The sequence below is a fragment of the Pezoporus flaviventris genome, unplaced genomic scaffold (genome assembly GCF_033815535.1).
Source record: "Pezoporus flaviventris isolate CSIRO_AGI_PZ_B2104156 unplaced genomic scaffold, CSIRO_AGI_Pfla_v1 ptg000029l, whole genome shotgun sequence".
In the NCBI taxonomy this organism is placed as follows: Eukaryota; Metazoa; Chordata; class Aves; order Psittaciformes; family Psittacidae; genus Pezoporus; species Pezoporus flaviventris.
The window spans coordinates 7,240,725-7,301,987 of NW_026892577.1; the positions used below are offsets into that span (position 1 = coordinate 7,240,725).

General features: G+C 44.1%; 2 protein-coding genes, 1 long non-coding RNA gene and 1 other non-coding gene across 4 annotated transcripts; 1 reads left to right on the forward strand and 3 right to left on the reverse strand.

The window, feature by feature from the left end:
- Positions 1-2,243: 2,243 nt before the first annotated feature.
- SMC3 (structural maintenance of chromosomes 3) lies at positions 2,244-30,815 on the reverse strand. Its single transcript, XM_061458783.1, has 29 exons — positions 30,604-30,815; positions 24,756-24,831; positions 23,211-23,249; positions 22,359-22,426; positions 21,909-21,980; positions 21,462-21,541; positions 20,804-20,882; positions 19,350-19,467; positions 18,663-18,838; positions 18,401-18,481; positions 18,033-18,197; positions 17,392-17,513; positions 16,794-17,007; positions 15,383-15,486; positions 15,061-15,160; positions 14,438-14,598; positions 12,952-13,093; positions 11,609-11,759; positions 9,782-9,934; positions 7,847-7,998; positions 7,481-7,639; positions 6,686-6,793; positions 6,178-6,286; positions 5,305-5,552; positions 4,978-5,190; positions 4,067-4,258; positions 3,712-3,889; positions 3,025-3,131; positions 2,244-2,719 (listed from the first exon to the last, which is right to left on the reverse strand). Exons 1-29 carry the CDS (start codon positions 30,616-30,618, stop codon positions 2,648-2,650), a joined length of 3,654 nt encoding a protein of 1,217 aa, XP_061314767.1. The 5' UTR covers positions 30,619-30,815; the 3' UTR covers positions 2,244-2,647.
- Positions 10,518-10,675, reverse strand: LOC133272465 (U1 spliceosomal RNA). Its single transcript, XR_009744430.1, has one exon. It is a non-coding gene; the product is annotated as a U1 spliceosomal RNA (small nuclear RNA).
- Positions 30,816-44,043: 13,228 nt separating the features above from the next.
- DUSP5 (dual specificity phosphatase 5) lies at positions 44,044-54,185 on the reverse strand. The gene is made up of 4 exons (XM_061458784.1): positions 53,715-54,185; positions 49,312-49,454; positions 47,709-47,928; positions 44,044-45,663 (listed from the first exon to the last, which is right to left on the reverse strand). The coding sequence occupies exons 1-4, from the start codon at positions 54,106-54,108 to the stop codon at positions 45,263-45,265; spliced, it is 1,158 nt and encodes a 385-aa protein (XP_061314768.1). The 5' UTR covers positions 54,109-54,185; the 3' UTR covers positions 44,044-45,262.
- Positions 53,942-55,305, forward strand: LOC133272096 (uncharacterized). Its single transcript, XR_009744348.1, has 2 exons — positions 53,942-54,018; positions 55,184-55,305. It is a non-coding gene; the product is annotated as an uncharacterized LOC133272096 (long non-coding RNA).
- The last annotated feature ends 5,958 nt before the right edge of the window (positions 55,306-61,263 follow it).

Below are 61,263 nucleotides of genomic sequence, written 5' to 3' on the forward strand. Positions count from 1 at the left end.
AACCTAAACTCAACACAGGGCATCTGCAACACCACACAAAGGCTGGGCTTTGACATCTGCAGGAGGTGGCGTGTTTTATTTCAGCCCTTCCCATTCTAGTCCCATTCACACCAACATTACTGGTAATAACACTCACTGAATCAGGTGAAGGAATTGATGCCTTTAAGTTTTCACTCTTGAAGTAAGTGGCTGTACAGCACAGAGGCATCACAGCATTGAGCACAAGCATGTGGGAAGGAACCTGCTCACAGAACAGGGTGGCTGTCAGCTTAGAAAGTAGCCTCCCCTAGAAATGCCACTTCTGAAGGGCAGAATTTAGTTTAGCAGTCATTTAGGTTTAATCTAAAATATAAGCATCATCCACCAAACTTACCTTGAAAAGGAATTGTGAAAGTCTTCCATTAATCTCCTAAATTTTATGAAAGTACTTCTAAAGCTTGGTCTTTTGCAGACAAGAAATTTGAAGTAATAGCTGAAAGCTTGTCTATTCTTACTACATATAGTAAAAACAGACAACTGGAAACACAACTGAACACTGGGCTGTGTTTCCAGCAGCTTGCTAGTTACCCATTTTCCTACTGTGCTTGACAACAAACTTAATGCTAGACTCAAACCAGAGGAAAATTCCTATCACAGCTCAACCTACTCAAGCTATTCTGCTGCACTTAGGTACCGTTATGCTGAGCACTGTACAAAAAAAGAAAAAACCCAAACCAAAACCACAACCACCTCTACTGTACTAGTCTACTTCCACTTTAATGAGATTATTTGATAAGTGTCATGATCAGACTTAGATGGATTTAGTATGACACTTCTTAACAAGCACAGCTTCACAACCTCTGAACTGCTTATCTCCTCCCAAAATTCAAACTAACAACTGTCAAGCTGATGCCCTAGCTCTGGCAAGCCTATGGAGCACAGCCTATTACCACAGGCAAGTTATGTATCTGACAGTCATAGATTACAGACATTTCAAATGTGTCCTTACATGCACTGGATCAAATGGCATGTGATCAGTCGACCTTAGGTATGAATCTGTGGCAAGATTCCTTAGGTTCTTCTCTGGACTTTGAACTCATTTCACCTATAACTCAGCAATGCTTTGCATATTCAGAGCTCCCTATGCAGAGGATACATCTCTTCAGAGTTCTTGATTATAAAGTGTATTCACAGACAAAACATTCTGGGGATCTGGGGTTACTCTGGCTTCAGGTTTGTTCCATGTTTTGTACTCTTGCTTCTCTTCACTAAGTGAAGCCTACTATGTAGCTAGTGACCCTCCAGAACTACAGAAAGCTTTGTTATGTCAGGTACACATCCTCTTCATTCTGGCTTAAGACTTACTATAGGTAGTAACTTCCTACACTATTATCATTCCCTGGGGAATTTACCAACTTCAGAATTCTTTTCTTACCCTGCCTTGTATAGCAAACATACGTACCCCTCAGCTCAGGAGACCTGTGATAAGTTCATGGTCTCTTCCTGCACTTCCTAAAGTACTCAGTGGGAAGCAAGGGTGCTTGTGGATGAAAACCTATTGGACAGCTTTAGTCTTCTGCTTTTTGAAAGTGCCCTACAGAATAAAAGCAATACACAAGTTCACTGTTTCTCACTGTACTATTTAAAGTTACATAAGGTACTGTTCCAGATTATTTTCTTTTACATATATATCTACTATTGTGACATCAACTGATTCTGGTTTTACAACTGCTTTGCTATCTAAGAAATATATTCCTCATGGTAAAACCCAAAGTTTTCCAGAACACCACAACCAGTTATTCACTACCCCTTTGCTAAAAGCCTAGGCAGAAGGAAGAGATTCATATTTTGACTGGCGACTAGCACTTGCCTCAAGTTATCCTGGTCTTTCAGGCTGAAGGGATATATGATAGAGGAATTGTTACACTGGCTGTGGCACCAGGAAAAAAAGAGGGGGCTGTGATTTGTTTTGGTAAGATTTCTAGGGTCATTTCAGACTTCTCAGTATCTTTTGAATCTTTCTAGGTTTTTTCAGTTTAGGAACCAGAACCCTATGAATTTTGACAAGCTCAGATTTGGGGCAGTTTTCTGCTGGCCTTGGCATTGTGTAAAAGCAGGGCAGGGGGAGAAGAACGGCTTGAAAGAATTACTTTGTCTCATACCGCTGAAATATGCAGGCTCAGTATGACTGAACAGCATTTACTCCATCTCAGTGGAATTCTCTGAAGACAGGCAATATAAAACAAAAACTTACAGCATACAAGTTACAGCAATAAAACCATTCATTTTAATTGAAGCCATTAAAAAAAAAAATCATGTGAGGCAACAGAAACAATAAAATTATACTTAAGAAGGAAGAGCCAACACTTTCTGAGGAGCTTTAAAACAGCAACAGACACTTTACAAAAGGTTTGAGGGAAGAGAATAGAATTTCCAAACTACAGGTACTGTATAAAGGTAACATTAACATCTTATAAAATACAGCAACAGAGACAAAATGGATACTCAAGCTTCTTCGAAACTAAGCCTTCTGGGGTCTTGGTTAAAATGTATGTTCAAAAACTATTTTAAACAAGGACTAAATACTTCTTATTTCAAATTTACAGGTCCTTGGCATAAACATAGCACTATACACATCTTCCAAACAAGCAGTTAAGTACAGTTTTGCTTAACCATGCGTGGTGTCATCTTCTACAAAGTCTTTGGCCATTTCTGCTGTGATCACATCAATGTGACTAACCTGGTGGAACAAAAAGAAGTAAACAGTTATTGCAATATCTGCTGCAGAGTAAGACAGATTTTTCTTGAAAGCTCCAAGACTCAGCAGCAGGCCTATAACAGATTTCTAATTTCCTTTGAAGAACATAACGAGACACCTGTACATACATGAATTCTTTTTCAGGAAAGAGAGAACTTTTACATAAGACTGTGATATAACTAGAAATCCATCACTGGATAACACTGATCCCACTTTGAACTCTTGTTAAATCAAGTCTCAAATGCACAACCTGATAAGGTTCCCAGTAAATGCTGTAACATACTTACCTTGTTTCTGAATTTTACCCCATAGAACTTGTCAGCTGACTCAAGCAGTTCAGGCCTGAAAGTTGTTGTAATAAACTGAGCATGTTCAGCTAGTTCCATAATCATATCTAAAAAAGAATAAAAAGGGTTTTTAGTAATGTAAGCTTTTCAATTAAGCAGGACAGGTCTTAATATAAGGCAGGCAAAATATTGGCTATTCTTTATTCAAAAAAAAGGTTTTGGTTATTAAAACAGAACACAAATCAAGAAAGGATACATACCAGCTTTTTTAAGTATCATCATTAATTCCAGTATCAACTCTGAGAAACACAGCCACTCAGCAAACTCAGTTGGGTATTAAAACTTCTCTAATTAAAACCAGAGTAAGCACTTTTCCAATGACGCAGTGATCTAAAACTTTATCTTTATTAAACGAAACTACACTTAACACCAGGGCTATTTCCACCACACTGAAGTATAGTAAGGAGTCCCTTTAAACACAGTAGACAATACAGAGCTTCTACCTAAAATGAAGCTGGTGAAAGCTTCAGAAGGCACCAAGTTAAAGTCTTATTCTAAGAAAGTCTGATTTCAGGATATTAAAAAAATGTTCTTTATAATTAAAGGCTTTTACTTTAAACATCAGACATAAGATGACAAGCTACCACCTTCAACCACAATGAAGATGAATAAAAGGCAGACAGGTACCTGAAACAGCTTTTCTGTGCTGAGCATCCAAGGCTTGGTCGATTTCATCAAACAAGTAAAACGGAGCTGGATCACATTTCTGGATAGCAAATATCAGGGCTAGGGCCACCAAGGATTTCTGTCCACCTGAAAGCTGCTGCATTTCTCTCATTTCACCCTGCTTCCCTGTGAATGATACCTAAGAAAACAATGCAATAGCAAGATGCCTTCTAAATATTAAACCGTAACATCTCTTCCTATTATAGTAAATAAACAGGACCTATTAAACATTGCTTTTTAAAAATACAGCTAAACAGCAACCTAAACAAGTATTTGGAGTACTCTTGAGTAATGAAACACAAGTATTTTTCCTTACCCTTATGCCAACTCCAGTGAACTGGTCTACAGATGGGACACTGCTCTGAGATCCAGATCCCCTTTCACTCTCAGTGCTGCCTTCACCTTCATCCTGGGACTGACTCCCCTCCACATCTCCTTTCTTCATCACTAACGTGGCCTTGCCACCAGGGACTAACTTCTGGAATACTTCACTGAAATTTTTTGACACCTAAAAGAGAAACAGTCAATACACCAGCCCATTTTTACATAGTGAAAACCAATGCAGACAACAGCTGGTTTTGTATGTTCACACTACAAATCTGCTTCAAAGCAGAGATCCACATTCATCATAAGTAGAATTAGAAGTAAGAAACATATGCTATGCAGAGCTTGGTTTAAAAGCATCTAAACCAACTGTTCTTGTAGTATGAACATTTTTGTGAATTTTTTCAGGAAAATGGCAAATTAAAACATAGAACAGCAGCAAAACCAAGTATGATTTATTTCACTAAACTTCAGATGAGATCTCAGTTAAGCGAATGACCATTTAAGAGAATACTTAACACACTTTGTATTTAAGACTCTTTGTTAACACTAGGAATTACTTTCACTAAATCTGGGGAATGGATTTGGTGCAGAGTTCTTTACCAGACATTTCCCACTAAGGGCTGTACATAGTACACATATATTTCCTTCCTGGTGAATCCAAGACCTTTAAGGTAAAGCTAGAGTTGTAATACAACCAAGATTATAATCTTGGTAATACAACCTATTTAAAATGCCAGCCTATTTCTTTATCAGTATTTAAACCCCCCACAAACCTCATTACATGAGAGTGGCTTCTGCTACTACAGATGTACTTAATATCTGCTGCTACATACAGCTGCTACATAACAGGACAATTTGATTTCAGCCCCAGCATTTTTACAATTGTTGCCATTTCGTTACCTGTTTGAAAGTCAGCTGAATAGCCTCGTATTTCCTGAGCTCAAGGACATTCATCAGTTCCATTATGGATTTGTAGCCCCTGTCCAGTTCCTCTTGTCTTTTTATCAATTTTTCCTTCTGCTCTGAGAAATTCACAAACTGATCTAACGCTTTTTTATTCACATGACTGTATTTCTTCAGTTCTGTATTGCACTGCTCCAGTTTGCGGAATAACTGTAAATGGAAAACATTGAAGTATCAAAATGATTTGCAGTTCTAGTCACATTTGATATTCAAGATGTTTGTGACAGTAATATTTCAGGTCATGAAACCAAGCACACTTCTTACCTGTTTTAAACTTAATGTCTGATATTTTTCAAAAGCCTCCTGTGGAAGTGAACCCAACTCTCGGATTTTCTTCATGCATTCCTCTTTCTTCTTGAGCAGCATGCCTTGCCTGTTAGTCATTTTTTCAAGTTCTTTCGTATCATGGTTAATGGCATCCATATGCTCCTTTTCCATGTTCTTCCAGCGTTCCATGCTCTTCTGGAGCTCTTTAATTCCTGCTTCTGTTTTGTCAATGGAATTATCCAGATCTGAGATAATGGGTGAGAGCACAAAACCCAAAGTGGTAAGTCTTACATGCCTGCGTGAAATCAGCAATTATCCAGTCAAGTATTTATAAAACAAAAAGATAACCTAGAGAAAAATATTAAGGAGTACAAAGTAAGACAGAAAGCTCAAAATTTCTTTCTTTTTTTCACCAGATGTGTATGTGGCTTTAAAACAAATCCTTGACAAATGTAATAAAGTTATATTGTTAAAGTCTAGAAAGAGAAGCAAAAAAGTTTGAGTCATACAGATGATGCTATTTGCCATTTGACAGAAACCTGGGTTTAGACAGGTCAGACAAAATTCAACAACTATGCAAGATAATGCTTGTATGAAGGTTGCTTCAAAGAAGCCTATTATCACCAACACATACTTATTGATATTACAGTGTGCAACTGTGGACACTTCCTTTTATGTAGGACAGGCACAAAATCTTGTTTCATTGAAGTTCCAAAAATCTGCTACACCCTATGTGACTACTACAGCACGTCTAAAATTAATGATTACATCTCATACTAGGGTCTATTTCTAAACTCAAATATGGTATGTGTGAACTTTCAAAACCCTGGAGAATTTTCTTCCTAAAGAAAAAGAAATGATGCTACCAACCATCTGACCGTGCCAGTGTATCTTTCACTCGCTTGTTGATAGCCTCAAGTTCCGATGTCGTGGCAGTAAGAACTGTGCCACCTTCTGTTTCTCGAAGCTCATTCAGCTCCTATAGGACAAAGTAAATGCCGTCAAGCTTCAGCACAGAGGGTAAACAAAAGCGTAAGCTAGACAAACAAGTTATCTTCTGCTACTCTACAAATAACTCTATTAAGTATTTTAATACAGTTTTAGAGAATAGTTCGATTTTCAAACCAATCTGTCATGACGATAGTGGTCCTGTTTATATACAGGCTGTGTATTTAGAGTGGGAAGTGACAAAAATTCACATGCCCAATATATTGTGCTGAAATTTCAGTAAAACACTCAACTCTGCTTGTACATTGGCAAGCAAAACCCACCACTGTTAATGCAGGTAATGAATGACTATTTATCAAATGATTACCATGTTAAAGGCCTGAAAATAAACAAACAGATTGTAAAAGCAAATTTAAAAGAAAATCCTTACTTGTTCCACTTGGTCTAAGCGTTTTCTCAGGTTCTCATTGAGATATGTTTCAACTCTTGTGATAATGCCTTCTAGTTTAATCCTCTCATTCAAAAGCTGTCTGTTTTCCTGGGAAAATAAAAAAGAAAGTATTAATTGCCTTATCTCACTGCTAAAAACCCATTTTTAACTTGTTAAAAAATAAAGACAAAAACCAAACCCCATCCTTCACACTGTTCTCACACAGAACTGCACAAAATATCACACAGTTCTTTGGACTGTTGCTCTGATTTTTTCAGGTAGAAAAGAACCAAATGGTAAGTATTTGTACAGTTGTTTAGTGTAAAAGTCAACTGTACGAATCAGTAACTTTCTTAAACTGTATTAGCTTCTGAATCCAATTCATAAGCCTGGAAGAGCTTTACAGCCTATATTTAAGTAGTACTTTATCAACAACACAGATGTCAGACAAAACCTTCATTTTTGCCTCCCAGGTGCTTAAAGGCATTATTTTACTTTTCCCAATCTGTTCACCATTCCTTTCGGTCAATACCTAACATTTATTTCTGTAAAGTCCCAAGACCAGGAGCAAGGAAACTAATAATTCTAACATAATTCTCACAAAATTCACCCAGCCTTTGAGAAAAACATGCAAATACACTTTGCAGGTGAGTAAGCTCCAAACGCGCCTGACGACTTCTGATGAAACACCAGTTACACTGTATTCATAAATGACTTTTCATACAAAAGGACAAAAATAAGTTTATTGAAAAGAAAGGTACAACATGTAATGGCAAGACATTTTCACTTCCTTACTTGCTGTAGTTGGCGAATTTCATCATTAAGAGCATCCACACGTTTCTGGTCTTCAAGACTGAGCTGAGACAACAAATCAGTCCCCAGTTCTGCTTTTAACGATTCTCTAGTCGACTCCATAGCGTGTAAACTTGCCTCCAAGCTCTGCAAACTGCGTTGCTACGGAACAGACATGAGACACAATTATTCCTCAGAGCAATCTCCAACTTTATATGAATTTTCTCTTTACATAAACGTATTTTGGTGACATATCTCTAGTCATGTTTTCGTACTATGACGTTAGAAAGGAAGGCAAGTTTAACAGTAATCTGAGTGAAAAGATTATATATAAAACCAGTAACAGCTTTCAGTATCCCCATACTATACCTTAGGCATAAAGGTCTTTTCAGACTGCTGCCTTTTCTCTTTCAGCATTTTCATCTCTGACAAAATACTGTCTCGAGAGGCTTTAAACTTTCTCTGTTGTGTCTCAATTTGCTGCATTTGGTTCATTAGCTGGTCAATCTCATTGTTAATCCATACCACGGGCTAAGGAAAACTCTGTCCTTGCTGTAAAAGGCATGTTATACCTGCTAGTACCTTCAACTGATATTGTTTGGCGTATTCAGCTGCCATCAAAATAAAAAACAATCAAAACACCCATAAAACCAAAATATTGAGTCAGATGGGAGAAATCAATCATCAACAAAAGTAACCTGGACAACTCATCAACACCAAGAACAAACAAGGAAAGCTTCATTTGGTTGTTCATTTTACAATGTGGCACTCAGGAAAACACAGGGATACATTTGAACTTTTAAGGGAAACTCGGGGCTTACTAAACATTTTGACTTGCATTATAGCAAGAAAGATTTCTCAGTTCCAGAACAGCAGTCCCTGTTAAAAGTTCAATTATACTTGAACCAAAGGGACTACGGTCATTTGGTAATTTAACTACAATCAGCAGGAATTCAAGCTCCCAGTTGAATTCCTAGTTACAAAAAACATGCTACCTGTACAATGCACACTAGGGGTAGCGGTAGTGTTAAAAACACTTTCTGCACAAATCTTTTTAAAACCATATGCCTATGTATCTGTAGTTTAGAAAATACCTAAGGGAAGAGAAAATGCCACACACTGAAATACATAATTGTAGGTACACAAACTGGGTGCTGCACATTGCCTACACAGAGTTATGAGAGGTGAAAAGTATCCATTATTGCTGGCTCATGCAAAGCCAGTTGGCAGGTTCAGTCTATTTAAGTCATGTTTAACAGACCATTTTGACATTCTTCCACTGTCTTAACAAAGGTACATATGTACTTTTAAAGTTTTGCTAATCAGGTGCAGATCTCAGAACAGGCTTCAGTGTTCTGCTTATCTGCTGCCCAGAAACGTCTCTAATGCACTGCTGCAGCTCAGAAAACAAAGGAATTTAGTTCAAGGGGCAGAATGACCTGGATAATGGAGGAAAAAACTGAATAAGCCTCCCTTGTCCCTTTGAGATCCAGTATCTAGAATTCATGCACACTGTAGCATTAAAGGGATTAGAGAAAAGGGTGACAGTTACTTGAGTATTTGTACAAAGAAGCTGAAAAGACTGAACTGTCATGCAGCTCAGAGTTTAATTATAATATAATGCTTTCCATTTCCTCTCCACAGTGCAAGTGGACTGTGTAACACACCATTTCAGAACACAAGTACTAAAACTATTGCATGAGTCACATGAAGCAGTGAAAATTAATGCAGATAACAAGGGTATCTGGGTATAGGAGTTACTGCAACAAACCCTAACAGAAACAGAAACCCTCATACTGTAGGGTTTAGCCTCATCTCTAAGCTTTAAGGATCAAGATCAAATTTTAACAGGGACAAATCATTACAGCTCCTTTCTTCTTGAAGCTTACAGTGCCAGACACTCTCTGAAGCAAGCTACTGGAAAAGGTATGCTCCGATTACTATTTTTCAGTCGTTTTTCCAGAATGGAAGTTTCACCAGCAAGTTAACAGGAGTGGTATAGAAACAATTTTTTAACTAGCTGCATTAATCTAAAAAACAACAGATGTGCCTTAAAATCTGTTACCTTCACTGGTTGTACACCACTTTTCAAAAGCAGGGGTTTTGTTTGTTTCTGTTTTATCACTTCTTTGTTAACTAAAATCCCTACAGTGCCGTAGAGAACGAGGCTGTACAAGCAACAGTGAAAATAAATGCCACAACTAGCATATAATACTAACAAAAGTTAGTAACTTTTTTTCCATGTATTACTGCAAAACAGCAGCTCTGTCATCATATAAGCTTTCCCCAAGAACAAAAGGATATTTTCAATGTTTCTGCGTAAGTTTTCATTGAGTTTTGCTTCGAGTTCACCAAGTTCTTCTTCTGCCTTTCTAACATCTTTCTGCAATTCAAGGCGAGACTTCCTGGTGTCGTAGTAACCTCCAGTCAAAGCACCGCGATGGCTGACCTGATCACCTAAGAGCATAACAGACCATTAGCTGCACACTATACACTGGCCATATGTTCAGAGAACTTTCTACAATACAACTCTTCCGATTAACTAAAATATTTCAACTAACCTACAGAAGCACCACATAGGTATCAGGAATCACATATTATATGTTTACAGCAATTACAGATGCTGGAGAGGGACTCTTCATCAGGGACTGTAGTGACAGGACAAGGGGCAAGGGGTTCAAACTTAAGCAGGGGAAGTTCAGGTTAGATATAAGGAAGAAGTTCTTTACTGCGAGGCTGGTGAGGTACTGGCACAGGGTGCCCAAAGAAGTGGTAAATCACTGCCAGTGCTGAAGGCCAGGTTGGACAGAGCCTTGGGTGACACGTTCTGAGGTGTCCCTGCCCATGGCAGGCTGGAACTAGAGGATCTTAAGGTCCTTTCCAACCCAAATCATTCTATGATTCTATATTCAGTTTAAAGTGCATTTCCTTTCTCAAGACCAATGCAGACTTAGAATCATAGTACAGTTAGGGTTGGAAAGGACCTTAAGATTATCTAGTTCCAACCCACCTGCCATGGGCAAGGACACCAAAAATTTAAAAAGAAAAAAAGCAGTCCCCCACTACCGCAAATTATGCAGTCAAGTTTCCCACATTTGGGGAAATCACAGGGGTCAGCACACCTGGAGTGCAAGGGATGAGCCTCGCCCTGGGAAAACCACCTGCTTGATCATGTTGTCTCCCCTGCCACGTAAGTATGATCTCCTTCTATGATCTCCTTTAAGCATTGCCTAAATTTTTTTGCTTGTTCTGAATTAACTTCTGAAACCGTGCAGATCTAAGGAAAAAAAAAATTTCCATGAAGGGGAAAATGCAAATGTCTAGCACTACCAGTTAAAAAAAAAAAACCACACAGTAATCTCAGATCTTCTGTGAGAGGGACAAGGGAGCTGAGTAATTAGCAGCATCTGTTGCTTGTAGAGTATGCTGTTCCTGAAAAATAAATCATTTCCTCCTCAGGCATCTTTAGGAAGTCTTTCATATTGACTTTGAGACAAAAAGACAACAATTAAGACTGCAGGGAATCTCCTCTCCAGGCAACTGACAAGAGGCACAGATTACTTCAGAGAACACAACATGCAAACATGTTTGGTACAGTGAAGAATTCACCTTGCACTTCTCAGTAATTAAGACTGCATACTCGCACCCTAAACACTAGTTTGAGTTTGTGGGAAATAAATGCCTGTTAAATTGGATTAAACAAATTGGATGAATTCAGACCTAATCTGCTTTACAATTCTCAGGATGGAAAGACATAGCTACTGATTTTAGATCATAAGAAAATTCAACAGCTTGTGAAGAAATTCTGTATTTAGAAGTGGTGAATGCTCTATCCCTGGCAGTGTTCAAGGCCAGGCTGGACAGAGCCTTGGGTGGCATGGTCTAGTGTGAGACATCCCTGCTCATGGCAGGGGCTTGGAATTAGATGATCTTAAGGTCTTTTTGAACCCAAACCATTCTAGATTCTATGAAGCATGTACTTCAGCAAGTGCACCCTTGCACATCTCAGTCAAGAATACTATTATTTAAAATAACTCGATTTTGACAATACTAACAGACCATGTTTAACAAGCCTCACATTTCAGCGATTGTGTTTTTACAATAAATGACATTTAAAATTGCAATATTTACCTTCCAGAGTAATACAGTCCATAGTGAAAGCTCTGGCCAGCTGGGTAGACACTTCCATGCTACGACAAATTAAAGTCTTTCCAAAAACATGTTTGAAAGCTTTGTCAAATCTTGGATTGTATCTCAGTTTACTGATCATAGGAATGGCATCCTGAAACGACAGTGATTTTAATGAGAAGAGCATACTGATACAAATGTGGCATATGTATTGCAACTAGTTCATATATCAGTATTCAAGAGATCCCTGGAAAAAATGAACTACTACCAAGAGTAAAAATGGAATACACTCTAGCCTGAAAGTTTAGCATAGCATATTCACTGAATTGGCTTCACAGTCAATAATCTTCTCAAATGAAGACTTCTGGGGCTGTGCGTATCTTTATATACATACAAGATGTCAAACCCTGATCTCAAAAGCACAATAGTGTGAATGATACGTTGGAAAAAAAACAGCTGTCAGTCGGTAGAAGGATGACACACTGACTGAACATTCCCAAGAAACACAAATACTCTATGGAAATCAAGTGCAAGATTTGGCAATTTTAGCATTTAATGGTAGGCTTGAGCCTTAAGTCGACCAAGAGTGTGTCGTGAATCTCATCCAAGGATTGAGCAATCCAATCAATTGCTACTGAGACAATTCAGTAAGGATCACAAATTGGCAGTAAAAATGCTTCCCACTAAAGAAATTATTCCTTTCTGTACAGGGCAGGACACAAACATTAACATAGTTTTCCTAGGAAAGCCCTTCAAAAAATAAGCACACTACAAGTATGCTTGTTTCCTATTTTTTTCTTGTATTTATATGAGGGGAAAAAAAAAATCTATTTTAAAGATCTCATTCTATCATGAATATTGAAGGAAGCAGCCAACATTTACACAACTCACTGCTAAAGCTTCAAGTAAGAGCAGGTATTTTCTTGAAATTATTTCAGAACTACTTTTAAATGGTTGTCACTGAAGGTTTATTTATGTATTTTTAAATCTAAGAAACCCCAACTCATTTTCAGTAGCTTTGAGAAACTGTCCATAATTGTAACACCTAATATGGCTCTTCAGCTTTTGCCTGTGGCAGAAGGCTACAATAAAATTCTACCACTTTTTAGTATAATTTATTTACGTATAAAGGTGAAGTTAAACTTTGAAGAGCAAATACCTGGTAAGAAAGTATTTTCCTATAACAGAGGTGTTTTTTTTTACGTTGAGAAGCATACATTAGAAGTATTTTATTACAGACATTCACCAGCAAAGCAACTGGTGGGCAATACGCAATACACACAATTCCAAACATCAGGCTTTGTAATTCTCAGGTAGAGGAAGGTTTGAAAGGAACTCAAACTCACATTAGTCTCAGGATAAGCAGTATCTCTCACATCTAGCTTGTTCAGAGGGAGGAAAGTAACTTCTCCAGGAAGGTTCATTTTGTTAAATTCCATTAGGATCTTTGTACTGACCTCATCAGAATCCACAATGTGATAAAACAACCTAATTAAGAAGCCCAACAAATTAGCAAAACTTTAATGTGCTGAAAGCACTAATATATTTCTGTGGGAAGAGGAAGCATACAGGTACCAGCAAGTAACAAATATAAAGCTTTATTCCATTTTCTCTCTGAGTCCGTGCCTTAGAATAAGCAAGAGGATGAACTCTATTCACTGTCATTAAAATGCGATCAGCCAAGAATTTCACACTCCACCCTCCAGTCACAAAAGCAGTTCAGTATGCATACAGAATCTGGGTGCACAGCCTTTTTTGGCTCCAATGCAACCCTTGTGTCAATATACAATATTCATCCCTCTCTTCGTGGATTTAGAGAGTTTGCATCTTATGCCTCTCTACACCATTAACAGAGACCACATCTACCTTCCAGTGAATGACTGGGACTAGAAGAGGGATTGAAAGAAGCTACCTTTCTTTTGCAAGCTGAGCTACAATTTATTACTGCTTTTTGTAAACTGTGGGGCACAAGAGGATGTAGAGAATCATGAAGCACTTTGAAGAGACACCTTAATTCATGCAGACACAGATGAGGGACATAGAAGACGGACAGCATTTCAAATTGCAGTAGCATCAGCATTTCTATGTAATAGTTTGCAAGAACATGTCACCTCTGTCCTCTTACCTGCCCTTATGCCACTGTCTACATTTCATTAAAGCAAGAATTTGTATGACTACTCATGAATTAGAACAAGGGACTGATCACTCAAAAAGACAATTTATATTAATCTGAAGTGTCAAACGCTGCAGGAAGTGATGGATTGCCCATCAGGCACTTACTTCTGGAACACATATTACATGCAGACTCATTGACACTCAAAGTCTTTTCAGATAGCTTTTAAATAGCAGGTTGACAGTTAAGAGACCATTCACATCCATGAGATTTTCTACTGTAAGCGAAATAATTCTTACTGACTGTTAACAATTAAAACATTAGGACTGCTTACTGTTGAATTCATCTCACTGGAAGATGCCACCCATTTTATTCAATATGGCTCAGCCTCACCATCAGTCCTTCGGGGAAGTTTCTGGGAAGTGTCAGGAATGTGGGTCTGGGGCCTTTTTTTAAGGGTCTTTGTTTTACTTTGATGTAGGTATTGGGTTTTTCTTTAAACAAGATCAAGAGCAGCTAGACTCATTTTTGAATAGGCAGAATTCTTCCTAGTTCCTTCTCAGAGAAGTAGCAGTACAGTCATGCTATACAGAAGGCACTTTAACCAAAACCGGACAAGAGCTCAAATTCAAAAGACTAAAAATGTCAGTAGCAACTGGCACCAATAACTGTCACACAGCAGCTGCTTTATCTTAAGTTTTACTTATGAGCACAAATACCTGTTCCCTGCAGTAACTTCAACACAGGTGTAGAAAGCTGGTTCACATTCAAAGTTATTCATCACAATGCCATGATAGCCATTTAGAACATGCTGGTTTATGCCTTTTCGACGAAAGTGCTCCAAAACTTTGTTTATGCTGTCTATCCCATTCAGAATGGCCTGTTAAAATACAACTCATTACTGTAATGCAATTAAGAGATGTAGAAGTAATGTCCATTTTACCTTTAACTTTGTCAAAGTTCTAGCCTGCTTTTTGTCAGGTTTCTGCTAACTAACCTATAGCTCTAATGGAAGATACTTCAATATGGAAGATACTTTCAGTATCAGCCTACCATTTTCATGGCCTTTTTTTTTTTTTCCTTTAAGCAAAAAGGAATCAAAAGTACATGTTCCTCATTTTTGGCTCTCTCCTCAATGACCCTGATCTTACAAAACTAATTTCCAAGGAGTTCTAGAGCTACAAATATTTGAAGAATTCCACTCACAAATATAATTTGTCCATCTTAAATATGACATTAAGACCACAGCCAAAAGAAATAACTGTCATTTCAGATATGACTATGACTTGTCCTTTGAGAAGAAAAGTTTCCACAAGGAATTCTCAAATACATGGGATATTACCTTTCCTGTTGCTGCTCTGAGAAGCTGCTGTTTCTTTTCTAAATCCTCTCGCTTTGCAGCAAGAGCTTGTTGCTCTGCATTCTCTTCTCTCCACAGATAGCTACAGAACAAAAAAAAAATAAAACATTTTAAGTGTGAATGAAGTCTGAAGGTTTTTTTACTATTATTATTCTCAAAGACTGCTAATCTAAGGGGAATGAGAAGTGCAGGAGTTCATACATGGCCAGATTTCAAAAACATACCTACACGCCATGTTAACAACTACACAGTTGGGATCCTTCACATTAAGTGAGATTCACACATATTTCAATTAGTTACTAACTTTCTTTCACTCTGTAGTTCATCCTTTTTATTTTTCACTTCATAGTATTTTCTGTCCAGCTCTTCAACACGCGCCTTCACTTCGTTAAGATCCTGGTCCAGTTTCTAATACAAAGAACAGAACAGTATGAAACTACAACTCGCTCTGCTCAAAAAACTCTTTCTTTTATTCAATACTAAATTACTACTGAAAATTCAGAAACAATTCCTACAAATGTCTTAACCAATTTACAAGAAACTTAAAAACCACTAAGAATAAATATATCTTTGTAAGGAAGTAGTAACAAGATGACATTATAAAGCAGACTGCAAGACAGGTACTAAGTTGAACTGTGCCTGTGGCTATATACAGGGAAATGTCTCAGTTATGGTAAGGAACTAACTCCAAACAGTAACTATCACACACATAACTGTAATCATGCTCTAAAGTATGAGTAGCACTCATCTGTTTTCATAGCTGTCTGTATACAAAAGGACTAGCTGTGTTCTCAAAGCATAGCCAAGTTTTTCCAACATAACTTTCCAAGCTCTCATGCAAGACACCTCCCCTTTGAACACCGAAAGTTCTACAACTCTTCGCCTAATTGACCTTCCTTATGCAGAAAAAGAAAATCAAGATATGCTTTTAGCAGGAATCAAAGGCCTCTTCTAATTTAACCTCTTCAATTCTACAGAACTCCTGTTGAGCAGTACAATACAATTACTGTGCCAGTATTAAATGCCATTTCTTTTATTCACCAACTCAGCAAATCATTACTTTGCTAATCCAAACAGTATCTTAATAGAACATCACTGTCTTTGTACAACTACATTCCTAGACCATCAGGCTGATCCTCCATTTTGGCAGATGTATTACACAAAGACCAAGAACACTGTCTCTCAGCACGATATAACAGCACTGGCACTGGAGCTCTCCCACCATAAGTGCAGGAGTTTTCACTCCTGTAGCTCCAAGCAGGAGTGATATTTTTGGATTATATTGCTCTATTTCCAGTGCAAGAGCTGTTTCTGAATAAAAATTCACATCTAAAAGTTACACAGATAATACTTAGACAGATGAATCTTCTAATATGGATAGGGATGCAACTTCTAAAGAGCCACAGTCGTGCAAGGATGCAGTGTCTACAGCACAGTTTAACAGATCTTCTGTTCAGGGAAAATTACAGAGAGGAGTGAAAACAACCAATACAGACGACACTTCAGGGTAAATACCAGAAAAAGTCAATACAGAGTAGTGGGATGCAGTGCTAAAGGGAGTTTAGCATTTATCTGCAGATGACTTCACTTTCTAAAAGATTACACCCAACCAAAAATCTCAAATTCCCTATAAACTGGCACTAAAATCTCACCGTCCAAGATAAGATAGAGCATTTAACCTTTCTTTCAAAAATACTGACAATAAGCTAACTTACGCTGTACTGTTCCAAGTTTTTCTCCTTGTTTGCCTCTGTATCCTCTAAATCTTTGTGTATAGCTGCAATCTGCCGCTTTTTGTCATTGATGGCTTGATCTAAAGACTTTAGTTCTTTCTTTATCCACTTATCCCTTTCTTCTTTGGAAGTAAACTGGCTTCCTCGACCTTGTTTTGCATAAAGGTCTGTTCTTTCCTGCGTAGCCTGTGCAAGTCTATTTTGAGAAGGGAAAGACATGCTGTATTATAGAGAAATCATGAATTTAAGAGCAAGCATTAAGAATTACCATAAGAATTTTCAAGAAGTGTCAAACCAGGCTCTAAAATTTAAGCCCCAAATCATTAACAAAAGGATCACATTATAAACCATAAAATTATCCAGAAGACTTCACAAAACAGGAAGCCCACAAGAGCGGTTAAGCTTAAAAGTTAATGTCAGCAAACACCATTCCTCCGCAACCATAAAGGTAGCTTTTTACAGACCACCTCAGCCAACATCCTCAGGCAACAAGTACAACTCTGAGTTAACTGCACATATGCATAGTATAGACAGTATCTTTAAAACATGCTTTGACTCCCCACTGTAGAATGCTACAGACCTCGCAATTCCCCTCTCTTCTCTTTCTTTTACACTGTTGAATTTTGGCTCGGTTTCTGCTAATTCTTTCTGCTTCTCCTCAATTTTCTCCAGAAGCTTTTGCCTCTCTTTTAACAGTCTTTTCTGAAAGTCAAAAAAAGCAGTATTTAAAGTTAGGCAGTTATCAGGAACTGTACTGTTAAATTCACACTTCTAAAGAATAACTGTGAGATGCCAATGCTTCTCTGATGCTACACTGTTTCAATGTGTAGCAGAAGTGAATTCAGTTCTAATCAGGACAGTAAAGAGGGATGAAACGAAGCATTCTCAAGAAGCTAAACTACACAAGCAAGGAAGGTCTGTATGGGCCAAACAACCAAGTTTAAATTAGTTCTACAAACAAAACCCTCCTTGCATCACTTAAGATCAAAAAAATTAAAGGTGTTTTATTTTGCAACATGCAGGGTGATAAATAAAGGATCAAAACACAGGAGTCTATGTTTACATCCCCCAGGAGCACACTAAGGACATCATAAAAAATAAGATATCTGTGCAGCAAACCTTGGAAGATAATGAAAGGCAGCAGTCTAAAACCAAATCTTAAACGTACAAGTATGCTACCTCATGCCAATAGCATTTTAAGACTTCATTGCTGTTACGTACTCTTTGTTCACTGTTGCCAGCTAATTCATCCTGCAGGTCTTTAGCCTTCAGCTCTAATTTAGTCCTCTGTTTAATCTGTTCCTGTCTTTCAGCACTAAGCTGTTCTTTCTCTTCCTTCATTGCCGAAATCTTTGTCTTCAGTTCTCGAACTTGCCGTTCTATTTCCTAGGCAAAGTATGTAGTGTATTAAACACGCTTCAGGATCAACAAACCCCACAAGATTGTTATTAATTAGATCAAGATCCATTAAAAGTGTGATGAAAACACAAAATAGAACTTAACATGGCTTTAGACCACCTCCACCACCCTCAAGAAAACCCACAAAGCAAAACACACCCCTGAAGAGCCCTTGTTAGAAGTATTCTTACCTCCATTTTATCTCTAGCATCTTGCTGTGCATCTCTCAGCTGCCTGGATTTCTCTCCACTTGTCTCTCGTTTGGCAGACAGCTGTATGGAAATATCACCAATAGCTTAAGTAACAAGATTCTGGCTTAGTAGTAGTTCCAGGAAGAATATGATTTGTTAAATTAGTGAATACTGACAGGATTCTACCACGGAATGCAAAGAAAAGTGTCAAAAAGCAAATCAACAGCTCATGTTGTATTTCATATTAGACAAGCTATATCACCTCATCGAGCTTAGCTCGAGTTTCATTCAGCTCCTGATTATAAATGGTGTATTCCAATGCTCTCCTCATTTTATCCCATTTCTGGTACTGTGCCAGCTCTTCTTTCTCCTCTTCTAGGGTATGCAGTCGCTCTTCAATGTATTTCAACAACTCGTTGATCTTTTCTCGCTTGCCCTCTTTAGAAAAGATTACAAGACTGCAGTTCAGTAACACTGAACACATTCCCATGCCTTTAGAGCTAGTGAATTTCCATCAATGATTATTTGTCAACAGTTATGAAATTTGAAAAGGAGAACCCATGTCCAGAAGTTCTCCAAAAAAGCATCCCAACAGCAGAACTGCTAATACTAGTTATGTAAAGCACATACGCAAGCGTGTACTCTCTTGGCTCAGGCACTTAAAATGATTATAGATTATATTACATAAACTTCAGTGTTTGCCTAGCTGATTTTTGGATCACTGCTAGGTGGTATCACTTGTGTGCTGTGAACAGTACAAGTATCTCTATTACCTCTGCTAAAACGTTTTAGTAATAAGAGCACACACAAAGTCACTTATTAAACCTTTATAGATAACATACCAGAAGTAAAACCTATCTAGCAATTAGCTTTACTGAAAAAGCCATAAACCTTTAGAGTCAACATAATTACTGTGGCATAAAACATTCATTTATTAAACAATTTTTACCTGTTTCTTTCATTAGTGAAATACTCTCTTCTTTGCGCTCATCATACACTCTTGTACCAGCTACTTCTCTTAGTAACTTCAGTCTTTGAGAGTCAGGCGCTGTGGCCATCTGGTTGATCTGAAAATTCAAGATCAATGATTTCAATAGCCTGCTCTAGATGTATGGCTAACCACAAGAGCTGAAAGACTGCACTTTTTTTGCTGTGCCTGCTTGCCTGAGGTTTTGGCAGAAGGTTCAGATATCTAGTATATACTATACTGCTTTTCTTTTGAGGCAATTACTTTAGGATAGCAATTACTCTGCTTATAATGAATTTTGTTGGGCTTCAAATGCTACCAGTTACTGATAAAATTCAAGATACTAGTGTTAATATACATTGTAGAGGTCATTGCCCACTCAAAACTATGCATGAAGAAACTCGAGTTTGGGCTTTTAAGTCCTGGTGCTAAACCAAATAGTTTAAATGCCTCCATAAACCCACAACAAAACATAAGGGTTATAAATCTTGAGACAATTCAGGCCATGAAACACTCATTAATCCAACATTAAATCAGTCATACAATTAAACCCAATGAAAAACTCACTTCCCTTCATCACAATTTCAGTGGTTGCATCCTTTTGTAGGAAGGTAACTGTTTCTAATTTTTATTATATTAAAGCCAGTATGTGTATCGTGGAAGTAAGAGTCATATGCATCAATCCCCACTACATTCATATGACTTCCAGCTGAAGTTCTCTTCCAAATACACAAGTTCAGACGACTAGGAAAATTTATCCTGATAAACATCTGAGAGACTGTACTGCTGGGTCAGCATCTCTGCCATCAAGTACTCCTCAAATCTCCTTCATTCCCCCTTGAAGTATGCCTTTCAGTAATCTTTCAAAGCTGACAGTTATCAGTGGCTCCATGGTGTCCCACCCTGTGTGTCCGTTGTCTCCAGAACTTTGTTCTTTGAAAGCCTTGGTAAGCTACTTGGGTCTTGAAGACAAGGCCATGCTGTGAGCCCATTCCCTACTGTGTTTTCACTTTTGGTACTTCCAAATATATACTTCCATTCATCCTCCACTGACAGCATTTTTAGCCTCTTAGAATTTTCTTCAATTACTTTATTGCCCCATCTTAAGGCCCAGAAATCTATGGATTTACACTGAAATAGTGATAGAAATTAAGGTTTTTATTCAAGTATACAGAAAATCATGAGACTGCAAAGATTACCATTGAAAGAACATTGTTCTAAACATCAACATTACAGACATTAAAACTTTTTTTTTCTTAAAAAGGACAAACTATTAAAACACTAATATTTTCAAAAGCAGCATCTACAAGAACCACTTCAAACTAAAACAGACTTAGGTTTTGGTTTAGCTCTGCAATAACAGAACTAAGTCTGGCATTCAGGAAACAGGATATTCTTGACAGCAATTTCTTCCACTTTGTGAAGAAGAATCTTACCTTTCCTTGTTTGACAATATAGTAGGGATTACTGCGAGAAAATCCAGCACTTTCAAGAAGATTCATTACATCATTTTTCCTGAAATGTTATTGTGAAACTATTAAAAACACTCATGGTAAAAGTGAGAGCTGTAAAAATTCAGTATCACAACTAAAAACTATCACAACTATCCAACACATGCTATAATCACTTTATGTAATGAATGCTCTGTTTGAAGAAGCTTCTTTACTTGATAATAGATAATTCAAAAATTAAATGAGAGAACAAAAATGGAAAACTATCAAAAATACTATAGCATTAGAGAGATTAAGAAAGAAGCATCTTGAAGCAAAGGGGGGCAAATACAGGTAAAGATATCACATGGAAGGATAGGATATGAAGCAACCTGAAGTCTGGTAACTTTTCTATTTAAAAAAAGCCCTGAGAGAAATACTATATAAGCACTTATACATTATGTTGATAACTGGATTAAACTGTAAATTCAAAGTCTGCAGTCTACTGCACAAGGACTGATGTCTTTGCTGTCAAACTACCACTACTCAGTATTATACAACTGAATAAATTTATTTCAGGCTAGAGATGCAAGTGTTTGGTTTGACTAAAGAATTTCACAGAACTACTACTAGCTGCATTCAGCTAAGGAAAAGAAGTACCTACGTCACCATTTTCTTGTCTAAGAAATACTGGTCCTTCTTGGCTCCAATGACTCTGCGAAGTGACACTTCCTCTTTATCAATCTTAAGGAAACAAAACCCAGTAAATTAAACTGCTTGCAGTAAATTCGTATAACTAATCCAGAACATTTATGGCACTTTCTACCAAAATTGACTGAGACACTGGAACAGGTTGCCCAGGGAAGTTGTGAATGCTACATATCCTTGGCAGTGTTCAAGGCCAGGTTCGACAGAGCCTTGGGTGACATGGTCTAGAATGAGGCATCCCTGCCCATGGCAGCGGGGTTAGAGCTAAATAATCTTAAGGTCCTTTCCAACCGAAACCATTCTGATTCTATAAAAGCTGTTACTGTAACAAAGACTTCTGTAATCCTGAGATTACCAGAGTTTGAAATTATGGTCTACTTCCCAAGTATCATTTTCAACTTACCGGCAGCCTGTTGTCCGAATTGTCAAAAATAATTTCCACAAAGGCTGAAATAACACGAGGGCCTGTACCTTCCTATAAGGAAGGAGATATTTTGGTTAGATAATTTCTACCTTAGAAGGATTTTGAGCTCATTCACCTCCCCTTTTTCCTGACAACCTCACTGCCCCCTTTACATCCAAAGATTTGAGAGCCAAGAGCATCTATGTAAGATCCAATATCTATTTTTTATTTCTGAAAGTCCGGGCTACACACTCACCAGCATGCATTATCAGCTTAGTGTATTACTTTGTAATAAATACCCTTTTGCCAAAAGGAAACTAAAACTGTTTTAAGGATGCTTTTAAAATAATTGGCTTCAAACAGCCACAGCCCAACAACTTACCATTTTTGTAGTAACACTCAAATGCATTAGCTTATTCTTTACTCTTGGTGTTATACAGCTTCACTTACATGCAACAAAGCCAGTCTCTGCTCTGGGCGAAGATGACTAAACTCATCACTGAGGACAAACTGAATTGCTGTAATAAAATAGTAAAGAAACAGAAGATTTATTCTTTCCTTCAGGGAGACAAGCAGCAGTTTCTTTAACTCAAAACATACTGTTTTCCTGCTGTATAGTACAGTCATGACACTGCTAATATCTTACAATGTCACTTAATTAACTTTGTCACTCAGCCTGCTGCACACCAGAATTACTCTGTCTCATCGCCACCACTGCAACTGTTTTACTGCATAAGCTTTAACAATGCTGCCCAAGTAGGAATTCATGAGCTTTCCTCTACCAATACACAGCACACAGGCTAAAAATCTTGCTAAAATACTAAACACGTAACAATTTATAAAGACTACTATCACAAAGCTACCAACCTCTGACTGGCACCTTTGCTCCTCCACTGATGCACCACCCCCACAAAATCCCCTTCATAACATTATATTAAAAGGTTGCATAAACTGTGTCATACTGGTATGGAACCAGCTCAGAATTTAGCCACTAAGAATGTCTTGAGCAAATGCAAATATCACAATCAGCTTTCAAAGAGGGGTGACTTTTAGAATCCGTTCCCTCCTGTAAATACTTTTTGTCATTTGTAAGTCCTAGAAGGCCTGTAGTAAGAGAGGCCGAATACCAGGGAAAAAAAATGAAGGTAAGTATCAGACAAGTGCATTGACATCTGCCCGCAATCACTGCCAAATAACTACCAAGTTGAGGTGGAACATTTGGTAAACCAACTTCAGGCAAAACCAGAGAAACGTGGTAGCATCAGCACCCAAATGCGATTATATTAAGAAATCCATGCTCACCATAAAAGAAGTTGCTTTTCCCAGATCCATTTCTTCCCACTGAAAATTAAAACACAAAGTACAACCTCAAGTTGACATAGGTTAACATTGCTGCATTAAATGTTGCATATACATATTCAAGAACAGAACCCAACTATAATACAACCAATAAAAATTTCAAGGGAATGAGGCAAACTTAGTATGTGGATTACTTAGTCAGTGTCTGAGAACATGAGAGCAGCCCTTTCCCCACTCAAATACATTACAATGACTTACAAACTCCAACACTATTCCACAGTCAATCCTACTTACTCTCATCCTTTTCTTTTTAATACTGATCTTCTGGTGAGGTAAGAACAGTAGACCTAAATCAAATTCTTCTGGGCACTGCACCAATTCTTTATATTTAACCAAAGGAAAACACATGCCTTTTGTGAATTTCAGGTAGCTAATTCAGCAATGTTTTGTTTGGAAAAGTAAAAAAAAAGAAAGTAGTATTATTTCTATTTAAAAAACAAAGGCAGAAGAACACTGCACTACACTATATACAGTAATCAAGATATGTTTCAGCAGAGCTCAGTGTCTTATCTTTAAGATCAGCACCTACTGCGTTAATGTTTGAACTGCCTGCCTTCCAACAGTAATGAATATCCCAGACTTTTCATCCCTTCTTGCCTTCATGCCCTCTGGATTCACCTCATCCCCCAAAATACTTGGGATTGCTAGAAGGTCTTTAAAAAGGCAAAAAATAATAAAGCCAAATTTTTTTTTTACCTTTTAAAAACACAAATTCATGGATAAATTTAGCTCCTGCTGAAGTAACGTTATGAAATAGGACACTCCATTCAAGTCATAACCACTTTTTTCCACTCTCAGTGTAAATATTGACTTCTAAGTTTTTTATGTCCAAAACTGACAGTTTCTGTAGTGTCAGCAGTCTCAAAGTTGCTGCACAATCACTAAAGTCAACGCAAATGAAAAGGCATGACAAGGCATCCACGGGGACAAAAAAAGGAAGGGGCTTGAGACTGGTGGACAACAACATACTGACAGATTAGGTGTTATTGACGAAGCTACACTTTCAAACTTATACTTTTTGACAGGCCACATTCCAGAAATTCATCCCTCCAAAGCTGGAAGAAAGAGGATCATCTTCTCTGTGGCCGTTTACAGTAGCCAGTGTGCTGGCTTATTAAAAATGATCATGCTTCCACACACATACACAAAGAATCCTGTACAAATTCCCTGCTGCTGTTCCGGCAAGGACAGCCTTTAAAGGGGGCCTAGCTGATAGGGATCTGCACATACGAAGGAGCCGATAAACCTCACTCAATTTCTGAGGAGTAAGACATATTATTGTCACCGTAAAAGCAAACGGTACCATTACTTTGCTTTGCGAGTGGAATATACCTTGTGACATGTTACAGGTAACTGTAAGGGAGTTTCTGAAATAGAAAATACAGTCAACAAATGTAGGTAGATTATTAAAAACTATAAAGGACTCTGATGTGAACATCATCTGAAAGAACAGTGCAGCTCCAGTTATGTTAAAAGTATCAAACTTACCAATGACATTGTGTTTTGAGCTGAATGGGTCCACAATGGTTTGGTCCCTGTAGCTTCGAAAGCCCTGAATGATCACCTAATGAGAAGAGAGTTATTTTAACAAAGTTCTCTCTGTTCTTGAAGCTTTGGAGTATAAGATTTTACAGAATATTTCCTGTCAATTGTACTCGATCTCTCCCACGCTTCCCACACACACTTCAACCTTCCAGCTCACCAGCAACTTGTATCATAAAACTTGCCCCTCACCTAAGTATCACTTTAGAGACAGATTTTTCTCCCCACATTACAAGAGATGCTGGTACTTTTCTAGGCCAAAGCACAGTGAAAGTTCCGAGAGTCTTTTTGTAACAAACCACACAAGAAAATACATTTGTATCAAATATTACATACAGGAAAGAAAGCTCCAATATAACAAATACTTTCTCTAAAGGGTCAGATTTATAGTTAATTTTTATAATGCAATCCACACACAACGTGAGAATTCTATCTGCAAACTCTCCAAGCCGAGCAATTGCAGACTGCAATAATTATAGCAGACTCTAGTTATTTTATATGCAATACAATCTTATGTTGTTTTACTGAACAGCCTAAAGGGAAAAGTTAAAAAAGCAAAATATCTTGGTTCCACTGAATTCACTTCCTAAATGGACAAATACAAACCTACACAATTAACTTCAGGAGCCACAAAGCAAACTAGAAGCAGCATGTCAAATTCCAACTCTTCCATTACAAAGTGAACAAAGGAACATAGAAAGTACAGAATGACAATATCCTAATACTTGTGTGCTACGTAGCAGCAAAGTAGTCCAACATCCAGCACACACACTCAAGCATTAAGCAACCTTTTCCAAACATTAAAGCTGAAATACTATACAGCACCTCTGCTCCACTTATTAACACATTAGCCACTTGAAACTTTTGATGTTTGCAGATCTCTCAGCAAGAACACTTACAAAAGGACTAGAGCCGAAATTTCATCATTGTCCTTCACCCAGCTCTTCCCCAAAAGAAGCAAGATATTGTTCAAATAATGCCAATGTTTCACCATGACAGCTATCATGAACTTGTTAGGAAGACAGCAAAGCATCTTACAAAATATTTCTTACTGCTGAAACTTAGAATATGAAATTATTTAGCCTTTGGTTTGTTTGTAAAGGTGTATGGTCCCATCTCCATTTTCTGTTTTCTTTCACATCTTCAAATATAGTCCATATTCCAGAAGATGAGCATTATACTTGGTACCTGAGAAGCACATACAAAAGAGCAAAAAGCCTAGAAGTAATACTGTACACATTAAAGCAAGCCTTTCCCCCCCTACTACAAAAGCCTGCATTAACTGCACACCTGAGCAACTTAAGAAACAAGTACCTTCAAATCACTGGCATAGGACTGGTAGCATGCTATAGAAGTGGTGGGGAAAAAATCCTGTGCATAAAGTTCAATAGACAAATGACTGGGAGAAGAAAGTGCCCTGATTTATTCACACCAAGTTCGGTCTTAAGTCCTTCTCCCATTATGTGAGAGCCCGTTATCAAGAATTACCACAGAAAACTCCTCTTACCACCTGTTTGTACTAATGGATTAAAACCATCTCAATACCAAATGAAAATGCCATGTCAGACAGCAAATCAAACACTGGAGTTCATAAAAATCGAAATGAAATAAACCTTAAAGACATTTACTAACTTTTAGTCAGACATCACAGGCCCATTCTCTTCCCAGGCAGCATGGCTTGTCAAAACCTCTTTGCAAGACTATTACTGGAATCTGAAGCTAAGTATATAGGTAGGCAGAAAACTACTAATCCTTGACCATCAAACATCAGACCTAAGCAACAGCAACTTTGGAAGAGTCTTCCAATATAACATCCTCCAATACCTTGCCTATCTAAACCTTTTTGAATTGCAACTGTCTGTGCTCCCCCTCTCCTTGGGCAAGACAGAGTTTTCATTTCAAACATGTACTAATCTAAATTCAAAGCACCCATACTGGGAGAATATCAGAGAGAACTAGCTACATAGGATTTGGAAAAGGCTGAGGTTCTGAATGACTTCTTTGCCTCGATCTTCACTTGCAAAGGCTCTAACCGCACCACCCAAGTCTTGGAAGGCAGATGCAGGGACTGTGAGAATGAAGACATTAGGCCCACCATAGGAGAGGATCTGGTTCGAGACCATCTTAAAAAACCTGAACATATACAAGACCACGGGACCTGATGAAATCCGTTTGTGGGTCCTGAAGGAGCTGGCGAATGAAGTTGCTGAGCCACTGGCCATCATATTTGAGAAATCATGGCAGTCAGGTGAGGTTCCTGACAATTGGAATAAGGGAAATATAACCCCCATTTTCAAGAAGGGGAAAATGGATGACCTGGGGAATTACAGACCAGTCAGTCTCACCTCTGTGCCTGGCAAAATCTTGGAGCAGATTCTCCTGGATGGCATGCTAAGGCACATGAGAAACAACAAGGTGCTTGGTGACAGCCAGCATGGCTTCACTAAGGGCAAATCCTGCCTGACCAATTTGGTAGCCTTCTATGATGGGGCTACAGAACTGATGGACGGGGGTAGAGCAGTTGATGTCATCTACCTGGACTTGTGCAAAGCGTTCGACACTGTCCCACACAACATCCTTGTCTCTAAATTGGAGAGAAATCAATTTGATGGATGGACCACTCGGTGGATAAAGAACTGGCTGGATGGCAGCACGCAAAGAGTTGTGGTCAGTGGCTCAATGTCCAGCTGGAGACCAGTAACGAGTGGTGTCCCTCAGGGATCGGGGTTGGGACCAGTCTTGTTTGACATCTTTGTCGCTGACATGGACAGTGGGATTGAGTGCGCCCTCAGCAAGTTTGCCAATGACACCAAGCTGTGTGGTTCGGTTGATACCCTGGAGGGAAGGAATGCCATCCAGAGGGACCTCAACACACTTGTGAGGTGGGCTGATGCCAACCTCATGAAGTTTAACCAGGCCAAGTGCAAGGTCCTACACCTGGGTCGGAGCAATCCCAGGCACAGCTACAGGTTGGGCAGAGAAGAGATTCAGAGCAGCCCTGTGGAGAAATACTTGGGGATGGTGGTCGATGAGAAAATGAACAGGAGCCAGCTTCAGTGTGCACTCACAGCCCAGAAAGCCAACCATATCCCTGGCTGCATCAAAAGGAGCATGACCGGCAGGTTAAAGGAGGTGATCCTGCCCCTCTACTCTGCTCTTGTGAGACCTCACCTGGAGTACTGTGTGCAGTTCTGGTGTCCTCAACATAAAAAGGACGTGGAACTGTTGGAAAAAGTCCAGAGGAGGGCCATGAGGATGATCAGGGGACTGGAGCACCTCCCATATAAAGATAGGCTGAGAAAGTTGGGGCTGTTCAGCCTGGAGAAGGCTGCGTGGAGACCTCATAGCAGCCTTCCAGTATCTGAAGGGGGCCTGTAAGGATGCTGGGGAGGGGCTCTTCATTAGGGACTGTAGTGATAGGACAACAGGTAATGGGTTCAAACTTAAACAGGGGAAGTTTAGATTGGCTATAAGGAGGAAATTCTTTCCTGTTAGGGTGGTGAGGCACTGGAATGGGTTGCCCAAGGAAGTTGTGAATGCTCCATCCCTGGCAGTGTTCAAGGCCAGGTTGGATGAAGCCTTGGGTGACATGGTTTAGTGTGAGCTGTCCCTGCCCATGGCAGGGGGGTTGGAACTTGATGATCTTACGGTCCTTTCCAACCCTAACTATTCTCTGATTCTATGATGTTGGAAGTCATTAAGGATTTCAGAATTTAATGGACCAAACTACAGAAAGTTTAAGACAATGTATGAACTGAAGACTATTCAGGCACTGTGGCTGTGAACAGAGACCCCATCTTCCTTAAACAGTCTGCCTCATCTCCAGATGATAGCAGCAATAGTAAACTCTGCCTCAGTACCAGGGGCTTTCAAAGGAAAAAGAGGAACAGCAAATCTCACTCAGGCCTTGCCACCAACTGCAGGCCTCTAGGCCACAGCAACTATGTTCACTTACTGTGATTTTTAAAAAATAATTAATAATAGTAATTAAAAAAAAAAGACCCAAACGCAGACCAACCGCTTTGGCAAACAACACTGCTTCCTGATAGACCAGATTTCAAGCGGGAAAATAGTCTCTAGTATTTTTATAGTTTACCTGTATGCTAAGAATATCCAGAATGGAATATTTCACCTCCTTTATTCTCATAAGAACCTGAAAATCTCTACAAAAAGGTAAACCCAACCCAATAAGGTCATTATTTCTTGGATACTTCTATAGAAGCACAAAGTTCTACTACTCACATACTCAGGCACCAAAAGTGTACGATACAGGGAGACTGACCATTTGAGCCTCTCAAAGTTTTTTCATAGATAGTTTCTCATTTCACCCACCCTATGTATTCTGAAGCCTCATAACATCTTTATTGCCTTGTATAGCCTCGGATTAAGACTTAAATAGTTTAAACTTTAACTTCAGAAATTATTTTGGGGAAGCAACAATATAAGGGATACTGGTAGAACTAAATTCACCCTTATCTACTTTGTTCTCATGTTCACACCTTCTTACACTGTCTTCTATAGCTCCCTGAACAGTACTGGTTACTGGCCACCTAAATTTCTTTTTTTCCAGATGAAACTTATGTCCCCTGTTCTGACATTATTTGGACTCTTTACTCTGATTCTATGTATCTTTACTACTACTTACTACTTTTGTGCAATTCAAACCTGAAAAACAAGAATTCTTATTCAAAGACTTTAATACAATGCATGCACCTGCAATGACAGAGTGATTTACTAAAACATGATCAAAAGGCATTTCAAACACTCCCTGGACAGCCAAACACTTGATGAAAACCAGATTTTTATGTAGAACACGCACTTTCAAACATGATACAGTATTCATCTTAATACAGTCACGGGCTGTCAGAAAGACAGGTCAATTTTGAGCCCACTGAGAAACAAGAATCCATGCATAGGCAATGGTACGAAAGTAGCCATAAAAATTCAACTACAGTATACCATGCAAGAATATACTATAGAAGTAACATTGATGATCACCTCAATCTCAAAAGCGGTTTGGAAGAGGTCCAGACAAGGACCTTCTTTCTAACTGAAAGATAGCTGCAGATTGCTCATCACAGACAAAATATAACAGGTTTTATGGTCCGTGCCCCGGGGCCTAAGGCATCACAAAGAGTAACTGTTGTTTCTCCTGGTGAAAGGGGCAGACAGAACCAGTTTTAATTTACACCCAAAACACAGACACGTTTCCTCAGTGAAACCACATACAGATACAAAACAAAGAAAAAAAAATTAAAAAAGAAAAAAAGAAAGAGATGGCACAAGTTTAACAGCTGAAAGACTGAAAAATGCCGCCGAAAGGCTTAGGAGAGCCCTTTGTCTACAAGCCCCACACTGGTAGGCGCCTCCCGACTTTAGGCCGCGGCCAGGACGACAGGGCTGCCCCGTCCAAAGGGCCAGGCAAAGCCCGCCAAGTCTTACAAGGGCCTCCCCCAACACCACTTCACACCTGCATTCACTGAAGCCAGCCGCGGGAACCGGCGGAGGCCGAGCACCCGCTAGCCTACACAGCGGGACTGTCCGGACTGGGCCGGGGATGCTTCCCCTCAGCAAGAACTGCGGTCCCGACCCACAGGACAGCGGCAAACCAAGCACAGGCCTTCGGGCCAGCCACCAACCAGCGGACCTCTTGCCGCGGGCCGGAACCCGGCTCTGCCGCTCCCCCCGAGGCTGAAGACCCCCTTAGCACCGCGCAGAGCAGGCCGGGCCAAACCCACCCAGCCGGGCCCAGGCCGCACCGCACAGGCGGGAGGCGTAGACCCCCCCGGCTTACCTGTTTGATGTACATGTCTGAGACGGATGGAGGAGGGGCCCGCCCTGGCGCCTCCTGCCGCCGTACGACCCACCCTCACCGTCTCTTCCCGGCACGAATACTCGGCGCGACCCCGGGTAGCCACCTCCTGTTACCCCCTCAAACTCCCCAGCACGGTGCCCCGCTCACCCCTCACGCAAACAAAATGGCGGCGGAGCCTCCCCCATCCCGACCTGGCGCGAACCATTCATCACCAGATGGAGGGGGAGATGAGGAGCAGAAAGCGCGCCCCTGCTCCGCCGGAGAAGGAACACCACAAAAGACAGAAGGAGTTCCCTTTCTCTCAGCTCCTAAAGTGCCTCATTGCCCTTTTAGAAAGCGCTGTGAAGCTGAGAAGGCGGATGACTGCGTCCTCTCGCAGTAGGGATCCCCCTAAGGAGCTGTGAAAAGTGGTTTCTGTCCCTGAGGGGCGGGTTGGGCGCCAAAGGCAAGTGTGCGCCGCGCGGGGAAAGTGGCGCGGCCGGAGGGGAGCGGAGACTCAAGCCTGCAGGGGGCGCTGCCGGGCCGGGGCAGGTGGACGCCAGGGCGAGCCGCGCGGTACCCTGCCCACTCCGATCCTGAGGTGGAAGGGCAGGGAACGTAAAACAAAACCTTCCTCTCAAACCCTGTCTTTTATGCGAGGATATAGACATAAATATATCTATTTAAAAAGAGGTGTTGAGGCCTGCGGCTAGGCCCCACCGTGTCCCCTCACCCAGCCAGCCCACCAGGCCTGAGGGTCACAGCCTGCCCCCATGGCGGCAGGGCCCTGAGGTCTGGGTGCCAGTCAGGTTTAGCTGATTTACATCCATTTTTGCTCTTCATTCCCACTATACCAACTCCATGAGTCTGTTCTCACGCCTTTATCTCCCAGAGAGCTGCTATTCAGCTCCCAAAAGGAGCTGTCAAACATACAAAACAAGCAAAGCGAAGGAAGAGAAACATTCATTTTCTTTTAGTCTCCTTCCATTACAGTAATTTCAGGTGTTATCGTGACAACAGTAGGGGCTCGACGTCCCAGAGAAAACACAATCTTCAGGTTGACAGTACTCCTTTAAAAATGCAGCTGTAGCCAGGGTTTCTCTGTATGTTGCAGAATTCCTGTTCTGATCCCCTTAACACTAATAAAGAGTAGATTTAAACACAACTGTCTAGTTCCTACCTCTCCTAGAATAATAGGTGGCTAAGTTATTTCCTTGCCGCAATAGGAAAATCTCACTCCCAACCATTCTTAATTGCAATGTAATGAAATGATTTTACCAGCAGCCCATCAGGAGGCTTTTATAACAGATTTCACCTTCACCTTTCAAGAAATACTTCGTTGTTTCTTCATAAAGCCCTTAAATTGCTTAAAAAACTAAAGCATTCAATGACTGTACCACAAACAGTTTCAGAATTAAAACCTCCTGCCTGACTGCTCTGCATTTACATTTAAATAGCTCACTTCAGTGGGACTTGGGGTGGGGGAGGGAAATATTTTCTCTGTTTTCATTTTTCTTAATCACCTTTGATTAATTGAAATTTTAGGCTTTCAAAGGATTTTAAACCCTTAAATGAGTCGCACAGCATCTTTCTGGGACTGGTTTTTGGATTTGCTCTTCACTTTTTCAGACGTGAAGTGAATTACAGATGCCACTATTTTGGGTCTCAGTTGCCTGGCCCATCCAGGGGGACTCACTGGCAGGGGGGGGAGAAACAACTGCTTAGAAAAGAGAGGGTAGTTAAATTCACCACTTTTCCTCACAATACACTTAAGCAATCCCATATTAGGGACTGTAGTGATAGGACAAGGGGTAATGGGTCCAAACTTAAACAGGGAAGTTCAGGTTAGATATAAGGAAGAAGTTCTTTACTGTAAGGGTGGTGAGGCACTGGAATGGGTTGCCCAAGCAAGCTGTGAATGCTCCATCCCTGGCGGTGTTCAAGGCCAGGCTGGACAGAGCTTTCGGTGAGATAGTTTAGTGTGAGGTGTCCCTGCCCATGGCAGTGGGGTTGGAACTGTGTGATCTTAAGGTCTTTTCCAACCCAAACCATTTTGTGATTCTATGTGGTTAAAATAATTATTTACATCCATTTTTGTGTTAATATTTGCATGTGAATAAATTGCATGGATTAACGCATTTTAGATGAATTTGTAATTTTCAAAATCAACCCGTGAGGCACTAGGGCAGGAGAGGACAGCAATAATATGTTTTATGTTATGAGACTCTATTGGCACCACACAGCAGGCAGCACAGTCTGACCTCTGCTGAAACACTCAGCAAAGGTTTGTCCCAGCAAACAGCTAGGTTATCTCCTCGCTAGCAGCCTTCTCCTCCCACTGAAGACCGCGAGTAGAAGGACCACTCTGTTACCCGTTTCTCAGGGCAGTAATGGGCATATAAATGTTTTTAAATTGACAGGTTCTAAAATTCGTTCCTATTTGTCTTCCAACTGAGTACAGGATGACTTGAGTCATATGTTCAACCCTTCTTTTGTGGTTTAGAAACATATTTTCACTTAGTCATAGACTGCCAGAGCATGAATTTAATCTTCCTCCCCTAAAGAGTAGGTTCAGACTCACCAGGGTGGCCATCAGCTGAGGAGAATATTGCCTATTCTGCTGCACTAACATTATTTATTGTGGATGCACCAAGTCCTTTTGAAAACCCTGACTCCAGTCAAAGCTCTAAGAGCTGAGACCCCACAGCGTGCTAGTCCATGTCTGGTGCCCCAGACAACTTGCTTTTGCTGAGGTGGACCAAGCAGTGCATCACCCTCTGTATTACGAACAGACACAAATAAGGATCTCGGATCTCTTTTGTCCCCAGGTGTTCATTCCTTCTTGAGGACTTTGGATATACAGCATACTCCGGCAGTTTGGAGATGATTTATGTTTGCGTACGTATGTGCACAGACGTCAGACTATATTTATTCATAAGAATAAACCCATATCTCATGGGTATTTATCCAACAAACACTCCCACCACTGTGATATGCTTGCAAAAATAGCAGCTGTATTCATTAAGGATTAAGCGGCAAATGATCATCTTCAAAGCCTGTTTCAAATGCAGGACCCAGCATACAGGTTTTGTCACATAGCTTTTAGAGATCTGTATTTGAGGGAGCGGAGGGGTGGGGAGGAATAGGTGTTACATTCTTGTGTTATCCTTTTGGTTTTGCAGTCCATGCTGAAAACACGCGCCCAACCCAAGGGCGATATGCGTTGTCTTTATTCTGTCAAGATGCTGTGGCTGTAGGAGTGCAGCAAGCTGGCAGCTAGTAAGACAGTGCACTTTAACCAGAACCTGCAAACATATACTCAGTGCTCGTTACATGTGGAGTGCAGGTCTCTTCAGTAGGTGCTGCAGAGCTTTATTCTATGGCCCTGTTTCATAAGCAGTGTTTTTCTATAAATACGCTGGAATTAAACATTAGCATTAGAAAGGAGAAAGTGGGAACATGGCTTTAATTCATCTAGGCTTCACTGGCATAAAAATACGTCAGGCCTTTCTTTCATGAAGCTTAACAGGAACACAGAGGTGGGATTTCAAGCCTGTAGTATTTTTTTTTCTCTCTTCCCAAATAGTAAGATTTCTCTTAGAAAAAAAAACATGCTAAACATACTGGGGGGGAAGGCATTTTAAGTGTATTATTAACCTCTTCTGTAACTACTTTCAGTTGTGAACCAACGTGTATAGATTGCTTTCATTCATGAATGACTGCAATCACCAAGGTATTTACTGCCGTTTTTAAACGACTATAGAAATCAGTGGGCTCATCCCATCAACCACTTGTGCTTCACCTCTTGAAGTCGGTAGGGGAGGTAGAGCACTGCTGGGGACTCTTCTTGTTGGTGTCACAGCAGAATGTCAGGAGCAAGCCGTATCACAGCGCTTTGGTTGACACTTAGACCTGCAGAAATCAGTGTTTAACAGCACTCTGAACACATAATCAGATACTCTGATATTGTAATTTCAACTTGTGAAACAAAGGCAGTAAGAAAATATCTTCCCCACGGTGAAGCAGGGTAACACTGGGACAGCCAAGAATACCCTCCTTCTGAACTACCTATGTATACCCAAATCCTAATGCAGCAAGACCATAGTGCAACTTTCTCTCTCCTTTTAATTCAATGGGGATTCTAACAGGTGAATGGGAAAAACCAGCCGTATCTCAAGAGACCTGGGCATGCACATCAGTCTCAGTGTACTCAACCCACCAGGCTTTCAAGGAACAAGGAGCACTTGTTCTGAAAAACATGCAAGCCGACCAAATACAGGTTTCCCTTCCAAGAAATCTTTTTCTTGTGCAAAGGTACCAAGTTCTTTTGCTCTCAAGCCCTGTAGTCATCTGTGTGCATTGCAATGCAAGAGTCTGACCCCCCACAAAAACCTGCAGAAATGCCCATGTCTTTGCCCGTGAACAGCCTGTAAAGAAAAAAACTTAAAAGAGAAAGTCCTAAGCCTACAGACTTTGATAAGGGGTGGATGTAATTGCAGGTTTAGATGCTGCCTGCACAGTGTTAGTCAATGATATATGTGTTGCAATAGTGGGTACCCACTCCCACCACTGTCAGACACTTTCCTTGCTCTTTTTTGTCTCTTGTGCTGATGTTTCACAAAGCAGTGGACACCCCTGCTCCTTCTCCCTGCCCACATCCATAGTGGGGGTTAGGCACTGTAAGAGGTAATAGGCAGAAAAGCATCAATATACCTGTATACAGAGCACAAACGTGCCATCAGTGGTGACAACAGTGCTTGCTCCTGTGACTTGGGAATGATCCGGTGCTGCTGGTCACAGCTGCTTTCAGAGGAGGAGGGCAAAGCAGTAGCTGCACATTGGCTCTTGCCAGCGCAGTGCCGCAGGGCAGCAGGCAGTGGGTAGCTGTATGCCTCCTATTGCCTGCCACCATGTTTGGATCATTAGCTCTTCCCTGTGTGTTTTATAAGCCGCTGGGGGTGGAAGGGTCCTGCCAGGCCACAGGAGACCTGCCAAGCTCTCCTGTTATTTCCTCGCAGTGGGTGCTCTGCCGATCATGAAAAGCATCTGTGTCTTTTTTTTTGCTGCTTCTCTTCCGACTATTTTTCTATAAACAACTCAAAACAGTCAAGCAGCTTCTTTTTAAAAATAATGTTTAAAAATCTCTCTTGATCTTTATGATTCTTTGAATATGTAAAGGGAAATAATTGTTGCTGACTGTTAAGTATTCATCCATAAACTCATTCATGCAACCATATTTTGAGAAAGCTAACATGCTTGTCAAGAGGAGAGTGGCAGGGTAAAACAGCAGAGTAAGATGAACAATAGGAAAAGGTTCCTTTTAAAACCAGTGTATTTTATTAAGAATTAATCTGCTGCAGGTTTATTAAGTTGTTATAGAATCAACCTGCAGCTGAGCCTCCCTATGAATAAAATGTGGTTGTGGTTGAATTAACTTCGCTTGCTTTCACTAATTTTCTGAAGCAAGCCACAGCATACACACAACACGAATTACAGACATGGGTGCTGCAGCAGGGCTGAGCCAGGAGCTTTGCTGGCAGGCGCTGTTGGCCAGGCTGACTCCTGCTGTGGGGTGAGAGGGGCTGCATCCTGCCAAGGGATGGAAACCATCTATGTTTTTCTTTGCTCTGATGCAACAAAGATCTTTGTTGCGTTTGGCAGTTTTGTGAAAGAAAACATTGCTCTGTGGTGTTCTTTTTTAACCCCCTGACAAGGGAAAGGCCCTGCAATGGGCTGGTTATGGGGTCAGTGGGGATGGAGGGCACCCCAGGTCTGGTTTTGGATGGTTTGGAAGTGAAGGAGAAGTGAATCAGGGACCCTGGAGCCCACACAACTTTTGCATCCAGTAGCAGCCCACAGCACCTCTTGGCTTTGGTGAAGGCTGCCATGAAGTGGGGCTGATTTATCATCAGCTCATGGACATCAAAGCAGGAGAGTGGCTGCTTTTGGGAGTCTGCACAATGTCCCCAGTGAGGCACCTGCCTATGCACCAGCAGAGCTCGGGGACAGCCCAGGGAGGACAGGATCAACTGGTTCTTATCAAAATAAATGCTAAGACAGGGTGATCTCTGAAGACCTGCCTGATCCCAAACTCCAGGTGAAAGATCGCCAGCTCAGACAGCAGTTTGAGCCTGGGAGATCAGGAGGTGAACTAACAACAGTCAATTTTACTTCCAAAGAATCTCCCCATGTTCAAGCAAGCAGGAAACATGTTCCAGGTAGTGAGAGAGCCATGCAGACATAAATATATGCATCCCATCCGCAGGGCTGCTTGCTCTGAAGCTGTGTCTACAGAAAGACTGATTTCTTGCTGTTCTAAAAGAGTGGGTGAGGGACCAAGGGGAAGCAGCGGTGCCTGTCCCAGTCCGGGAGGTGTTGCTAGTTGGATGATATCATTGACCAAAGGGATATTTTGCAACCCGTTCCCAGCAGTGCCAGGACACAGACTAACCAGGGGCCACAGAGGCTCCCTGGGGGAATTGGTGGGTGGATGCAGAGAAATCTCTGAATGTCTGCACTTGGTGTGTGTGGTGAGCCAGGCTGCAGGGCAAGGGACAGAGAGAGCCCACATGGGCCTGTGACCCAAGCTGCTTCATTTCAGGGCAGCTTTTTCAGTCATTGTGGCCAGTACAGACAAAATGATGTTTGACCGAGATGGCAGACTGGGACATCTGCCTTCCACAGAGCATCCTGAAACGCTGAAAACTCCCTTTCCTCCCACCTCCATTCCTGTTTAGCACTCTAGAAGGAGGCGGCTGCAGTAAATTTGTAATTTGATTGGAACAAAACCCATGATTTTGGCTGACCACATCCATCCAACAAAGTAATATACATCCAAACTGACAAATACATAAGCATAAGAATCTCATTGCCTGGATTTTACTCCCTCTTTGAGCCGTCCTTCTGCTCTGCAGCCTTCCACAAACAAATGTGATTTTCTAATCAGGGCACCAGAACCAGCCACAGGAAAAGGCAGACTCCTTTCTGTAAGGCGTTTTCACACTAACACAGGTGAGCTGCTGACCTTATGGTGTCTGACCGACTTTGGCAAGCTGCAGCAACTCCACCTGACACCGAGTGGCTCCTCTAAGTGTGACATTTCCTCCTTCTCTTTGAAGATCAAAGGAAAGCAAAGATAACTCCCAGCTTTGCTTTATCGTGGCAACTAAAACCACCACCCCAGGGATTATATTGGACCTCTCTCCTCATTAGCACTCAGCAGGTCCCAGGCTGAGCCCAGGGGCAGCAGGACATCCTTCTCCTATCACACCCAAGCTGGCAGGCTTCACCAGAGCCGCTTTTCACACTTCAGCCCAGATAATGGGCATTATCTTTTCCAGCCTTCCAAGGAAGTGTCCTGCTGTTTATTCTGCATGATCTCCCCTTGCTGTTCCTGCTGCCTCCCCTGGTGTCCCCAGCTCCCTCCCTGAGGGGGAGCCTCAAGAGAAGGGAATGGGAGGAAGAGCCGAGATGGGAACACTGCCTCTTGGCAGCCTCTCCTGCAGTCTGCAGACATCCCCCACTTGTCCCAGTGACCTTTCCCCAGGGCAGTGGCTGGTTATGCAGAAGCCTTCTGCCTCCCCGCAAACACATGGCCGAGGCATATCCCCATCAGATGTCACATTCAAGTTCAGAAAAGCTCCTTGCAGCTGGATTTGGTAATCACAAGTGCCAGGAGCCTCTTTAGCACTTAGTGCAGGGAACAACATACCTTCCCCTTCTCCCTTCTCCCCACTGGTGGCCCCTGATCAATTCTCTCAAGCGTATCCGCCTGCATAGGTCATGCTCACTGCCAGAAAACCAGCTGCTCTTCACAGCTGGATTTAGTAAACTGAACCATGTCGATGCTTTAGCACTCGGTAGCACACAGATTTTTTGCCACCCACCCAGGGCTCCCATTGCTTCCTTCCTGGCAGAGCAGCTGCTGTACACCATGGTGGCCGTCTGAAAGTACTGCCCAATGGGGTTTGGTTTTAACTAAGTAAAACGTTATATCCTGGAGGGAAAGAAGAAAAAAAACCCAAACCAACAGCAAACTCTCTCTTGTAATATGGAACATATGGCATCGCAGTATGATAAATACATCATGGTAGTGAGATTTTGAGCTTGGCATAGCCTTTGTCCATGGGTCTTATGTGCACTGAAAGAAAAAGCTTTATGCCTTGCTCAGAATGAGATCAATATCATTAGCCCTGATGCAAGGCAGGATGCAGAGACATATGGATAAGCCTACAAGAAACATTTAGAGAGAAATTCAGGTCTACTCTAGCAGCAAAACGCTTCCTGTGTGAGCAAAGCCACATCAGCAAAGCTCTGCTTTTTTACCAGCAGAGCAGAAATATCCTCCGCAGGAGAAATGAGCTGTCCTGTGGAAAACACAGTTTTGCTGCTACAATCCTTTTCAATATACTCAAGGGATCCATCTGGCCAGCTTGGTCAGTCCAGGTCTCACTCACTTCCTTTATGATTTTGACAAATGTGACTGTGCCAGCAGGAGTGCACAGAGCAGCTGCACCACTTGCTTGGAAAGCCAGGGGAGAGCCCACAATTAATCCCAGACTGCCTGACCCCCCAGGCTCTCTGTTAGCCACAGTAATTACTCGGGGCAACATGGGCATTGCTAGGGAGACCTCAGGTTGACAGCATCTCCAGGTGATGAACATGCACAGGTCTGCTCCATCCCTGTTAGAAATCTGCTTCATCTTGGCCAGCCTCTCAGGGCCCAGCCGGATGGCAGTTAATGGTCCTGCTGGAATTTGTGTCAATTGATTTTCCAGTTAACTTGACTGAACATGATTGAGGCATTAGAGCAGAGAGGATATACCCGCTGTTCCAGTTTGAATCGCGTAGACCTCATATTCCATTTTAATGCAGCAGCAAGTTTAGTTCTGATTAGAACAAGCCATTCCTTAAGATAAAGGCTTAATGGAAAGATTCATCCAGGGCCTGATCTGAAACCCACTGTATTCGGGAGCTGTCCTCCCCACTGATGGCAATAGGCTTTGGATCAGGGCCTGGAGGCGCTCACAATGTATGGGCAATTTAATAATGAAAGATGACTCACTATCGAAAGCTGCCTGCTTTACAAAGGAATCTCAGAAATGGAGTATCTGTATGACAGAAATAAACCACTATTCACACACACACACATACGAAGGAGAGCCCATAAAACCCTACATTGTCGTTTCACTTGGGAGCCTCAAGCCTGGTCCAATGAATGCTTGCTCATGTGAGTAACTTTACTATCGTGAGTAGTGCAGTAAAACGAAATCTAGAAAAATGGTTATGCCAAAGGAGTTTGAGGTTGTCATTGGTTTTCCTGTCACTTCTGAATATCTAAGAGTCCCAGCAGATGAGACACCTTTATGTGTTGCCTGTCCTGAAATCCTAATTATGACTGCAATGAGCATGGGCTGAGGCTGGGGCAGGGATCCCTGTGTCATGTAGCTGTAGGATTTATACTACATAAATCCACAGTTTACAGGACTAGTGGGTCCCAAGGATCCCATGCATGCATGTTACCCGTGGTCTCCCATGCCCTATTCTGGCCCATGCAAAAAATCCCTGACAGAAGGGAGAGTCCTAGGTCAGTGCTGCCTCTAAGGTGTTTTGAGCTTCTTCATCCCTTGCTATCTACCACTGTCACTCCCGGTCTTGTGTTTCTGGCTTTCTGGGTTTGTTTGGTGCTTGTACAGCTCCTGGCACAACAGGTCCTGCTAGGATTCTCAGGAGCTACAAGTAACAGCCAGGAAGCTAGCACTTGAAAGGGATATCTAGGGGCCATAAATCCTCTTAAGTGACTAGACAAAGCTGGAAGAAGTGCTAAGCATTTCAGCTATAACCGCAGAAGTTATTTCTCTTGGTAATCTTTACATTCCCTGCAAGTATTCACAGGCAGGATGCATAGGGATACACCACAGCTGCTTATAGAAAAATGAACTCATTTGGTAAGCCTTACTTGGATGTCAGAGTGCTTTGAATTCTGAGGCTGACATAAACAGACTGAAACGATCCCATTGCTTATAATGCAATGGCAAAACAAAGTAGGACTTTACAACTGAGGCCCTGGTGTCAGAACTCCATCTGATTTTCTCTGATGACTCAACCCGTTTCACAAGCTGTTTTCATATTCCTTATTTAGTGAACTTACTCATGTCTCAGTAAAAGCCTACGATGTGATAAAGCCCAGGAACCGTAATGTGTGGTACTGGTAACACCTCCCACGCCAAAAAAAAATCCTACTTCCATATTTATATGGTTTTGCAAATTGGTTCCTGCCTTTTTCTCCCCAGAGAGTGAGCTGGCGGTGTGTCTCCTCTCCAATTAGCATGAAGCTGTGAAAAGTGAAGATGGAGGGTGAGATTCACCATGCCCAGAGCCTCACTTATTTCTGCCATGTTACAAGCACATTTGGACCTTTGGCTTCCCAGCAAGGCAAGTGTTGCTTTTAGCGTACAAATAACAATGCCTGCAGAATACCTTGCTCATTGAGCTTTGTCTCCTAAAAAGCCAAAGCAGCTCACAACCAGAAGGCAAGAAGCTAAGGAGAGTTACCCTACCTTGTGTTGCTCAGGGACTGGGGATGGGCACCTCAGTATAAACTCCCCATGGAGCAGGTGAATTTTACCTGGTCAGGATGGAATTTCTGTCTTTTGAAAAGTCCTTTAATCAGAGAAGCAAGAGAAGCCTTTGTAATCAGCATAGGCTGGAAATCACACCAGCAAATTATATGGAAGAACACATAGGGACACTTAAGGATAACACCCACCCATCCACCCCCACCCCATATCTCTTCACAGTGTGATTTGCAAGCATGTCAATACATGTATTTTTTGTGGCAGTTTACTGAAGAGTTTGTTTGTCTTGGAGGCAGAGAGGAAAGGCAGCATGTACAAAATAGAGACAGAGGCTGAGCATCAGCACTCATGCTTGCAACATGACTGCTCTTTGCAAGCCTAAACGCAAGGGACCACTAAACGGTGGTACGAGCCCTGTTTATCCCCACACAAGGATCTGAAACATTCCCCAGCTGACACCAAAGAGTCCAGGACATAAAGGTGCACCATCAGGAGTTTTAAGGGAGAGAGATGCTCACATCCCATCACAACCCTGAAGCAGCACTTCTATGGGCAGTATAACCTGCAAATTTCCCTTTTTTTCTAACACTTCCTCTCATCTCCTTTGGATTCAGGTATCATAAGGAATAAACTCTAATCAAAGCTTTGCCTAAGGGTACAGTATTCCTGGCATCTTTCCCTCACTTGCCTTTTCTGATGTCTGAAATCATCCTGTGTTAGCTTTCCCCTTGTTGTTACGTGTATGTAGGTCTCTACTTTCAATCAGAACTTTGTTTTTGAGATCCTTATTCCTCTGCCAGGGTTAGCTGGCAGGTAGACACAGGTATCTTGAACCAGCCAGTTCAGCTCCCATTACTGTCAACCCCCATTCTGCAGCTCTGACATTCCCCACACACCTTCCTGAATGTGAACTTCCATCCTTAGGAGACAACTACCCAAAACCAAGCCCATCTTGGCTAAGAAAGCCTGCTAAATCTTCCATCCTACCCAGTCTGTCAAATTCGCTCAGCACACAAGCCACAAAATATAATTGGAGATGTTCCTTCTGCTAAGGATGGAGGTAGCTTTTGTGTGTTGGTATCTGGAAGCAGAGAACCAGGGCTCCTGCCTTGCCCATGCAGTTCAAACTCATACATCCCATCTTTCAGGTAGGTACCACCCTGATTTGTCACATTCACCTTCACACACTGGTGCTTGGGTCCTCAGCTCCTCCCTGCCCGTGGGAGCAGCATGTCCAGGGAGGGAGGAGAGCACGTACTCTAATACCAAAGCCCTGCAGTCAGGTAGCTGTGATGTCCCCTCAGAGAGGTGGGATTGGCCAAGCAAGGAGCTGAGCTAGGGGCAGAGGTCTTACATTAGACTGAAACAGCAAAGCAGACACGAGCAGGGGAGCACGTTCCTCTGGGAGGCAGCGTTTACATCCCGCTCTGCCCTGGATGCTGGGGCTTGTTTCTGCAGGGAGGAGACATGGATTGGGACCAGCCAAGTAGACTGAACTGTTCCCTGAGCAGGAGCACAAACCTCAGGCTCCTCTGCCCAGGCATGACAACCATCCCTCTTCAGGCTCCCACAGGGCTTTGGCCCTTCATCCTTGCTGAATCCCAGCCCAGCATCTCCCTCTGCCAACACCATCCACCACCACACTGTATCAGGATCAGAGTCCCTCTCCTAAACCAGAGCAGCTCCCTTCCCTCTCTGCTAAATACCTGGCTCCTCCTCCTGGCCTGTGGCCTTTTCCACTGCAGTGGTCAAATCTTCCAAGGCCAGCAGCCCCTCCATTAACCCCTTCAGCCCATTGTCTCATGCTCTGAAGGTTCCCATGGCAAACATCACCAGCTCTACAGGTTTCAGTTTCCTCATCCTTGAGGAACAAAGATGGTCATTCTCCAAGAAGGGATTTTATGCTGCTTTAATGACAGCTAGTAGCTACTCTCTTTCTGTCAAGGTCTCCAGAATGCAGCCACTGTCACTAAGTCTAGCAGCCTTTCTGCTTGGGTGCTTGTGGGGGCTGAGAGCACTTTCCAGTTCCCCAAGGGGAGCAATCGCATCTTTCAGAACATTAATTGATCTGCTTTTCCTGGATCATATTCCCATGTTCAGGTTTTCCAGATCCCAGGCAGGACTGCTCCTACATCCCCCTGACACAGGGAAACAATCCAAGGCTCATCTCCAGTGACGGCTTCTCACCCGTCAGATTTGCTTCCCTTAGGATAAAAAGTTACAGAGATGAGCCCCACAAGGCACAGAGATGCTCTGTAGCTCAAACACCTACCATAGACTTTTCAACTTGATAACTTGGAGCTGCAAATTACAAATGTGCTGCAGTGATGAGCCAGATCTTCCAGCCAAAAAGGGGGCTGAAATGACTTAGAGATGCTGGCACTTCAAATTAATGCTTTCCACTTAAAGAAACGAATAGATGAGTATTACCCCCATGTAATGGTCCCCAGCGTGATGCTCACGGGTGGTCCATGGCACCGAGCATCACGCTGGGGGCCATTACATATAGCATCCCATGGCACGTGCTCAGGAAGGAAGTGGGGGCTGTGCCTAGCTCAGATCTTCATCAGGATAGCAAATCTTATATAAAACATGCATGAATCAAACCAGAAGCTCCTGCCTGGCTGCTGGGAAGTGACGCCACCGTGACTCATGTCATTCTGTTTAAAACAGTCCTCCCCCTCACCGTCTTCCCCTCCTTAGAGATGCACCTTAGAGGCTTTCAGCAGAACCCAGTGATGCTCACCCTCCTCTTCTACCTCCTTACATCACTTTTGGGCCATGACACTTTGTCTCAGGTGACCTTTGTGGCCACCAAACTCTGCCAAAGCACTTTAGCAGCTCACTCCAAATACAAACAAGCTTTCTTTTCCTGGCTTTTTTTTTCCTTTATTAGTCTTTACACTCCATAAAAACCCATTGCAGGTTTTCTTTCACATTCACGAGATCTCCTGGAAATTATTGCCATTTCCCATACAATTACATATTACAAAAAATAAAAAGGTCAACAGACAAAGAGAGACGCTCATTGTGAACTCCCTGCAGATGCAGAAGCCAAAGAGAGAGAAACCGGTTTTCACAGACAAAGGCTGGCTAGAAGGTGACCACACACACGCACACTAAAAAGCCACATAACACTGAACAAGACCACTTGACCACACACAATACAAGTTAGGAACACATGGGAACGGATGGAGAAAGAGTTGGCTTGGAGCTTGTCAGGTTTTTTTGGTGTAAAATCCAGCAGTTACAGTGTTATCTGATGGGAAGTTAACTGGAACAGAGGATTTGAGACATTCAAGTATTCTAGGGCTGTTCTTAAATAACAGATGGGAGGATAATAGCTCAGCAGGGTAGCCTGATAGCTTCTGTTAAGTCCCCTGCCTTAGTTAAAAGCACATCCAGTACAAAGGCAAATGCAGAAGTACAGGAAATGCAACACCTGAATGGATCCATGGTCTAGTTTGGTATCCAGTTACACTATGGTCAATACCTGACACTTCAGAGGCTGGAGCAGGACGGGATTTTCACCTGGCTGTGCAACCCTGTCCTGGGAAAGCAGCTCCCTCTCACCACCCCAGCCCTTTGCTCCCTGAAACATGACACAGGAGAGGGGAGGAGGAAAGCGGGAGGTAAAGCAGAACAAATATTCACTCCCACCACCCCTGCGGATGCAAAGGTCATGCTTTTCACTTTGCTTTCCTTCCTGCTGCTGCTGTTTATTGCTTGAAATGTTTAATAAGGGTCTTTTAAGAAACAAGAAGGGAAGGAGGTGGGAACTGAGAACATACTAAATGGGTTTCTCATTGCTCCCGAGGAATCTGGGAATACAGTAGTGGGTGCACACTCTGGATAAAAACCTAAAAAAGCACTTTCTTGATTTAAAAAAGGACCATAAAAGTTCAGAGAACCTGCCACACTTGTGTCTCACAGTCACAGCACACGGGAAGTATGACCCATGACAACCACTCCATCTTGGACCAAGTCGAGGGGGTTTCTCTATTGCACGTTCATGAAATGTTCTTGTTGGGGGTCACAGTTCGGATCAGAGAACCACACCAGCTCTGGTCTCCCAGGGTTTTTCAGCAGGATGAAGATGCTGTCATCGGGCTGAGTTTCAGCTGGTGGACAGGAGAGTGGATGGGCACAGAACTCAACACTGAGGTAGGAAAGGCAAAACAGGAGCCTTCAAAGTCTTTGCCTAAGGTCAGTTCTTCCGCAAAGAAAGACGCAGCTTCTCTTTTGCATGAGGCGATGGGGGGGCTGGGGGTGGAAGACAAGATCTCTGACTCATACTGTAGCAACTGGCCCATGAAACCAAAGTTTGGCGAGATCAGGCTCCGGCGCTGCTTGATGTAATCGAAGGCTTCCTCCAAACGGAGCTTCTTTGTCTTCATGAGATACGCCATGCAGATGGTGGGAGAGCGTGAAATCCCCGCTTCGCAGTGCACCAGGATCTTGCCCCCCATTCGTCTGACATGATCTAGGGGAAAAAAAGGTGTTGCAAACATCAGTTATCACTGGGGATGTAGAGACACTGTGACATGCACCCAGCACTGAAGGTACAGACAGTCCATCAGCAAAGAGAGGCTTGTTCCTTCATTGAGTACTAAGGGTAACATGAAGATTAAAAGAGAAGAGGGACAAAACCCAGAGATGGAGCTGAGCTGCAGATGGCACTTGGTTTCAGAATCTGTGTGTCCTGATTTGGTTCTTTCTGTATTTTTTAGGAAATTGCTTCCGTTTCTCCTTCCCACATGCCTTTTTCTTTTTTGGAACAACTGACTTTGCAGAGCATTGCAAGATAGAGATCAGGTATCTGGGCAATGCTTGCGTTTGCTGTACCCTCACTTCTCTGCCTGAGCTCAAAGTGCTGACCCAAGCCCAAACCATCAGGTCTTTCAGATGCTGCAGGGCTGCCTTCATCTCATCAGCTTTGCTAGAAAACCAGGACTTCTAAGTCCTAATTCCCTGTTTGGCTGGTTAGCAGCACATGGCAGTACCAAGTGCTGAGACCTTGGTGGGTGCCCTTGGGTGGAGAGGCTGAGCTCACTCCCTGGGGCCTCACCACAAAGCACACAAGGGCTGGTAGGCAGTTACTAATTACAGCCTGGTTAAAGGATGCTTGGACTTAAGTCAGGATATAAAAGGCTTATGCAAAGCACCCATTTTACACAACAGGAGCCACTGTGGTTACTCACACAACACAATGATTGTTATTAGATTAAAGAGAATGTGCTTAAAATAAACCCTTTCCACACAAAAACTACAGTTCAAAAATAGACATTCTTTGCTCTATTGCCTTGAGCAATATGTTCAGGCTCCAATTTATGGATAACTGAGCTGAGTGTAGCACTCAGTGGAACAACGCAGAGCTGAGCAAGTTATCATTTGCCTGTCTTCAATTGTCTGCCTGGGGACTGGTGCCACCACAACCGGTTATATTTAACTACCGCACAAAATAAGGAAGACATGGACTTGAGTCATCTGCAGCATTGACACCACACACCCAGATTTAAAAGAAAGTGAAATCTAAAGTCATCCTCAACCTGGGAAGTTTCCAATTGACTCAATTATCGGAAGGGGATGGGGATGGGGCAGAAGAATGTCATCAATTATCCTTTCCCTGAGAGGTACCAAGAAGGGAAGGTTTTTGCAGTTCTGCCTGCACTGCTGAAGGACTGAGCTCCGTTGAGCAATGAGCCCAGTGAATCTGTAACTGGGGGTTTATTCTGTTTCTCTCTTGAATGTTCCTGGAGAGCAACAGCACTGATTTCACCATCACCCTGTCTCCAGCTGCTCCACCCCACTAAACCGCACTGTACAAGGAGCCTCTCCCTTGTGCTACCTGGCAGAGCCGATGCGCACTCACCTCCCCAGCCTTATACAGGAAGATTTGAAAGGGATGGCCCAGAGTTTTCTAAAGGCATCTTCATTGCTTTGCATCCAGGTATTTAAGGGTGGGATACTGGTACGAACAAAATGAGCAATGGAAGGAGCTCTGTGACACGGGGAGATACTGGATTTCTAAGACACTGGCTTTAGGATATCGCAGCAGAGCAAAGTAATAAGCTCACTCTGCTTCACCTGGCTTTTCTAGGGTCTGGTATGCAAGACCAAGGAAACAATAGGGTTTTCTTCCTTTGCAAAAAATCAATAGACTTTGGTGTTATTCAACCATACGTCTTTGCTCCTTGTCATGCTGAAGTTACACCTACGCTTGCTTTGAAAATGGATCTACCCTGCTATACGTGCCTCATCTGCCTGATGGCAGTCAAGAGGAGGCATTTCCTCTCCTGAGCCTCTCAGCCTGGAGAGGACAAAGACATTGCTCTGAATGTCCCTCCTTCCTTCCTTCCTCATAGAAATCCCTCTACCAGGAGAAATGCTTGGGAAGGAGGGAGCATAAACTTTTGCTGGACATCTGGGAACATACATGAAATTATGTGTCCTTCCCACCAACACGTCTTTTAAAATAAATGACTTTAAAATACATGAAGGTCTGGAAACATATTCATTTGGACCTACCAATGAAATCAATGGCTTCCTGGAAGTGTGAGCTGATGTCTGCTGTGTGACTGTCCTCCACTGGGATCCATTTGTAGCAGTACTGGTCTTTGAAGGACTCTGAGCTTTTCCTGGAGACGTTGAGCAGGGCCGTGATGTGCAGGTTGGCGAGAAACTCGCACTTGGAAGCGTGATAGGCACTACCAAGGTAGAGAAAAGGCAGGATTTCAACTGGACCACCCTGGAAGAGAAGTAGAAACATGTAATTCCTTTCCAAGAGTATTTAAGTCCTGATACCCTGCGTGGGTGCCCGCTCCCTCTCCCACTGGTGCTGTTGGACCCCAGTGCTGCCGGCCAGCAAATCAGTGCGATGGCAAAGCCCACGCAGCAAGAAGGTTTTCATTTTCCTATCCACATCTGTGAAGCACAAAGTCACATCCAGCCCACTCACGTGCAGGATGTTTCTGGCTTTCTTTAAAGTGCTGCCCCTCAGGATGCAACCAAAGCGCTTTCAGATGCGAGAGGTCCATTCCCTCCGGGGCTTTACCAAAACACAGGCGAGGTGGGGAGCCACCTCTGAGGAGGGAGGAAAAGGAGGACAGAGGAGGAGGCTGCTCTAACTCAGCCCAGGGCTCAGCCCCTCCACTTAAACCTCCAAAGCTGAAGTAAAGCAATAAAATTGGAGCTCCTCATCCCCTCACACCTCCCTGGAGAGCAGCACCCACTGCGTCACCCGCCCCGAGATGTCATCTCGGTTCCTCCTTCCTCAGCGCAAGCAAAGGCTGGGTGACGAGACTGTGAAAGAAACAAAACCAGCCATCGCCTGACACCAGGGTTTTGAGATCACAGGTAACTTTCCATGATGCACAAGCGCTGCTGCCAGCCCCCAGCTGTGAGAAAACAGCTTTCCACCCCCACAGCTGCCCCCACTGCAGGGTCCACACACCGGGGACAGGCAGGAACCACACAGGGCGGAAGGATGGAGCCTGCGGTGGGAGATGCACGGGGGCATCACCAGGGGCTCCCCCCGAGTGCCAGGAAACGCACGCCTCGGCGGAAGCAGCCTGACCGCAGGGTGACATCTCGGAGCACACGTATTCCCTGGGCTGGGCCAGCATGCAGTGACTTCCCCTGTGGAAACCCGGCTTCCCCTGCCCAAGGGCGGCTCTCAGGAGCCACAGCCTCTTCAGAAGTGGCCCTACAACAATGGCCCTCTCCACCAGGCTCAGATTCCTCCTGGGCTCTCAGAGGAGGCTCAAGCAGTGCATACTACTTTGCCTGCTGGAAAATGATGCTCCTGGCAGCCTCTCCTCTACTACTCATTTTAAGTCTCCTGGGGAGGCATGAGCTGCTGCCGGGCTGTGTGATAGATGGGACACAGATACAGTTTTGGGGCTGGACAGGGTGTTTTTACTCCTTCTATTGCCTAATTTTGAAACCAGGCAGAGGCAACGCTGACCAGGGCATCTTATTCAGCACATGGGCTGTCAACTCGGACTGTGACAACTTACTGACAGCCCACATCAGCACAAGGGCCACCAGCACCCTGCCAGCCTCCAGAGCCCAGAGGTAGGGGGGAAGAAGACCCATGGGGAAGATCATCCACTGCAGCCGTGACACATACCTGGTCATAAGCAGGTTTGTGGTTGGTGCTCTGCTTCTCACAGTGGCTGGCAAGGTTTCTCTCTGCCTCAGTCCTCTCCAGGGAAATGAGTTTTCCATCCACACAGCACTCAGGATATTGCGAGTTAAAGGTTTCATAACCCCCTAGGGAGAAAAAGGGAAAAAGAAAAAGGAAGATATGAATGTTTGTGCTTGCAAAACCTGGTTTAATTAACTAGAGGAGAAATGAGGCTCCATCGGTTGCAATGCAGTGGGATAGCGCTGCACAGCGATGGGCCCCAGGGGGTTAATGAGGGATAGTGCTCCCCTGAGAAATGCCTTTGTTTAAAAGGCTTCAGGCACCCAAAGTAAAACCTCTATTACTGCTGACAATTATTAACTTGCCAAAAGCTGGTGGATCCAGATTAAAACTGTTAGTGAATGTAATTCTATCGAATCTATCAACCATTAACTTCAGTACAGCAGGGACTAAACTCCCTCCCACAGGTTTTATGTAAGAGCAGTATTCCCAGTGTTTGAGATGAAGATGTCTGTGCTCAGGATTCATCTCTAAATCTGTCATTACTATTTACACTGTGACAGCATGAGGACTATTTTACTTGCATTTCTGAACGGACATAAGCACAAGAGGGGGATGCTTGCAACTGTGTCATTAATCACCACAATGCACGAGACGGCGAGGTAATGAAGACAGTCCCACTGAAACCAATCTATTAAATAACAGCTATAAAACTTAATGAAATCCTGTGACAGCACTTGACAACTGAATAGCCCCACATGAGCTATCCTGCATGGTTAAGGGCTGCATTCATTTCATTCAGTGCACTGCTAATGAAAAGGAATTAATCCTGTTATTACATTGTTACTCAAAGTTTGTCGTCAGCTAAATCACCCTGTTTCCAGGCTGGGAATACACTGCACGGAAACACAGGATCTCTAAAATGAATGTGAATAAGCCAGGTAGCAGAAGCAGCCTGGAAACGTCAGTGGCGTGCCACATGTCTGCCACCTGTGCTCTTTCAGAACCCAAATGAATTGCGAAAACTCTTGAGCAGCCAGATTCAATAATCCTCCAGAGCAGGGCCCTCAAGTAAACACAGCTCAGAAAGCAAAACCCCAATGTGATTCATTCACCTGCAACTGGTTCACCCTGATAAGCGGGGTCAGTGCAGGTGCCCGGTGCAAGGAAAGGTTATGAAACAAAGGAAGCACTGAAGATCTGAGCAGCCGCAGGGCCCCTACCACGGGCTGCCTGGTACCTTGACATTTCGGCTCCGTACCACTGCTGTGTCATTGGTTTGCAATGTTTGAGCAGATGTGTGCTCGAATTCATGACGTGCTACCATCGCCCACTCAGCCCTGCCGTGGGGTCCTCGTGTTGCAAGAGGCCAGCACGATCCAAAGCCCACTGAGGGTGATGAAAGTGTGTTCCATGACGGAGGGCTGGAGGGTGACTTGGCAGTGAGCTGGCACCCAGCACCTGCACCTTTCCTCCTACTCCCTAGCCACAAGCAGTCAGCACGCCCCAGAGCTCACAGCAGGTCAAGCAGCCAAGGGACCATGGAGACCATAAGGGGTGTTTGTGTGTGTGATAAAGTGATATCCACAACAACTGGGTCGATAAAATATCCCTAACAACCTGCAGTGTGAAAAGCCAGCAAGCACAGGCAGCTCTCCACACTCCTCCGCTTCCCTGATCTCCAACTGCCCTTCACAGGGAAGACTTTTAAATCCTCTTGTTTTGCATAGCTGACCTTATCTCCTCCCTGGCCTCCAACCACTGCCATTGCATAGGAAAAATATGCTTATATAAATAGCCATTGACTCCCTGTGTTGTTGTTTCTACTCTTGAATGAACACAGAAATCCACGCCAGCCAAATCGGCGTGTGTGTTCGAACAGACATGCATGGCTCATGTCTCTGGGGCAGCAAACGCATGCAGCTGGTGAATGGTTAATTACAAGCCTTGAGGATCAGGATATTTGCAGGCCATTCTTACAGTGAGTCATCTCCTCATCCCATCCTCCAGCAATCTCCTCTTCCCCCTCCCCACTCAACCTAGCTTCCCGGAGGTCATTTCTGCAAATACTAGATGGCTCATCGCAGAGAGCTGGGCTGCTTTGGTTTTAATCAATAGATAATAGAATCCTTGTCAGCACCAAGGGAAGAGTCCTTATTTTATCTTGCTGCATGATCTTCCCTCCACCACACAACCAGTGCTGTGGCTGGGACTGAAGCTCACCCATAATGAAACTGCACCTACACAGATGAAAGATATGACATGCTCACTCCCCTGAAAGGAAGAAAGTGAGGGATGGTACCATTTGGCCTACTTGCCTATACTAGCTGCCCCTTGCCTGGGGCCATGCTTGCGGGGGAAACCTGCTCATAACATAGAATCATTGAACAGTTTGGGTTGGAAAAGACGTTAAAAACCATCCAGTCCCAACACCCTGCCATGGGCAGGGACACCTTCCACTAGACCAGGCTGCTCCAAGCCCCATCCAAGCTGGCCAAGGTGAGACCACCTTAGCCCTTAAGTAACCAACACCTCCTCCCAGCTCTCCCACTCTTAGGGGGAGAACAGGAATACAAAGGGAACCTCAAGGAGGTTTTATTTTCCTGATGGTTTTACAGCCCGTTATTTGAGAAGTTGGTGTTACAGACTCCCAGAAGACCCTTTATTCTGATCAATGCCCACTGCTTCAGGGTGATTTATATCCCCTCTGCACAGAAACCTTCCCCCAGACCACAACAGCTTCCGGGGGGGTCGGTGGTCCTGGTGAATCACCAGTGCTGCCTACTGAGTCACCAACTCTCCTCAGGCTGCATCAGACCTGAAACGGAGCTGTGGACTTCATGGGCCTGATCCTGACACCCAGAGCACTTCCAGCAAAGGGGAACAGCATCAGGAAAAGGAGGAAACTTTCCCATCCATGAAGGGGGAATGTTTTCAAGATAAGACACTTTGCAATACACAAAAGGCACAGAGTAGAGCCTACACCAAACCCCCACCCCGGATAAACTGCCCACAGCCAGAGTCACCACCTCAAAGTGTGGGGCTGGTCCATAAGAAGAGGACGATCTCGTACCGAAATGAGGAGGCTGGGAGTCAGTAGAGCTTAATTCAGCCCTTGGTTTGCCACAGACTTCCCGGTGTGACCCTGGAAGTGTTTTTTCATTTTTAGTTTAATGAGGTCCCTAAGGGTTTGACTGCCCCAGCACAGTGCAAGTATCCCTGCCTTGCAGCAGTATAACTGGTGCTTTGGGGGGGACCAAACAGAGACAAGCGGGGGTGTCCCTCCTCATGGCATCTGGCAGTACCAGGTTGGTGGTGCCTTTTCCCCGTTGGGGATGTACTGGGGGCAGTGCTAGTTATAGGAGACCAAACTGAGTACATCAGGGCAAGAACTGGCATGACGAAATGCTTAATAGAGGTGAATTAACCCGGGCCAGTGAGGACACAGGAGCAGTTAATTCAAGAAACATCGCCTGGTTTTCTCCCCCATTTGCAGCCTCGGGATATGGCAGTGGGGGTGTTTAGGAACCCCGGCTTCGGCGTGGTCCCCTCCGGGGAACCCTGCAGCCCCGGGTGTGCGGTGACAGGGGCGGGCTCCGAGCACTGCCCGGCTGCGAGGGCAAGCAAGGGGTGGGAAGGGGGCAAGAACAACAGAGAGGGCAAAGGGACAAGGGCGCTGCCTGGAGAAGCAGAGGGAAGGCAGGGGTGGGAGAACAGGGGAAGGGCGGGCTGAGATTTCTTTTTATCGTTTTATTGTGTCCGAGTTACACGGAAGAAAAAGAGCCTCAATCAAAGGGCTATAATACACGTGAGGAGGTATTTCTGTCCCCCAACAAACCCGGAATTTTGGCTATGGGCTTCCTCGGTGTGCCCGATGGGGAGACAGAGCTCTCGGGTGGAGGAGCAGGCAACGATCCCCGGGGTTCGGGCGCCCAACACGAGCCGCCCCGTGTCACCGGGCGGAGAGCGAGAAGCGGCAGCTTCGGGTCTCCTTTTCCCCAAGGGGCGGATTTTATTTTCCACGCAGCCCCGATCCCTCTCGCCCACTTCTCCCTTTGATAATCCTCAACTTTTGCTCTTCTTCCCTAATATTCTTTGCTTCCCATCAGCTTATTAAACGCGCGGCGGGGGTGAGCGGAAAGGCATTTCAGCTCAGCCCGCCGAGTCTATCCGGGATTTATGTCCAGTGGGTGGAAAAGAAACGAAATCCCGGCGTTACCTCCCTGCCCTCCAACAACAACCACGTTAATCGGGGGAGGTGGGGGGGTGGTGGCGGAAAAGGAACGGGACCACTGCGGGGCCGCCGCCAGCCGGAGAGGCTGGGGGGATCGATCCAAATCGCCCTCCTAAACTCCTACCCTCCCGTTCCCCGCTGCCCCTCTCACCTTTCAGGAAGCAGACCCTGGCCCCAGCCTCGGGCAGGCTGGAGAGCAGGGCATTGAGGACGATCTGTGCCGTGCTGTCCTTTTTCAGCTTCTGCCAGTGCCCCGTGCCCTGGTCCAGCACCACCACGGCCGCCAGCCGAGCGGTCCCGGCCGCCCCTTCACCGCCCAGCAGCAGCCGGGACCGGGCCGTCTCGTCGGGCACCACAAAGTGGAGCGGCACGGCCCCGCCGCGGGCCCGCCGCATCACCACGGAGTTGAGGTTGACGTTGAGAGAGCCGCGGAGGCAGGAGGCCGAGTAAGACAGGTAGGGCCGGCAGTCCAGCACCAGGCAGCGGGAGGGCTCCTTCCGCAGGAGCTTCCTCAGCTGCCGGCAGTCAAGGGACGTGACTTTCATGCCGGCAGCGGGGCAGGAGCAGGGAGAGCGGCTGGGGAGTCCCGGTGCTAGCGCGGGAGCGCGGCGATAGGACGGGAGGGACGGAGGAACCGCGGCTCCGCGCCGACCCCGGGCAGGGAATCCCGGCTGCCGCCACCGGGCATTTATATGAATGGGAGGCCGGGCCTTGACGACACTGCCCATATAAGGGGAGTGACGCGCCCGCTTGCCAAATATGGGCATCCCCCGCCCCGTGCCGCCCGGCTGCACCGCCCCCTGGCGGGGATCCCCTCCCTCCGCCGTTGCGCGGCGGGGGCCGCGGGCGCGCAGGCAGCGTTAGTCAGGCTGGAGGCAGAGGAAGCTGAAAAACGCCTCAAAAATTCTCCAGTCATCGGCCCCAGGCTCATCCCGGCATCACCCCTGCCCCGGGAGCGGAGGGAGGGAGAGGGAAGGGGGGAAGGAGGAATGGCAGTGCTGGAGCAGGGCTCTCACACCAGGTTGCAAAGAGGGGTTTCAGTTCCCCTTGTTCCCCCTTCTCTGTGCATGTTCTCACCCCCAGCAAAGGCTGATCACAGCGATAAGCGTGGGCTGCCCGGGGAATATGCTCGGGGATGCGGTTATCTGGCAGCAAAGGAGGAAACGAGGAGTAGCAGCTTGGGACAAAGCAAGATGCGCCATTCCTGCAGAATGAATGAGTGCTTGGAGAGCGGGTCAGGGATGGAGGACACCTGCAATGGGAAAAATTGCTTGCATGGCTGTTTGAGGAGGGGTCTTGCGTCCCCTTCCTTGTGGTGGGCTTTAAGGCTGCGAGACTGTGCCTCATGGACCGGCAGGACATACATGACAGACCTCTGCCTGTGCCTGTGTCCAGAAGCCAAGACACTAAGATGCACAGGAATTAGGAAATTGGGCACTTGCCTTTTCCTTGTAGATAAGTCTTGCAAAGCGACCAAAAAGAGAACTGGAAATTCCTGGAAGAAGTTGGGCAAAAGGATGAGCTCCAGCTCACTGCGGCCCCAAAGATTACAGTGGAGCTGTCTAAGAGCAAGGCGTCATTTATTCTGATGGTGCCCTGAAAGTATGTTCACCTCAATAGGAGGCAGGAAGTGCCATCGCTGCCTCAGATTGCCTGCAGCTGAAACAGAGAAGCATGAAAGAGGCTGAGTGCGGAGGAAAAGGTTCAGGCTGATTAAAAGAATAGCAACTACTGGTTTCGAAGCACCTTCTCCTCGTCTTCCTCTTTCAATGCTCCCCCCCGCAGCCCCCGGCTGGCTTCTTCTAACCTGACCCCCCTTTTCCCCTCCTCTGAGTCACTCAGGGTACGAGGTGGAACAAAAATAGAAGCAGCTTGTGGGTAGGGGCAGATGTTCACGGAGCGCCTTAGCGTGGGTGCTTCACCTGGCCACTGCCGTCATGCAAAGCAGCTCCTTCCCTGCTCCTGCAGCCATCATGGACATGGCCAGAGCTGCATGGCTGGGTTGGGTGTCCCCATGTGCTAGTGTGGTCCCTGCCAGAACCAGATCCCCACCACGAGAAGCCATGGCCACAGCCGTGCTGAAAACCTTCACATCATCCCATGGGCGGGCTGATTCCTCCCCTGTATTTTTCACCAGGGGGGCAATCTGGTACTGTCAGGGGCACAGTGACTGATCCCACCACAGGAAACCTCCTGAACATAACCTGCCTTTCCTGCCTCCCAGCCTCAGGAGCGGCTTCTTCCTCCCTGAGAAGCAGCCTGGCTCCCTGGGGGCTCGCTCCCCCAGTAACAGCCCAGCTGGAGATCTGGTCCCAGTGCGGCACAGGGAGGGTGAGAGGGGCTCCGGGCAGGCGCTAGCGTGCTCCTCCCTCCCGGGAGGAAGCGGGGGGCCAGTGGAGTCACACGAGAGCATCATTTCCTCTCAGGAAACCCAAGTGAAATATGTGGAGGGGTGGGAAAGAGAGCTTCAACCCCCCCCCCCCCCCCCCCCGGCTGAAGTGAAGGGGGCAGATCACACCACCCCAGCAAACAACCTCTATGGGGAATACCTGAAGTTTGGCCTGTCCTGGGCAGGGTGAACATGACCAGACCTGACCTGCAGCTGACCTTCCTGCTTTTACACACCTAATGCCGAGCATCCAAACAACTGCCTTTCAGTAGATTACAGCTCTGCTTTTGTTTCTTAATGGAGTGAGTCATGGCCACCTTTTTATTAGAAGAAAATAACGAGGCTAACAACAGCAGTACTAATGCTTCCTCACTGCAGGGTGCTGGACACGCAAAGTGTCCCTGACTTCTCTGCCCACCAGCGAAATGACTCGGTTGTACTTGGAAATAGATGAGCAATCGGGGCTGATGCTGTCAGGATTGTGGGATGGACAGGGATACTTTTTCCCTGCTGGAGCAGCTCCTTCTTTTTTCAGGTGCTCCCAGCCAGAAGGGAGAAAGGGGCTCGATTCCTGTAAGCGGAGGTGGTTGAGTAACTTAAACCACCCTCTGCTCTAGGTAGGAAACTCCCCTCCTCCCTGCAGCACTTTACATCATTCCCACTTCGGGTCTGCTGCATCTTTCTGCTCCTCCTCCCGCTTCCCCTTGATAATCTCCCAGGCTCTTTCGTCCTTTGTCTTGGGCTTTTATCGGGGCTTTCAGATCAACTAGTCCTTTCCTTTACTTCCAGGCTGTATTTCCCCTAACCCAGCTCATTCTTCCCATCTCCCCTCCCCACCTCCTCTGAGCTCTTTGTTTCTGCCTGTTCACAGCGCTATGAAGGGAAATCCTCACTGCAGCTGGGGAGGAGAGGCTCCAGCTCCTGGGGTTACAACTGAACCCTACCCCAGGTAAAAGGTCCCAGGGTGCAGCATCCACGGGGGAGCAGCCAGCAGGCATGGCTCTAGTGCAAGATGCTGCCTTTTGGAGAGAATACAACTCAAAAGAAGCTTTTAAAAGGGGCTTAGGTGACTAAATGAATGGGAAATGTGTTTCCTGGGGAGGAAAAGAGTCAGGATCAGCTGAGTTTCTAGGGCTCAGTTTGCCTGAGCTGAGACAAGGGATGCCCTGTGCTGGGAGCTACAAGTGTGCTTGTCTCCCCAAAGCGTTAACCCCAAGAGCAAAGGTGAGAGAAAGCCAGTGAGCAATCTTATTGCTGGAAAGGGGGCTGAGGAGAAGGCACGTCAGGGGGATCCATAAATGCTGTGGGATCCTAGTCTGGGGCCAGAGCTATATCATGTATCCCTGCTGGAGCACAGTCCTGAGCCCCCATCCTCCCGTCGGTTGTGAAATGCAAGGAATGCCTCAGAGGAACAAAGCACAGCCCAAGACAGCAGAGAAGATGGGTTGGCATTTCTTTAATGTTATTAAGTTTTCCATAACATCAGTTTCTAATTTTAGAGTGGCTGCTGTTGAAATGCTTACAGCACAAGCAGTGAGATAAGCTCGTGCCGGTAAATGGAGAGCTGGAAGACAGGTAAATTTATACCCTGGGCTATGGACAGCCGAGCAGTGGCAATAGGGGATTGTCAAGTTGAGACCTCACCGGTGTCATGACTTAGTCACTCTTGAGACAAAGTCTAAAGACCAGACTCGATCATGAACATCAGTTTTCTCTCAGTCTAGCAGAAAACCCCATTGCCAAAAGCTGATTCTAGAGGATGTAAAGCACTCTCATACACAGACTCTGTGTCATGGCAACCACCCCCCTCACTTTATGGCCCCATAGATATGATGTTAAGCTGGAATCTTTCTTCTTACCCCAGAAAGCTAATAAATAGATCAGTAACTGCTTGGGCATTTATAATAAAAAAGAGAGTTCATGCAGTTTTCACTTTAAATCTACGTTTTGTAACAAATCCGTAATCATAAGTGACTATTCCCAAAGAATTAGGAAAAAATGCATGCCATAGCCTATGCAATTATGGAGAACCAAACAAATTCATATTTATTGTGGCCCAGGTGCCTCTCAGACGTGGTTTATATTCCCAGCTCTGCTGCCGTAAACCAGAATTAAGCTAAACGGTGCCTTGGTTTCAATAGGAGCTGCCTGCGCTCAGCACTTCTGAAAATCAGGCTGAAAGGGAATCTCAGGCTTACGCCTGATTCTTACCTGACTCATACCTATGTGGCTCCACTGACTGCTGCACGCTGCTGTCAACAGCTGCTGTCAGGAGTGAAAGAGGAATAAACTGATCCTCCTGTCTCCTTTTAGAAGCCACTGTTCTTTCTGTTCCACCAGCTGATGACTTATTCCCACGTACAGATGGACAGTCAGTTTGTAAAACAGGGATTACAGCTATCTGCACAGTCAAGTTTCAATTTCTCCACTCGCCTGACGTGGCTCAGAGCATCATGAGCCATATTGATGGAGCACTTGCAGACCCAGTTATGAATGTAAAGAACCCATCTTCCCATTTGCAACCATGTACCATCCCTGGGGTAGCAGCAGTAATTTCTTACATGGGAAAATGATTTGTGTAGTTGGCTGCCTTTAATGTGAGACAAAGCCCTTTTGTTCTTTTATCAACTTGCCAGTTCTCATTTGTTCTTTCCTCTTCCTGCCACTGTTTCCCCGCACGCATTTCTTGCCTTCTAGTCCTGTCTCTTCCCTTTTCCTGGATGTATTTCCCAGAAACCTGCTCCTATTCTGCATTGGCAGATCTCCCCCTACTAGCACAGCCATCATTAGCCAGGGCAGGTTTTCACTCACATCTCCTGGCTATTCCTGCCCATCAGAGCCCATCCAGCCTCTCACACTGTGAATCCTAGTCCTTGTGTGTGGTTACTGCTTCTTTAGACTGTTGGGACCCATCAAATGACATAAAATATTTTACATAAACCACCGAATTGGCTATTAGCACAAGCATATCTTGGGGGAACACTGATTACTTTGGTCCAGATCTTTTGGAAGCAAATCTTATAATCACTGAACCTGATTCCCTCAGCCTTGGTCTTTCTGAGTGACTCATTTCTTAAGCACCAGGTTGTTGCCTAGAGGGTATAATCACATAGATATAATTCACTGCACAGTGCGTGTTACTATGCCCACTCCACTGAGAACGAGTACATCTCCTGGGTACAGAAATGACTTTTTAAGCTCAAAATGGAGTAGCTGATGCTTTTAGCTGAGAATGTTTTGAAGCCATTTCAGTTGGCTACACAGAAGCAAACAAAATAAACACAGTAAACCCCATTACACCTCTGTTTTCTATAGCACTGCCAGTAGCAGGAAAAAACCCCACTCCACAGCCCCTGAGTTTGCAAGGCATAGGCAGTGAGAGCAGTGGGTCATGATGCAAACAAACTCTCTAGGATTACCCAGCTCCAAGCATGGCACCGCACATCCCATGCCCCTAACCCCTCTTTATCCCACCTTTGCAAAGAGAAAACAAGCAGAAGGTAGATGTAGGCTTTGGGTATCACCCTAGATGGTATTTCTGGATGGTATTGGGTCTGCTGCAGTGCATCTAGAAGGCAGCTGAGGGGAAAGAGGAAGCAGTTGGAGCCGCTGGGCTGGGGGAGGCTGCGGTGATAGCAAATGTGCCACCCAGAGCTGCAAAGAGGAAGAGGATAAACTAGACCTCCTCTTTCACACACGGTAACATGGGGGGTAATGGGCTTGAAGTGAAGGCAGGCACATCTGCCTGTAGATGGGGGAAGCTTCTTGAGTGACCGTGCTGCTGCTCTCCACTGCTGAGGCTCCAAGAACAGGTTGAACAATGGCCTATCTGGACAGACTTACACAGAGCCGATCCTGCCTGGGGGTAGGGGTGGGCTAGGTGACCTTTCAAAGAGTCTGCCTACAAATCCTTGCGTTACAGGCTTGTGTGGATCACGTTCAGGCACACAAGTCTGTGACTTGGTAAATATCGTTGGTAAATGACAAAGTAACCTGAATTAGCAACTTGATTGATTTCATTGCTTCAAGGGTTGTCTCCAACCCCTGACCTCTGAATCATCCAGAGAAGAAAAAAATCATTTGAATTAAATATTATTCCCCCCCCCCAATAAACCTGGTGAAACAAACTTGTGAAAGAGAGGAAATAATTTACGTCTTTTATGTTCCTTTCTCCTAGGCTCCTACTTACTTAACCCCATTTAAACTTTGTATCAGCTTATGACATCCGGTGAAAGTACGCTACAGCTTATTAAAATTTAAAGCTGTTACTCCAAGGGAAAACACTGAAAGCTCTTTTATGGATTACCCAAGCCGGCAGGATGTGGCTTCCACTCTGTATCCTTTTGATGGCACAGCCCACTCGAGCATCTTCATAACATAAAACACCCCCATCACTCTCAACCCATTACAGCTTTCATTCTGAGCATCACACTGGTTCGTGCCAGGAGGGGCATTTTGCACCCTGTATTTCACCAGCAAAAAGGGTATCATATGCTAAGCCCATAAAATACATAGTTATATTTAAGCAGAAGTAATTGTGGAAGTAAATACTAACAAAAATGCTGTTCATTTAAAAACAGGAGAGTTAAACCACTTGCATGATCCCTGCCATGCATTTGCTCACCTTTGCCCTGTAGAAAGGGCATGATATGAGACCAGCAGGACCTGGGTGATGATTTACACTGGCATTACCAAAGCGGAACCAAGGCAGTGCCTTGGCTCCTTTTAAGTCAATTTTGTATTGGAAACTGTTCCCAATGCGATGCTGCTGCTTATAGTACGAGTCTTCGCCACACTTTCCTACGGGCGGAAAAGAGCCCGTGGGGTGACATCGCTGATTTCCTCTGCAGATATGGCAAATGCCTGTTGCACAGGAACTCCTACAACAGAAACCACCTTGCTGCTCTGTTTGCAGACTGCACCTCCAGCAAGCCCTTGTAAGTATGACAAAGTCAACTATTATTTAAAGTGGAAGCAAGGACAGGTGGCCTGGGAAGAGTACAGGGATGTTGTCTGGGAAGCTAGGGACCAGGTTAGGAAAGCTAAGGCCCAGTTAGAATTAAATTTGGCTAGGGATGTTAAGGATAACAGGAAGGCATTCTACAGGTACATAGCAAATAAAAAACAGACAAGGGAGAACACAGGCACCTCAGGAAGCTCTCGGGAGAACTGGCTACACAGGATTTGGAGAAGGCTGAGGTTCTGAATGACTTCTTTGCCTCGGTCCTCACTGGCAAAGGCTCTGACCACACCACCCAAGTCTTGGAAGGCAGACGCAGGGACTGTGAGAATGAAGACCTTGGGACCACTG

Coding starts and splice junctions, on each gene's coding strand:
- SMC3 (XM_061458783.1), bottom strand. Junction 19,468..20,803: donor ATATTGTCAAACAAGGAAAG/GTAAGATTCTTC, acceptor TTGAATTTTCAG/ATCAACCAGATGGCCACAGC. Junction 3,890..4,066: donor TCACTGGAGTTGGCATAAGG/GTAAGGAAAAAT, acceptor TTGTTTTCTTAG/GTATCATTCACAGGGAAGCA.
- DUSP5 (XM_061458784.1), bottom strand. CDS start 54,108: ATGAAAGTCACGTCCCTTGACTGCCGGCAGCTGAGGAAGCTCCTGCGG. Junction 49,455..53,714: donor CAGGGTCTGCTTCCTGAAAG/GTGAGAGGGGCA, acceptor TTTTCTCCCTAG/GGGGTTATGAAACCTTTAAC. Junction 47,929..49,311: donor ACAAACCTGCTTATGACCAG/GTATGTGTCACG, acceptor CTTCTCTTCCAG/GGTGGTCCAGTTGAAATCCT.